Source organism: Notolepis coatsorum (assembly GCF_963971535.1).
Source record: "Notolepis coatsorum genome assembly, chromosome: 1".
Taxonomy (NCBI): Eukaryota; Metazoa; Chordata; class Actinopteri; order Aulopiformes; family Paralepididae; genus Notolepis; species Notolepis coatsorum.
In genome coordinates, this window is record NC_140165.1 from 32,124,895 (window position 1) to 32,196,983 (window position 72,089).

A 72,089-nucleotide genomic window follows, 5' to 3' on the forward strand; every position below is an offset into this window, starting at 1 on the left:
AAATGCAAGAAGAAGAACCTGAAACGGCACCAGCAAAACCAACCATTAACTATGTTACATGTACACCTGATGAAGACGAGGAAGAAAATGATGATGAGAGAGAGGCATCAGATGATTCCACAGATGAAGAGTGTACTGGGGAACCAGATGATGTGCACGACTGCAGCTCCTCAGAGAATGAAGCAGAGGAAGAGGAAGATGCACATAAGGAAGATGCACATAACAAAATCACTGCTGAACTTCCAGTGTTTGAAACAAGAGCTCTAAGAAGCAGGACAACAGCAGTCGCAGCCTGTCCAAAAAGGCTAACCAAGCGGCACCGTCCTGAAGAGGAGAAAGACGGCAGCATAGAAGTGCATCTCCCAAAACGTAGCTCTACTCTGCAAAGACCTACTGAGGATAAGAGTGTTGGAGAAGATGACATGAAATACACCATAGAAAAACAAAATAACCAAGTTTCCAAGAGAAGGAACTACAAGAGGAAACGGCGTAAAGAAACCTGGGAAAGAATGGCTGAGACTTCCTGACCGACTTACCGCAGACAGTCCTGATTAACCCTGATGGAGAGTCACAACCAATGAACATAGACATTCAATAGACATTGAATAGACATTGGCTATATGCCTATCAGAGCTATGGCTCTGTTGTTAAAAAATAAAAATAAAAAAGGCATTATTTCTTTGGCTCGAATATATTTTGTTTGTTTATATTTTTAGAACAGTACCCATAATAATGGAACCAGTTGTTGGACCAAAGCCTGACCAACAGCCTAATGCTTTGAAATACTTTGAATGTTATTGAAATACCTTGACTGTTATTTGAATCACTAACTAATTTGTTCTTCCCATGCACAGGGACAACAAGTGGAAACCTGTTACGATTAGTACGCTTCTTTGGCATGATGAACCCAGATGGCAGAGTACAGATTGATGAGACCGGAGACAGAACGTGACGATGAACAGTTTACTTTACAACAAGGTACATACACGACTAACACACACAGGTAACATTTAACAATGATCGCGCCCAGCATGGCAGGACAGACAAGACTATATACACAGACTAATTGACAAGACACTGATAGACACAGAGGGTAATTTACAAACAAGACACAGGTGTGGTAGACAGAAACAATAGAACACAGAGTACACTGGGAAAACAATAACAAATAAACAACCAGACTAAAACATAATTACAAACCACAGACAGGGGAACACAAGACCAACAAAGTGGAGACAACAGACAATAAACACAACAAACACAACTGACAATAAATAACAATGAGTTGGTGTGTGAGCTGATGCCAGATCTGCATCAGCCCACCGGGTGGCAATGTTGACTGAGGGTTATTGTTGATGGGAGGTTGTGAATATGAATGTCTGAGTCCTGGTCCCACAGGACCAGGACCGGAGGAAGTGTTACAGAAACCAGGACCCAGTCAAGCTTATTTGTGTTTAGAACTATGATTTGAAATTGGTTATGTCGGTAGCTTCTTTGATATATATATATATATATATTTTTGTAATTGTGTTTTAATGCACAATTAAGGGGCCGGTATGTAGAAGCAGAAACCGACTTGGTGGATTTATATTGTTAGAATATTAGAACTTACATTGTTTAGACTAGTTGCATTTATGTTTGAACACTGGGGGGCACACCACATCCATTATAGCTCCTCCTCTATAAGTAATCTAGCTGTAGATCACTGTAATTCATGCACCTGTTATGGATATTCGTTTTCCTGCCTGTTTCACTGTTTGGAACTGACAAATTGAGCAACTGACAACTGCTCTAATTTAACCATTCATTCACTATTATTCTTTTTTGGACAATAAAACCCTGTAAACCGTACCAGCCGCAACTTGGGACATTCTTCTATATTTACATCACAAACTGTGTTACTGAGTAGAGAACTAATTATGCATGGTGCATCATGACGCCTGTCAACACTATCGGGGAGTGACAGTCGGCCACTACAGGAACTATCCCTTTATCCACTCTAATAATGAATAACTTTCTCCACATGCACACACCTATTTACCTCCACCTGGCCACACCCACATCCGCTCCTATATAAGCGGGGTCGTGGCCACACAATCAGCTCCTTCCCTACTTTCACCACCGAAAGTGTCTGTAATACACCACTTTAAGTTTAGTGCCATGGTTTAGTTGATGGTTTCAACCGGAAAAAATTTGCCGGAAGGTCTGGATTCTTACATATCTCGATGTGATTTATCAAGAAATATCTACAGCAAGAATTTTGGGTCTCAATGAATCCAAAATGACAATGTGGTTAGAAGTGGTGGAGAGAATAAAAGCTAGCATATAATGGTAGTGTCTGGTTAGGAGCGAGTGATAATGGATGGATTATCCAATGGGGGGTCCGGGAGGGGGGGGTACGAGCTAGAGCATAATGTGTGTAGGGTATTAGATAGCAGGTATTAGGGGTATATCCTGTATAAGACATTTAACTAAATGGTGAGTTCATTGGATGTGCACTGTTAATTAATGCTTGTATATCTTATCTTGTGTTGTCATGTTTGTTTATGTGTTTGTTTAAAAAATTATAAAAAAAATAAAATACAAAGTTTAGTGCCAAAGTAGTTTGTTGGAGAGGAGCTACGTTGACATTGTATCTTTGTTTTTTCTCTCTCGCTATTTTTCGAAAAAACAAAGAGATAATGTCTTCACCGTCGGAGGGTCCAGACGACTACAACGCTACCCTCCACCAGCGCTTCACTATCGCGCCGTCCTCCGTGCGTCGTGGGGCGTCTCTGGTTCCACAGTCGTGGCGCCCGGAGGAGAGTGTGCTTCGCCGAGCGGCCGTTGAGCTCCCATCTCCTGTGAGGTGGCTGAGTTCCGGCCCTGGTTCCCCCGCCAGAGGACAGTCGGCCGATAGGTCGACAGTTCCTCTGGTGGCCGGGGATTTGCATCGCAGACTCTTCGCCTCGGCTCGCTCTCGTCGTAAGACGCCGAGCAGCGGGGGTGAACAGCCTGGTTGTAGTGTTGTGCTGGAGACGAGCGAGAGTTCTCTCGCCTCTTCTCCATATCCGATGGAGACTGAGGATTACATGGAGGGGGCGGGGGCTCTCTTGTTCAAAGGCCCAGCGGAGACGTGTCACTCTCCCCTTCAGGGAGTGGCAGGGAGTGCTACCTCTCCCTGGGGTTCCTTGTACTCTGGGACTGGGTTAAAACCTCCACCCCGGAGACGAGATGCCCAGCTATCTGCCGCGTCGGACAACGGCGCCCAGTGCAGCCTCCCGTACGCGAGGGATGCGAGTGACGTGGAAGAAGGTATGCAAGGTATGTATTATGATGGTGTATTAGCTTACCGTCTTCTCCAGAGAGAGACAAGAAGATAGATACCAGTTTCCTCTGCATTCAGTATGAAGCTATCTGGCTGCACGTTAGCCTAGCTTAGCACAATTAATGGAAGTGGACATGGCCGGTTAGCCTAGGCATTGTCCAACTAAAACCTCTCCCGAAGGCTAACCGGCCATGTCCGCTTCCATTCATTGTGCTAAGCTAAACGCAGCGTGTTTGGGATAACGGTGCAGAGCCCTCTCGAGACACACGTGTCTGCCCAGCAGGAGAGCTCATCTTTCACCCTAGCAAACGGCTTTAACTCTTCTGGGATGCAGGGTGGCCAGCCGTTTCTGATGTACCTGCACAGCTTGGATAGTAGTGGGTCTCTTTCCGATTCAGTTTTCAGTTCCTCCAGCGTGACTACTGGTTGCAATGGTGTATAGTGCTTGGATGAGAGCCGGTTCTTCCTCGTATGACGGGACAGAAGGGGTTGGGGCTGAGATGGAGCAAGAAAGGAGGTCTGCCACCATTTTGTCTCTGCCTGGCGTGAAGATGAGGTCATAATGGTACTGGCGGAGACGTTCCGCCCAGCGATGGAGTCGGAGTGGCTTGTGACCCGAACCTGACGTTGAGAGCACTGTTGTGAGGACCTGGTGGGCTGTCCTGATGGCAAAATGACGTCCATAGACATACATGTGCCATCGTTCACATGCCCACACACAGGCCAAAGCCTCACATTCACCCACAGAGTACCGCTGCTCTGTGGGTGTCAGGGCCCGAGATGTGAAGGCGATCGGCCTCTCTGTGTCGTCATGGAGCTGCGACAGGACAGCTCCAACTGCAGCGGCGGAGGTGATGAAGGTGGGGCTGGAGAGGCTGAAATGGGCGAGGACAGGAGGTGACGTTAACTGTGTTTTCAGCATATAAAAGGACTCAGCGCACTGTGGTGACCAGTCCCAAGGCTCTTCCTTCTTCAGGAGCTGGTGGAGAGGTGCTGTCGTGTGTGAGTAGTTGGGCAGGAAACGCAAGTAATAAGCGGCCATTCCCAGGAACGAGGCGACCTGTGTGCTGGAGGTCGGTTCTGGGATGCGCTGTATTGCCTCAACGTTGGAAGAGAGGTGCGATGCCATCACCAGAGAGGCGGAATCCGATGAAGTCGACAGTCGGCACTGAGAATAGACATTTGTCGCTGTTCAGGGTCAGGTGATGTTTGGTGAGAGCCTCAAACACTCTGTGTAACCGGGCATCGTGGGTGGCTTGGTCCGACCCATGCACCACAATGTCATCCAGGTAAACTGCTGTCCCCGGGACCCCAGCAAGAATCATGGACATGACCTTTTGGAAATAGCTGGGGGCAGAGCTAAGACCAAACGGCATGCGTGTGTACCTGAAAACCCCAGCATGTGTCACAAATGCTGTCAGGTCACAGCTGGCCGGGTGAAGGGGAACTTGCAAGTAGCCCTGGCACAAATCCAACTTCAAGAAGACTGTTGAGCCATGGAAGAGAGTGGTGAGTTCCTCAGCTGTAGGTAGAGGGTATTTGTCTGGGATGACAGCTTTCTTGACCCGTCGCAAATCCACACAGACCCGGAGACCCCCTGCCTTTTTCTGTGCAACCACCAGGTTTGAGATCTAAGGTGCTGCATTTATTGGCTCAATGATGCCTTCTTCCAGCATGGAGGTGAGCTCAGCAGTAACGCCCTCCCAGAACGCGAGCGGCAGGCGCCTGAGGGGCTGCATAACTGGTGTCATGGCAGGGTTGACCAGGGGTCGATGAGTGAATGCCGTCAAGCAGCCCAGGCCGTCGAACAGTGCTGGCCACTGCTGGTGCATCATCAGAGAGACCTGCAGTATAGCCCTTCCACTATTGTCCATTAGAGAGAAACCCAGCTTGATGAAGAGATCCAGGCCAAGGAGGTTGGCTCCCCACTGTGCCACATGAAAGGGGAAGGAGGGGATGTGTATTGTACTGTAACAGACAGGCAGGTCAAGGGTGCCCACCATCTCAATGGCAGAATTTGCATACCCCCACAAGCTTGTGGATGGGAGTCCTAGTGGCATGTGGGAAAATAATTTCCTGTATGTGGCCAGATTTAGGAGCAACACTGCAGCCGCGGTATCCAGGATGAGTGGCATGCTAACCTCCCCCAGCTGCACTGTGCAAGTTTTGAATGATACTTGTGTGGAACGAATACTACTAATTTCTGTGTATCCAGAACCAGACTGGGCTGGAGCTGAACGACAGACTTTAGCAAAATGGTGTAATTTAGAACAGTTTCTGCAAGCCTGTCAGGGCACTGAGATGCCCTTGTTGCATGGGAATTAGATCCACAGTTGGCGCAATTGCGTCTGGGGCCAGCAGTGGGGCGCTGTCTACTCATTTGTTGTACATGCAGGCTGTCATCAGTGGGTGGGAAAAACTGTGACGACAGGTCTGTGCCACGCGCCTCTGTGCACTGCAGCTGTTGCGCTAACACTGTGTTTTGATGAGCAGGGCTAGTTAGCAGAGTAGAGCATTCTAGAGCAGATTCCACTTGTAACGTTATTTCGATTGCATGAGTCAATGTCAAACCATCAGGTTCCATTAATAGCTTTTCTCGTGTCTTGTCACATGACGGGCCTACTATCAGTTGGTCTCTGATCATTTGGTCATGCAAAGCTCCATATTCACAGGCTTGTGTTAGTTCACGTAGATCAGCCACAAAAGTATGTATAGACTCACCGGGTCGTTGGTGACACTTTCTGAGTCTGTACCGCCGTATCAGGACTTGTTTTCCAGAGAAATGGTCCGTCAGCAGTCTGACTGTTTCAGCGAAAGTTGTAACTGTTCCGAGCGCTCCAAGGATTCGCTGGCCTTCGATACCGAGAAGGTGGAAAAGGAAAGCCGTTTACGAAAATAGTCTACGAACAGGTCGAAAAGTACCTAGCGGAAAAAAATCGAATCTAAGAAATCCAATCTGGCTTCAGAACATCCCACTCCACTGACACATGCCTTCTCTATTTGAACGACCACATCAAACAAGAGGTGGACGCGGGCAAATACTGCGGCATGGTCATGCTGGACCTACAAAAGGCCTTCGACACTGTCAATCACTCCATTCTGATTGACAAGCTAAAAGCAATTGGTTTTGATAGTCTATCAGTGAGCTGGATGCAATCCTACCTTGAGGGGGAAGGAACAGATGGTGGCGGTACCCTATCCCCCCTCTCACAGTGAGCTGTGGTGTTCCACAAGGAAGCATACTAGGACCGCTACTGTTCCTAATTTATGCAAATGACATGTCGTCAGCTTGTGACTGCAACTTGTTCCTGTTTGCGGACGACTCAGCCCTGCTGGTCTCTGACAAGAACAAGTTACAGGTTGAAAAAACCCTCAGCTCGGAACTAGGCAGAATCTGCATATGGCTCGCTGATAACAAACTATCATTACACATGGGCAAAACAGAGTCCATTCTCTTCGGTTCAAATAACAAACTCAGCAAGACCGACGGCTTCTCAGTTACAGTGGGTGACAATATTGTCACAAGGAAAGATGAAATTACCTACCTGGGTTCCATCCTAGAGGCTAATCTCTCCTGTGACAAAATGGCATCCAATGTAATAAAAAAAGTCAACCAACAAACTCGATTCTTGTACCGGATCTCCTCTCTGGTAAACAAGAATACCCTGAAGACTCTGGCAGGAGCACTCATTCAAGGGTACTACGACTATGCTTGCACCTCATGGTACCAAAGCACCTCAAAGGCGCTAGAAACAAAATTACAAACATCTCAAAACAAACTGGTCAGACTACGGCTTGACCTTACTCCTAGAACCCACCTCACCCCTGCCCACTTTGACAACCTAGGATGGCTTAGATTAGACGACAGAGTACAGCAACTTGCAATGGGCCTGGTCTACAAGATACACTACACGACCAAGGTACCCATGTACATGTCAAAATACTTCCCAAAGGTCAGTGAATACCACGATCACAACACCAGAGGGAGCTCCACAAATCATTTCAAACCCAGATTCGGCTCAAACAAGGGACTAAACACGTTTCGCAATTATGCCACATCAATGTGGAACGCCCTACCCAAAGCTGTAAAGGAATGTGAATCACTACCCACTTTCAAAACCACTCACAAAGAACACCTACGGGAGACTGCAATTCGAAACTGGCCCCTGTAAATGTCCTAACCCAACCCCCTCCAATGTACAGTAATTTACCTAGTATGGTTTTGTCAATATTCCAATGTACAGTTTTGCTTGTTTGTACAGTGCCCCCCCCCCCACCCAACCCCCTCCAATGTACAGTAAATTACCTAGTATGGGTGTCAATATTCCAATGTACAGTTTTGCTTGCACAGTTGTACAGTGTTCCCCCCCCCCCCAACCCCTCCTACCCAACCCCCCTCCCCACCCAACCTCCTCCAATGTACAGTTTTTACATCAAATGTATATACTCCCTTATCTGGACTCTTTTTGTATCACAAACAGTACTGTATTTGCACATCTGGTATGTCATAAATGTATAGATGTAGCAGTACTGTCTATCTGTATGTCATGTATGTCATATATGTCCTGATGAATTGAAAATGGGGGACCCTGATGTAAACAAGACGAAAGTCTTTCTCTGGTCTGCATCCCCTTAACAATTGTATTGAGCTGTACTGTATTGTACATTTGTACCCATTCTGCAATCTGTTAATAAAGTTTTCAATCAATCAATCAATCAATCACTTGTCGTGAAGCTCATCGTCGGAGAATCCCAGCGCCACAATGTAGGCATTAAAACCTGTCAACCACCGTGATCCTCATCGCCAAATGTTGTGTGTGGAAATGACTGTACACGCACACAGTTTCAATGTCGGCACCACAACTTGTTTACTTTAGTCAACTGTCACAAATCACAGATCACACTACTTATATATATGTATCAGCGCATGCTCTGCCCGTAACCAACAGCAACCCATAATAGTCACACTCTTAACTCGTTCATCGCCATATGCTTTCCGTATCTCTACCGCTCCAGGCCAGATTAAAATGGTCACTTTCGTGGTGTTTCACGATGTTTGCAGAGCTGTGTGTGTGTTCTGTATTATAGCTGTGGAGACAATGGTGTGGCTCATTTGGCAGACACTACTTGTAGTCCAACATGGAAAAAAGTTTGTTTCTACACACTGTAGTTTGTAGTTTATTACACGCTAAACATCGCCCATTTCCTAGATAATTCAGTCTTTTCCCATAGATCGCGAGATAAAACGTGTTATATGCAATAAGCCCAAACCATTCTAGTTGATCCCATGAAACACCAAATACTCCCAAATCAAAGGTATATACCTACACATGTGCCTTCACAAAATGATCAAGGGGCGGGGGAAGGGGGATAGTCCTACCCCGAAAATGCGATCGTTACAAAACGCTTTTGGTTTATGTCCAGCAAAGTAAGAAACTGTGATCATGTTTCAGGTTCAGTAAAATAGACATCCTTACCTTAGCCAGAAGGTAATCCAAAAAGAATAATTCCAAAGATCCCATCGCCGATCGCGATTACTCGTTTATATGTAATTACACGTGTTTACAGGACAGTATAGGTTTTGAGGCGAGCATATCTGTCTGCGATTGCTTTGCAAGAGCTCCTCCCCCTCAGAGCGAGTCTTGATAGTCCAGTTAATTCATTGTCTGTCCTGATCCATTTCTTTCGGAGTTCAAAAGGTAGACGATACTGCCATCTGGTGAGATTCGATCGGCATTGCAATTCCAACGTATGTAGCTGTGCCACAGTGATTCAGAGAGCTCCGGCCGAGTGTGTAGCACAGGGATCAAAGGAAAAAGATCAAACGATCTAATGACGAGTATACGCAACATTTATACGTTTCTTGAGGGGTGTGATAGTTTGAAGGAAAGGGATAGGAGGAACGTGAGGTTAGGGATAAAGAATAAAGGATGGAGGTAGAGAAACCGAAGAGTTTTTTTTTTTTTTTATTATTATTTCTTATAATTCATTTTACTGTACTTTTTTGTTGAATGTTTATGTGAGTGTCAGTTTAAATTATAATTAGGGAATGGAGGGGGTTGTAATGTTTTTTTTGTCTTGTATTCTTGTTTGAAAAAAGAAAATACAATAAAAATATCGTTTAAAAAAATTTGTTGTGGGTGAATTATGTCATCTTGGAACCCATGGTACCTTTATTCATATGAGTTGGGAATGCTTGGCTGGTTTTTTATTTTGGAGAATAGTTGCTAGAAGGATCCTGTAGTGTTGGTTGATGTTCCTTGTTCCCCTGTCTTGTCAATGAACCTAACCATGAGGCAGCTCGTAACCCATGGTAACTGGTGGGCCTTACAGCAGCAAATAAATGGTAGCCCAGAAGGCTTCACACATAATTTCAGCAATGGTTGATTGATTGATTGAAAACTTTATTAACAGATTGCAGAATGGGTACAGTACAGTACAGCTCAATACATACAATTGTTAAGGGGATGCAGACCAGAGAAAGACTTTCGTCTTGTTTACATCAGGGTCCCCCATTTTCAATTCATCATAACATATATGACATACATGACATACAGATAGGCAGTACTGCTACATCTATACATTTATGACATACCAGATTTGCAAATACAGTACTGTTTGTGATACAAAAAGAGTCCAGAAAAGGGAGTATATACATTTGACGTAAAAACTGTACATTGGAGGAGGTTGGGTGGGGGGGGGGGGGGGGTTGGGTAGGAGGGGTTGGGGGGGGGGAAACACTGTACAACTGTACAAGCAAAACTGTACATTGGAATATTGACACCCATACTAGGTAATTTACTGTACATTGGAGGGGGTTGGGTGGGGGAAGCACTGTACAAACAAGCAAAACTGTACATTGGAATATTGACAAAACCATACTAGGTAAATTACTGTACATTGTTGGGGGTTGGGTTAGGACATTTACAGGGGCCAGTTTCGAATTGCAGTCTCCCGTAGGTGTTCTTTGTGAGTGGTTTTGAAAGTGGGTAGTGATTCACATTCCTTTACAGCTTTGGGTAGGGTGATATGAAAAGAGTCCAGAAAAGAGAGTATATACATTTGACGTAGAAACTGTACATTGGAGGAGGTTGGGTAGGTGGGGGGGGCTGTACATTGGAGGTGGTTGGGTGGGTGGGGGGGTTATACGCAACATTTATACGTTTGTTGAGGGGTGTGATAGTTTGAAGGAAAGGGATAGGAGGAACGTGAGGTTAGGGGGGGGGGACACTGTACAACTGAACAAGCAAAACTGTACATTGGAATATTGACAAGACCATACTTGGTCATTTACTGTACATTGGGGGGGTTGTGTTAGGACATTTACAGGGGCCAGTTTTGAATTGCAGTCTCCCCCGTAGGTGTTTTTTGAGAGTGTTTTTGAAAGTGGGTAGTGATTCACATTCCTTTACAGCTTTGGGTAGGGCGTTCCACATTGATGTGGCAAGTTGTATTTCACGTTTGTTTTGTTTGTGTACAAATGTGATCACAAAAAAAATTATTGTTGTGGGTTGAAACACCACGTGAACCCGTATCGACCACTGAGTGGCGCTGCTGGAAAACTACAACCAAGTTGTTTATAGCCACGCATGCGCCTATAATCTTTCCGCCGCCCCCCCTCCCCTCCCCGCTCCAGTCTGCCACACCGTCGCGTCTGGATGCGGCAGCGGCGTAATGGCGGCGCACCGGGGACCCTCCACGAAATGGATCTTCTCCCGGGAGCAACTGGAGAACAGCCCGTCTCGCCGCGGCGGAGTGGAAGCCGAAAGGGAGCTCTCTTACCGACAGCAAGCCGCCAACTTGATCCAGGACATGGGCCAGAGACTCAACGTGTATCCTTCTTGAACCGAGGAGTCGTCGTTAGCCGGGGCAACGCGGGCCTAAAGCTAACGTCGCTGCTAGCATGGCAGCTGTGTATTTATTTACCCTCAAAACGTTCAATGCCGCAGTTGAAACGTGCCTCTAATGAGCCGTTTAATTCAAACTAAGGAGAGTACACTAGCTATTAACATTGGCAGCTAACCGGCTCGGCGACGTTATTGTTATTTTTTAGCTGCGACGCCTAACGTTCGCTAGCTGCATTCAGGCCTGTTGGCTGGCGAGCCATTGTTTCTTCTCCTCGAGGAAACTATAAATGAAGGAAGGGTCATTACGTCACCGTGTGAACGCACATTGGGTGCCAAGTGAAGACACTTCAAATTGGGCCGATGTTGAGTTGAATGGGCTCAGATATCATCCGTTATGTCATTAAAACGGGTTACCCCAGATGTCGGAAGCATCTGCAATTTGCTGCATTGTTAACTAGCTAAAAACGTTATATTATTGGTTCATGTGTATTTCCCTCATAACTAGATGCATTTTTAAATGCATGCTTCGGTAGAACTGGCACCAAGCGGCAGATAATAATAACGCTGGTATTCTGTCGTGATTAACCCTTCCTCCCTTTTATAGTTTCCTTGTTATAGAACGCTGGTATTCTGACGTGAAGACCCGTCCTTCTTTTATAGATTCTTTGCTTCTCCTCAGGCTATCGATTATTTTCTCATTGTTACTTCTATCCCTGTTACTGCTCCTCAAATCTAATCTCTGGTAGACAAAAACTGTTCCTTTATGGTGAAGTTAGTGTGACTGTTGGTGACTGGATTGATGTGGCGCACGTTTTGCTTCTGCTAGCTCACGTTACCCACCCAGCTAACTGCAGCCATCGCCACAGTGCAAGACGTCTTAGCAGTTTATTAAAGCGTTGCTTCCACATCATTCCCGGCACCACCTCCTTGTGGATGTTCTCTGTAATCGACCCGGCTGTTGTTACGCCTTAACTCTTATTCACAGCTCGCAATTGATTATCAATACAGCCATCGTGTACATGCATAGGTTTTATATGATTCACTCCTTCACCAAGTTCCATAGAAACGTAAGTATACATTCTCTCAGTCATATTCCTTCATGATGTGTCTCAGTCTGACTAAGAGATGTGATGCGAGTGTTTGTGTTTTCCCCAGATCATCTCTCAGACGACCTTGTTCCTGGCGGCCAAAGTGGAGGAGCAGCCCAAGAAGCTGGAACACGTCATAAAAGTGGCTCACGCCTGCACCAACCCCACAGATGCCGCCTTAGACACTAAGAGTAATGTAAGTGAAGTACAGCTGTTTTTGTCACTTCTCACAGAATGACTGTGCTCTTCTAACTAATTAGGTTTCCAGTTGCCATGTTCATGTATCTGGGACACAAGGATGGGCTTTTCAGTTCAGAATTATCTACACTGTACTTAAATTATTATTGACTCTTTTTGGGTATTTCCCATTTTCTGCCTTTTTCTCACAGTAGCCATTTTACACTGAAATCCAGCAAAGAAGAACCCTCATTCTGCCTCCTTTTTTTGTTTCTACTGAACCAGGCAGGGGTGGCACTGCTCCAACACAGTGTGTGCCTTAGACAGAACACCAGTGTTCAAGAGTCGTAGGCGGATAGAAGCGGTGCATCTCGGTTTGTGGTTCTTAAATGCATCTCTAAAGGCTCACAAACACGATGATAAATAAAATCAATTTGACATGCATAACTCTTGATGATGAGAAGACAAGCTTTCTCTAGGCTTTTGAAAATGCAGACCTTGCAGCCGAGATGGGAGAGCTATCGCAAGCCTTTTATTTCTCTTCGAGGCACAACTTTTAAAAAATGGTTACTAATATTTCCGTGGGTCCAAACAAATTGATGGGACAATAGACCCGTCGCTAAACTACGCCCCCTTTGAAAACTCGGTCAAGCTAAGCCGACCGTGGATGACTCTCGTTGACGATGGCCGTAGGTAGCCCCTTTCCTGACTGTGATGCAAGCCTTGCTTCACAGTCACGAAAGGGGCTATGCCGCAGGAGATTTATCACAGCAGGTAATGGACCTGTTTTTTAAAGATAACACAAATATTTCATCTAGAAGCAGACGGAGAGGGTTACAATATGCAGTGGAAAAGTACGTTCATGAGATACACATTTACCTTAGACCTCCATGGTGATGCAAGCATTAGCTATAGATAACGTCGCATTACTTACAGTTGACTTGATTGAAGATTACAAGAACTGTGATGATAATCCATGATTATTACTATTGCTGATACATTTAGTTTAAGGCTAGTGGGCCAACACAGTATACGAGCTAGACCCGACAGTTGTGTCACTACTAGTCACTAGAATGAGGAAAAAAGTGAGAGCTGTCACCTGCCAACAATCCTCATCCATAAAGGGGTGAGACGTCAGAGAATGGTATGCTGCACATTCTAGTGTACATCAGGTCAAATGATTGATTACACAAACTATAAATGTATAGTGATGGAGACCAAAGTAAAAATACCTAATAATAAAATAGACCTAATAATAGGGGGCGACAGTGGCTTGGGAGTAGAGCAGTCGTCTGGTAATCCAGAGGTTCCCGGTTTGATTCTCGCTCCTCCCGGGCAGCGTGTCGAAGTGTCCTTGAGCAAGACACTGAGCAGGTTGGCACCTTGCATGGTTGCCTCCACCGTCGGTGTGTGAGTGAATGGGTAAGATGTGAGAAACAAATTGTAAAGCTATATCTATATATTGTAATTTGCTATATCAGCAACTGTCAAGTGAAGATTAAGTAGTAGATGCCTATAGAATATGTACTGTACTTTTACTTTTGAAACTTAATACATTACTGTAGTGATTGTAATGGTACATAATTCACCCACGGAACTATTGTAACATTCTAGAAAATTAGTGCCGCCCGAACATTCTGGAACGTGTGTCATGCAGTGGATGTGAGCGGATCGGAGCGTGAGCGGCGCGGGGCGCGGAGCGGCCGGTTTTGACGTGAGCGAGGAGTGGGTTTTAAAATGAGTCGGCGCGACGTCCGGAGCGAGAGTTCTCCTCCGCTCCAATCCACTCCAGGCCGCTCACAGTGGTTTAACACTGATGTAATATATACATGCAGTACAATGCCAAAGCAACAGATGGCGATGTACAAACATGAAGGCCATTTTCAACCAATGAGAAGGGTGAACCTGTGATAGGCTGTTCGTTCAGGCTTTGTCACTGTAGAGACGCCCACACTCACTCCAGTTGAAAAAGTATCGACGCCATTGTTGTTGACGTTAGCTTACATGCTAACGTTAATGGCAGCGACCATAGCATTGTGGCTCGGCTAGCCTATCATCGCTTAATAGAGATAGTGAATGGATAAACAACGTTATTTAACATTGCAGAATGGCTACAATTACAATGCGGCTCAATACAAACAATTGTTAAGGGGCCCAGGGGGTGTAGACTGTTGTAGTTTGAGCTCATTTACACCATGCTCCAAAAAAAGAAGAAAAAAAACTGCGAGCGATCTGGCGCGGGGAGCGGGGAGCGCTCGATTCAAGGTGAGCGGGGAGCGAGCGGAGAGCGACTTGGGGGCGGGGTCAACATGAGTGATTAGCGGAGCGGACCAAGCTTTAAAGAGCGGATTTCTCGGCCGCGCCGATCCGCTCACGTGGTCTGGTGTCATGTCATGGCAGTACATTCTAGAACCTTAGTACTGCCCGATCATTCTGGAACGTTGGTGATGTCATAGTAGAACCTTCTAGAACCTCTAACATTTCTAGTAACGTCCACCTTCCGGGGAGCCTGCGCCACAGGCCGGCACTCCTCATCTGGAGTAAGAGGGGAGGAGAGAGGGGTCAAGTCAAGAGTTTTATTTGTCACGGCATACAGGTATACAATGAAATGCGGGTGGTCTTGCCCGCAACGATGTGCAATACAGTGGTACAACATATAATAGAATCCAATAAAAACAACATTGTGCAATAAACAGGTAACATGGTGTGACATCTCGGTATCTGTACATAGTTATTTACAGAGCATATAGGACATGCTAGGTAGCTTTGGTAGTGCAATACACTGTTACTGTTGTTATGGCTAAAAGGAAAGGCCACTTTAAATTAGTATAAGTGTGGGTGTGTGCGGCATGAGTGTGTGCCCGCTCATGTTAAAGTGGCTGCTAGTGTGTGAGCGTGCACAGCGTGCGTGTCGTGTGTGTGCTCATGTGTGCTTTGTGTGTGGTTAGTTCAGTGTTCTGTGGCACTCAATGTTCATTGTTCAAGGCTCTGATGGCCTGGGGGAAGAAGCTGAGCCTAAGCCTCTCTGTCCTAGTAGCTGGGGTTCGCAGGCGTCTGCCTGACCTCAGCAGCTGGAACAGGCTGTTATTGGGGTGGTGGGGGTCTTTCATTATTCTGCAGGCTCTGGATTTGCACCTCTTGTTGTATAGAACCTGCAGGGGAGGTAGTGCAATACCCGTGGTACGCTCGGCTGAGCGCACCACTCTCTGTAGGGCCTTCTTGTCCTGTGCCGTGCTGTTTCCATACCAGGCAGTGATGTTTCCGGTCAAGATGCTCTCTACAGCTCCTGAGTAGAACACAGCCCTGGGGGGACCCGATGCTCAGGGTTATGGTGTTGGAGGTCTGACCCCCCACCCTGACCGCCTGGGGTCTTTCACTCAAAGTCCAGTACCCAGGCGCTCAGAGCGGAGCTCAGACCCAGCTCGATCAGCTTGTCCACCAGTCTGGTGGGGACTATGGTGTTGAACGCTGAGCTGTAGTCAATGAACAACAGTCTCACATAGCCCCCCTTCTGACGGTCCAGGTGAGAGAGGGTGCTGTGCAGTACTTGGGAGACCGCATCGTCAGTGGACCTGTTTGGCCTGTATGCAAATTGCATAGGGTCCATATCGCTGGGGAGGGAGGCACAAATGTGATCCTTGACCAGCCTCTCGAAACATTTCATGGCCACAGAGGTGAGTGCCACCGGTCTGTAGTCATTGAGACCTGCTGGGGAGGGTTTCTTTGGTACCGGGATAATGGTAGACATCTTGAAGCAGGCAGGGACCACTGACTCCTTCAGGGATCGATTAAATATGGTGGTGAACACAGGGGCTAGCTGGTTAGCACAGGACTTGAGTATGCGTCCTGTTATTCCATCTGGGCCAGCCGCCTTCCTGGTGTTCACCTGCATAAATGCTCTTCTCACACTGTGTACCGTCAATGAGAGAGCGTCCCCGCCCCCCCCCCCCCCCCCTCCACAACAGCCGGCGCACCAGTGACGTCACTAGCCGTTGAGCTAGCAGTGCCACTGTTTGCACCAAACCGCACGTAGAAGGTGTTGAGCTGGTCCGCAAGGGAGGCGTCGTCGCTCCCCATTGAGGGGGCGCTGACTTTGTAGTCAGTTATAGTCCTCAGTCCCTGCCATAAGCCTCTTGTGTCATTCTGTGCCTTTGTGCCTCCATCTTGTCGGCATACGTCCTCTTAGCAAGTTTAACAGCCTTGCGCAGAGTGTAGACTGTTGTCTTGTACTCTTCCATGTTTCCTGACTCTCTGCCCAGGTTATAAGCAGTGGTGCGAGAGTTCAGGGCTGCTCTGATAGTACTGTCCACCCATGGTTTCTGGTTTGGGAACACCCTCGCCTTCTTTGTGGGGACAATACTATCAGCCAGTGTTGTTATGAATGACACCACGGTGTCTGTGAACTCGCTGACGTCACTGGTGCTCCTCTCGAACATTCCCCAGTCGGCGACGTCTAGTGCGTCCTGAAGCGTGGCCTCTGATTGGTCGTCCCATTTTTTTTTACCTCACGTGACACGACGGCGTCACGTGATCTCTGTTTGTAAGCGGGGACCAACAAGATGGCGGCATGATCCGACGTGTTCGTCGCTCCCGCTAATGGTGGGGCCGGTACAGCCTTGTATCCGGCTCTGAACGGGGTGTAACAGTGGTCGAGTGTATTTCCTCTTGTGGAACAGACGATGTGCTGAAAGAAAGACGGCATGACTTTTTTCAGATTCGCCTGATTGAAATCCCCGGCTACAATCATGGCTTGATCTGGTCATGATCATGATCATGGCGCGACGCGAGTCAGTCGCCGTGGGTTTTGCTCAGCAACGAATGTGCAAATTTTTTGTTATTATGTTTGTTTTTACTACTTTATCGAAGCATCACTGGCGGGGACGTCATACGACCGCCAGTCACTTAATGACCTAAACTCCGGACTCAAAGAGGAGTTTAGAGACACTTTATCATGCCAAGAATGGCCAATGGAGATCAGAAGAGACAAAGATGCGGGAGACGGCCGCAAGACAAAGAAGAAACACAGGGGGAAGAGGAGCGGGATCAGATTAAGACTAAGAAGATCTGCTTACCGTCCGGCTATTCCATCTATCTTCCTGGCGAATGCACGTTCGCTAGAGAGTAAGATGGATGATTTACGAGCGCGGGTCCGATTCCAGCGAGGGATGAAGGACTGCAATATCCTGTGTTTCACGGAGACCTGGCTGAAACCAGTGACTCCCGATCACAGCATCTCTCCCTCCAACTCCTTCACCATCTTCAGAGCGGACCGTACAGAAGCCTCCGGGAGGAGCATCGGCGGGGGTCTCTGCCTTATGACCAACAACGGCTGGACTAGCCCCGGGGAGGTGAAGATACTCTCCCGTTCATGCTCTCCCGACATGGAACACCTCTCGATCCAATGTCGCCCCTTCCATCTTCCACGCGAGTTCACTGCAGTGATCATGACTGCAGTGTACATTCCCCCCCAGGCGAGCGTCGGCAGGGCGCTAGCGGAACTACACGACCATTTGAACACACCATGGATGGATAAGGAGAGAGGGGTGATGGATAAGGGGAGAGGGATGAGGGGGAGAGGCAGTAACATCTCCAGCACACCTCATTCTGTTAAAAAAACACAAAAAGCTGAGTATTAGCTAAGCATAGACGGATAATAATAGTTCATTTATGGAGCATCTTTCATACATAAAATGCAGCTCAAAGTGGATTTTATTGATTCCTACAAACCGGTTGATACACTCACTCATCTGTGGCCTTTTGGAATAAACCTAATAAACAGTCAGCGTTAAGAGTATGGTCAGGGTTACCTTATGGTTATGGTTGGGGCTAGGTTATGGTTCTGTATATAACCTTTATTTACCAGGGTAGGTTCTGTGTATAACCTTTATTTACCAGGGTAGGTTCTGTTTATAACCTTTATTTACCACTAGCTGGCTCTACTAGTACTAGCCCTGCTATCAATCCAGTCCAGAGTATAAGCTAACGTTATGATTAGGGATGGGTACCTTTCACATTTGAACCAATACCGCTACCTGTGAATCGATACCGGTACCCAGCGGTACCTTTTTTCGGTACTTTAGTCTCAAGAAATTTAATTTACCTACCTCAGTCGTAAAAAAAAAATCCAAACTTCAAATAACTACAATTTCGACAGTTTTCGGCTTGTCATTGCTCCGACTGCTTTGTTGTTGAATCAAGTCAAATCCTAGGTAAGCATATATTGTGCGTGTGAACGTTGACATGAAGAGAATTTTTTTTTCCTCCCCGGTATCTCACTTGATTCGATACTCTGTAGTACCGACGTGTTTCGGTTCGGTACCTCAAAAGTACCGAATTCGGTACCCATCCCTAGTTATGATTAGGGATGGGTATCGTTAGGATTTTATCGATACTACTACTCTTATCGATACTGCTTAACGGTTCGGTACTTTGTCGATACTCTTATCGGTTCTTTTTGGTTATTTTTTTGCAAGAAAAAAAGACAATTAATTAAGAACAGAATCAACATTGCTTTATTATTTATAAATACAACTTTATAAATAAGTATTATAAATAAATATAATTTCTTCAGCAGCAGCAATGTTCTTTTATATAACTTTATAAATAAATATAATAAATTAATATAATTTCTTCAGCAACAGCAGCAACAATGTTTTAAATGTGTCTGACTCTGAATTATAGACTTTTTATAATAAACAACAAATGCAAAAGGCTAACAGAACTGTGACACTCGTTCACCCTATCCTCTGTCATCCTTCCTCTAGCTGCTAGGGAGAAAGGACTTTGGGTGGTGGAGGGAGGTAGAGGGAGGATGTGTGGTGGCCCTGGGCTCACTGGCCTGGGACATAGTGGCTGACGCCTCAGCTTGACGATCTATAAAAAGTTTAGATTGTAGTATTTGTAGCTAAACAATTGTTTTGTTTATTAGCCTATTTGTAATAATTCGTTATTAGCCTAGGCAACTCCGTATCTTGGGTTACGGCTGCAGTATGCAGATGGAACACTGCGCGCAAGGCAGTCGAATACGCGCATTTCTGCACACTAATATCATGTTTTGCCAACAGATGTTTTGATAAATTGATTTGCTCGTATTGCCACCCTTACTGGCAAATGTTTTGTTGCACTTGTGGCAACGTGCATTGTCGGCATTGACCCTTGTAAAGTATATCCATACTTTAGAACGCTTCGCTCTATCCGCCATGATCACGACTCAGTGCATGCAGAGCTGCTGTCTGTGTGCCGCGCGCTATAGCACGGGGCGTCGGGGACAGAACTTTCATTAAGGAGTACCCGTATGTAGTACCCGTATGTCTATGTGTAGCACTAGCGAGCGACTCGCGAGGAGTGTGTGTAATAACTCGCTGGCTGCGGCTCGCTTCTCGTGCAGAGACAGAGAGAGGATCGTTCGCAACTTTTAAATAATAATAATAATAATAATAATTTCTCTAGAGTATCGATAGCAGTACCGAGGACGTCAGAGCTTATAAATACTCCGGTATTTTCTAATATAGTACCGGTTCCCGTTTAAAACCGGGGTCCGGGGGGCATCCCTAGTTATGATGCAGAAAGCTAACCTTATGATGCAGAAATATCTGCGGTATCGTTACATGTTGGCAGCTAACGTTAGCTAGCTGCTAACTTTAGCTAACTAGGCTGGATATACAATAGCTAGTTCGCAGTCAAAGTCAAACGTTAGCAAACTAATAGTTTGATTTACGTTTCTAATACATGCCGTCAAATATTATGTTTTTATGAATTGACCTTACCTTTGAGCAAACATAAGTGTCCTTGGTAATGGTCTTCACATTCATTTGTGTATGTGGTCGACGACACAGTAGAATCCACCGCTTGCACTCTCTAGTTTTCGTTTGGGCTTCGGAAAAGGTATGAAATAATATACTCCATCCAGTCTTTCAGGGTACCTGGTGTCCGAATTACAGGTACCCCACGCACAGCGTTTCACCATCGGATATTATGTAGATAATAACATAAAACTGAACTCTTAACACTTTGAGTGCCACTCACGAGATTTCTCTGGGTTTTTTTTATAGGTGGTTGCATGCCACTCACGAGAGTTATTTTTTTTTTTTTTGCGATCTGAAAAATTATTGCATCACCCGAGCCTACCCGAGTATAGCCGAGGGGCGCCGGCGCTCACTGTGGAAAAAAGCGCCCCCTGTCGTCTCCCAGATGACATAAGTGATTTTGGAATGGACTCAATGAAAATGAATGGGGAAAAAAATCCGGTACTCCACATTTTCCAGTTAACTGATCCAGCCGGGGTTACCAGAGATTAGACACATAGCCATAATTTAAAACATAGATTAGGCGATATTAACGTTAACATTGGCGCCGATGGTGGCATTCAAGCGGTAAAACGGAAAACCAGGCGTGGCGCTCAAAGTGTTAACAGTGGTTTCGATCAAAGTCGTCTGGTTTGATACAGCCTACAATCCTAGTTGACCGAGGTTTGTGCAGCGAGGATTTTGCTGTGATATGATTGGACAAATTCTATTTTGCGGCGTGGTTTAGCGACGGGTCTATTCTAGGGGTTGTTTTTAACTATCTGCGCCAACAACGTTTATATACGCGTTTGCGCGCCAACCGTTGAACGCCAACCACGTATACGTTATTTGGTCAGTTTTCTTCTCTTTTTATATATATTCTATTCAATGTCACGGACCTGTATGTTGCTGTTAAAAGGCATACTGGGACCCAGAGGGTGCAGTACCGTCCAGATCCTACTAGGTGGCAGTATCGAGAGTGCAGTAAACCCTGTTCCAGACCGTGTGTTACGCTTAAACCCCCCCGGGGCGCTGAATTTAGACGGAGCCAAGTAGATCGCTTCATCCGACCACTTTGAAACGCATCTAGCACACTCGATCCATAAGTTGTGCCAAATTATGTCCGGGACCAGATGGACAACCAATACTGGAAATCGCGAGCAGACAATGGACCTGTCTCAAAACCCTGCCCTCTTTTCTTGATCCTCCAATCACAGCTGTCGCTTACCTCTGACTTCCTCGTACAAACAAACAAAGTTTGTACGAGGAAGTCAGAGGTAAGCGACAGCTGTGATTGGAGGATCAAGAAAAGGGGCAGGGTTTGAGATAGGTCTATTGGAATATTCTTTTTGGAATATGCCCGATCAAAGGTAAGGACTATCTGATGTCAATTCCAGCTTGATCGTACAATGTGCTCACATCGATCCAGCTGGTCAGCGTGTGTGGGGTTCACAACGAATGCCGTTACTGGCAATCAAAGCATCAGAAACGACCCCCCCCCCCCCTTGCATGCATTCATGATGAAACATAATACCTATTATATACATTTGATTTGGAAATATTAGCGTGTCCAAGGATGAAACACCAATGCTTTTAGTATAATTCACGTAGGGCCCTATAACTCAGCTCTCCAGGAATTAGCCCGGATCATTCAGAAATAGGGGTGTAACGGTACGCATAAGCCACGGTTCCGTACGTACCTCGGTTTTGTGGTCACGGTTCGGTACGATTTCGGTACAACAGCAAAAAAGCAACAAATGCATAATGCTATTTATTTATTTTGAACAGAAAGTAGTGCAGGTTAAGGTTATACCTAGTGTCTATAGTCTCCCTGAGAGAGCTGGTACAGCCTGGCCCTGTAGTGTATCAAGCAGCAAAACAACAATGAACATACACTCCTGGGGGGCTGATAAAAAAACTAAAAGCAATTGGTCACAATCGGCTACAGAACTGAAAATAATATTATATTATCTTATGTTAATAAATAGATATTTAAATAGATAGAAATAGAATAAAAAATTTACAGTGTTTCAATTCCACCTAACTTGTAGTGCAGGTTATACCTATTTCCACCTGTGTATAGTCTCCCTGAGAGAGCTGGTACAGCCTGGCCCTGTAGTGTATCAAGCAGCAACACAACAATGATTATGAACATACACTCAGGGGGGGGCTAAATAAAAAAAACTAAAAGCAATTGGTCACAATCAGCTACAGAACTGAAAAGAATATCTTATGTTAATAAAGATATTTAAATGAATATAAATAGAATAAAAAATATAACTTGTACAGTGTTTCAATTCCACCTAAGCTATATTACAACATTCAAAGCTAAAGCCCACCCCTCCCCAAAAAGACAGAGGAAAACAAAACATCCTTGCTAGTAGGGAGGTACTGAGGTAGCAGGCCAGGTAGTGTTTGCAAACTGGAAACTTGGTAACATAAAAATAAATAACTCAAATGTTTCCATATACTGTATTTGTATGCAGTTAAATGTAAACAGCAAACATATGTTTTATGTTATATGATGTCAAACAAAAAGGTTCAATTAGCTTCCAAAACTGAAAATCAGCTGAACTGAATACCATCTCCTGTGCGGCAAGTGTGAAAGTGTTAATGACGGTTAGCAAATAGCGTTTAGGTGCTTTATCGCCACCTTCTGGATTAGAGTGTGGTTCATTCAGAACGGAGTCAACGGACTGATTCAGATGTATTCTTCGTATGGCTGCACGTACCGCACCGTGACACGCATACCGTAAATTCGTGGGACGAATACACGTACCGTTACACCCCTACTCCGAAGCTATACTTATATTCACCACGGGATAACGCACAAACGTATTCATGGGGAAAAAAATTAAAAATTCCCATCTTGGACAGAAGATAGTTACTGTCAAATGACTATAGTATTGTATCCATAGCTAGAATATAGATATAGCTCTACAAACAAGGTGACGCACTCCTATCTTTGTAAGCGTGGCCTAGCTAGAACAGGATGAGAAATGGCCGGCGCTAGTTTGGGGGGGGTAGTTTGACTTCGAACATGATGACTGTCCGTTTCACAATGCCGAAAGTGGCACGGGGCAGCCCTCCACTTGTGAAAATAGTTTAAGGGCTGCACGATTCTTGCTAAAATGTGAATCACGATTTTTCTCTAGGAATTGAGATCACCATTCTCTCACACGATTCTTATTTTTTCAATAAAAACATTTATTGCACTCTTTCTTGAACGGATAACATAACACATATGAAAGTGCTTGACTTTAAACTTAAAAGTCTCTTGTAACATACAAAATAACGTTATATATAATAAAAAAAATTAGCGTTTAGAAATTAGATCGCATAGGTCTATGAATCGAGATCACGATTTATTTTCTCGATTAACTCATTGACCGTCACGCTCTTTTCCCATCTCTACTCAATGGCGCCAGCGTTATTGACCATTTTCGCGATGTTTGCGGACCCAGCGCGTGTTCTGTATTATAGCTATGGAGACAATAGTATGGCTCATTTGACAGGCATTATTTATAGTCCAACACTGACAAACCAGTTCATTCAAACCAGTTCTACATAGTTTCTACATACATAGTTTGTGCGCTATTTCCACGCTAAACATAGCCTGAGGTTGAGGTCCTGAATCTGGTGTTTGGTTGACTTTTCAGGCATACCACCAGCAAGCTCAAGAACTGGTGCTGCTGGAGACCATGGTGCTGCAAACGCTGGGTAAGTTGAGTTCTGGTCTCAATGTGTCATGTCTACGGTTCGGTACCACTACCTTCACATTTGAACCGATACCTGTGAATCGATACCGGTCCCAACGGTACCCTTTTTCTGTACTTTTGTCTCTAAAAATGTAATCTACCTACCTCGGTTGTAAAAAAATAAAAAAAATAATATATATAATAATAAATAAAATAATCCAAACTTCAAATAATTTATTATTTATTTAGAACAATTATATAATATTGCAGCGAGCGTTGTCTGCATCTAGCTTTGTAAAGTGTAACAACACTTGCGACCGTTTTCGTCTTGCCATTGCCCCGACTGCTTTGTTGTTGAATCAAGTCAAATCCTAGGTAAGCATGTATTGTGCGTGTGAACGTTGACGTCATCGAGAACAAAAAAAACTGTAAATTAGCAGTACCAAAATATGGCACCGGCGGATCTCGCGTAGTACCGACGTGATTAGGTCGGTACCCTTAATTCGGTTCAGTTCGGTACCCATCCATAGTCATGTCATATTGTAACCGTTCATATAGGAAGGTTCCTGCAAAGCTCTGGAAAATGATGTCGTCATTATGACTGTTTGCTAAGGGCCTTGTGTATAAAATCCCACACTAAATGTTTACACACTCGACAAACGAGGAAACCTTTGTGTGCCTAAAGCAAACTTTATACTTGAATGTCAAAGTGGCCCAGAGGGGGTGGGTAGCTGATGCCACAAATGTAACCGCATGCCGGGCGACGCCAACAACGTGTAGGAATGGCGGGTGGAGAAGGGAGCTGCGGCGGCCCACACGGGAGTCTAGTTTGACCTTAAAGAATATTTTGACGTGTAAAACCTTGCGTATGCTGTTACGGGTTTGCACAAGGTGCTTAAAGTGCTTGATTTAAAAAGTCAATGCCTGGATTTAAAAAGTCAAGGCCTGGAATTCCTTAAACAGCCCATTAACACAAGGTGCTTAAAAAAATTCTTGAAATTCAAATCAACCATTCGCATTGAATGTTTCGTTCATCCATGATCAACTTGTTCTGAATCAAGAAATAGTTTTTTTTAATTAAATCTGACGCTGTCTCGTGCCCTCCAGTTAATTACGTTTTGTCATTTCAAAATGTGTCATTTGGGAACCACAATATTGCGTGCTTGTTCCTGAGGGCGTGTACACAAATATAGGGTAACGTTTCCTACTTACCAATGATTTTGACTATTTCTCTCAGCACAATCCATGCTTTGCTTCATTCATACTAGATACTAAGGCTGCTGACTTATGGCAAAAATCATAAACGTGATTATTTTGATTGATATTGAAATCATGATCACTCATTGTATTGAGAATTAGGGGTGGGACAATACATCGATCCAGATCGATATATCGATCTATTATCAATAATCAAATGGGATCGACGCAACGTAAAAAGATCGATTCATATTGCGATACTCTTATTTTGAAAATCCCCGCGAGTCATATCCGCCGGCGCCCAGTATTGTGAAACTCCGTGTAGACATTACAGCAGTGTTTGCGTCTGCTGTAAAGCACTACAGAGCGTCTATTTTGCGAGCCGATATAAGTCTGTGCAGTTTTTTTCCCTGCAACGGGTCAAATGCATATAACAGGCGTTGCATCGTCGCCATTCCTTTATGCCAACGTCGCGTTAAATATCTAAATGAACGTCGCGTTGGCTGCTTAAAAGCTAAGCAGCTAACCGTGCGAGAGAACAGGAGAGTGAAGAGGGGACTTGGAAGGAGGAGGGGTGGGGGCTGTGGGGGACTGTGTGTGTGTGTGTGTGTCTGTGTGTGTCTGTGTGTGTGTTAAAGCTCAATATATAAAAACAAAAGTGAACAGGAGGTCTATTTGTATTAAAAACAATAGATTGTTTTTCATTTAAATGTCTGGAAGAGCTCAAAAATAAATACATCAATTGATATTTCCGTAGCCTTTTTTTAGTTGATCTAAATGTGACTGATTGTGTTAAATGGGCACATAATATCGCCTCATATCGATCGCAGGCACCTGAATTGAATCGTATCGTATCGTGGCAGACTTTGTGATATCGGCAAATATCGTATCGTTGTCCAAAGAATCGATATCGTATCGTGATGAAACTGATGATTCCCACCCCTATTGAAATGAGAATATCATATGGCGACGACTGAATTTGTTTCACATTTCTTCTTGATCAAAGGCTGCCTTTCATCTTCTACAAGTTATCAAAGACATTTCAAAATAACTGGAGAAATGCGTCGTGGCTGAGCGCACCACAGTGAACGAAGGATGCGCTGCATTTACAATACAAAATTTGTTATATTTTTCATGTTCACAGGAAGCCCAAATTTAAATTGAAACTACTAGATACCTGCAGTTCTGGCGAATTGGCCACAAAACAAACCAATAGGGCCATGTCTGTACAAGCCCTGAAGAGGATTCTGAGACCCACTTGGGGTGCACCGTGGAGACGTCTTGAATATTGCGCAAACTGGAGTGTGGCCCTGTTGAATTTGTTAGTTTTGTGGCTAAATTGCCAGAGCTGCTGGCATCCAGTATGAATAACCACATGGCTTGTGCAGAGAAGGGACTCTACTGATGGACAACATCATGGAGTAGGAAATAGGACTAGGAGTCCAAAAGGCTTATGTACTGATATTGTTCTCTTAAAGAGGTACAATTATAAATCTGAAATGTCTACAAATTGAGGCCTGTTAAAGCATGACATTACATTTTTTTATTGTAACCCTGAAAGTATTGCCATTGTAAAAGTTTCTATGTGTTTGGTTTGGAGGTTATGCGTGATGTACAGGTGGTTGAATTAATGATTTTCTTCAATCTTCACAGGTTTTGAAATTACAGTTGAACATCCACACACGGATGTTGTGAGATGTTCCCAGCTAGTGCGAGGTAGAGGATTATTTCTTGGCTATTTTCTCTTATTGCAAATCACTTCCAGATACATTTGATGCGTTTCAATTCCAAAACTAGATTTAATCTAAAGAAATCAATTGTTTTCGCTTCCTGGTAAGAAAAGAAAACCCTAATCTGTGAGTTGCGGCACTTGATGGTGAACACAAAAAAAAGGTTTAGGATGTGTGATATGTTATAAATTAACTTAAGAATTTGAAGCAGGCTATCAAATTTTCCTCTGTATGGATGTATAGTATTTTGGAATGGAAACCTTGTTGGGTAACATGTTAAACTGAGTGCTACTGATGCACTGTTACAATGTTATTGCAGAGTAATGCTTTTACCGTATATTTGAATGTGTTTCTCAATGTTACTCAATCAAATTTCCCACAGTATGGTATATAGCATTTTAAAATGTTCAGTGCAAAATACACTGCCGTACCTAGCGCCATAGTGTAAAAACACTGCTGCACCATAGTGTAAAAACACTGCCGCAACATGGTGTAAAAACACTGCCACCCCTAGTGCTATAGTGTAAAAACACTGCCACCCCTAGCGCCATAGTGTACATACTGTAAAAACACTGCCACTCCTGGCGCCATAGTGTACATGGTGTAAAAACACTGCCACACCTAGCGCCATAGTGTACATGGTGTAAAAACACTGCCGCGCCATAGTGTACATGGTGTAAAGAGTAGACACTGCCGCACCATAGTGTAATACACTGCCACTCCTAGCATCATAGTGTACATGGTGTAAAGAGTAGACACTGCCGCTCCATAGTGTAAATACACGGCCACTCCTAGCATCATAGTGTACATTGTGTAAAACCTTTGCGCGTGTCGTTTTGCGGCAGTGTGTTTTGACCTTAACCCTTAACTTCTACCTCAACATGTTAAACTGTGATAATAACTCTCTAAACTGTTACTGATACACCAACAATGGTATTGCTTTTATATTTGAGTGTTTCTCCACGTTAACCTGAGTATTCTTCCTCTGTGTTCTTTTACAGCAAGCAAGGACTTGGCACAGACTTCCTATTTCATGGCTACCAACAGGTTGTTATCCTGTCCCCTTATTGCACTGTGATGGCACACTATATCTTCCTGTACTGCAGGGTCCCCCTTCCTGTGTCCAACGCCCTGTTTGCGCCTGGGTCTCGGGAACCCCCTCTGTGGGAAGTACCGGCCCGGGTGCTATGTGCGGTGTATTGTACAAGGGCTCTGTGTTGGCACATAGGGGTTGAATGCACAATGTGGAGTGTAGTGGTGCTGTAGACCGTTCCAGGTTGCTTGGTTCAGAGTGCATATGTCTAAAAAGAATTGGTAGCCTGAATATAGATTGCCACTAAAGATGTAAACTTAGATGTTATCCTGGTAAGTATGAGTAACACTTTTTTTGTTTTTGTTTTTTAACTTATTGCATATTTTTCACCTCAAAATGGCTAACAATGATAACCCCAAACTATACTGCAAATACTGTGTGCTAGCTCTGTGGTAGACAAGTTCGTCTTCATGCTAAAATCATTGGCCAGTCAGGCAGTGAGTAACAGGTGATTAGAGTTGAACTTGTCCACCTCAGTTGGTCTCCATCGAGGGTAGTCTGAATTTTAAATTAAATTGAGTGGAAAAGATTTATATCCTGCAATGGGATATTTGATTTGCTTATGTTGGTCACCGCAAAGCTGCAAACTGTTTTCTTGGTGACTGGCTAGCTGGCTTTGTTATTAGCTGTAATGCAATTCTTTTTACTATTTTTTTTTTTTAAATTAATTTTTTTTTGGAGCAGGTTAGATTTGCCCCTCCAACAGACAGGCAACAGACCAATTTGCTTTAAGCTTCAATGTTTGTTTTGACTATTTTAGTTTGGACATATTCTGATTGTATTTATAAAAAAAGAAAAAAAAATATTCCTACACGCGGCGGCTTAATCATGGAATTAAATGGAAAGTTGAAGGTCTAATTTACAGTTATATGAGCGTGTAGGGATGCTAATCACCTTAGATCGTAATCACTCGAAGGCAGACCATTTTGAAATTAGGGCTGCCCCCTCAGTTTTGATTGGTCGTTTTGATCTTAGTCGACCAAGACTTTGTTAGTTGAGTAGTTTTTTATGCTTTTTTCGTTACTGAATTGAGTTATTTCCAGAAATAAAGGTGCATCTCTGGTAAGCACTAGATGTAATGAGGTCCTTCTGCATTATTGCATGTGGCAAACGCACATTTTATAGTTTTTCAATTAATTCAACACATTCTAAGAATTTCTTTAGTCGAGGACAGCCCTAGAAATTATATAATTTTCATCCGTCTTTAATTTATGCTTCTATTGGTAATTCTTTGTCCATATGCATTTCACACAGATTTGCAATGTAGTTTGGGATTACGGGTATAGATGTAAAACTAGAAACAGAAATTTACAACATTAATTACCAAATCAAATGTCTTTGTTAACAACCTCAGTGTTTCTCAATCTTGTGTTTTTCTGATGGTCCAATACAGTATATTTCATGGTAGCCCGTGTAGGATTTTCTCTAAATATATCATTGTCTGATGAACAACCATCGGCACGACATGGCCCAAGTGAGCTGCTTTGCATTAGCCTAGCCCTAATCAGACTCTTTAGCCTCTTTCGGACATGAACTCTGGACAAAACGCTGAGAATCGGGTGCGGGCATTGCCTGGAGTTGCACATGTAGCACACAGTATGTGATTCCCCATGGCAGACGTGTTCGCACATATGGAAATACTGGTAGAGCGGGGGCATGACGCAGACAGGGAAAGGTTAAAGTAGCCTACTTCCTCTGGAATGGAACATCATAATTATAAATATTTATTTAACTGGCATGTAACTCAAGAGCTTGCAAATAACACCCTCAATAACACCCTCATTAAACATTTGAAATTGAATAAGAGTTGAGTGAAACTTGTGACCAACGCTGTTCCGTACTGTGCAAAAAAACTGGATTTTACCATCAACCAATTGTCTAACAATCCAAAACATCTCATTCTCCGTCAAACAGCAGAGCAAACGGGCCAGCATATCATCTTGCCTTGATATTTCAAGTCTTTCGCAGCATTGAGCAAAAGCTGACATATTTAACAAATTATTACCACTTAGTAATCGTTTCATACAGGCTTAAACACAAGTATGTTTCTATCATCCTGAAAGATTCATACCCAAATCTTCTTAATTTGACCACTATTTAGCTTGTTTTCTTGTCATATTGCATCGGAATTTGTTATATTGTACAATCTTTTATATAGCCTATTGCCAAATAAGGACATTTTCTTCAAAATCGATGTTTGTTTACCCCCATCTGACTATTTATGTTCCCATGAGAAATCGGGACCAAGAGCTTTCATATCACACCTTGATTGCACAACAGTAGTATATTAATGAGAAAATCCTATGGTGCATCTTAAATGATTTAAACATTTTGCAGAATTAGCGAAAGTATCCCAGAGAAATTTTTATCAAATATTGAGGCTAACTGCCCGTTCTAATCTAGAGGGATTGAGAAACACTTATTTTGTTTTGTTAATATACCACCATTTTTTATTGGAATCAAAGTTTGAATTATGTTACTTCATTAAGTTAAGTGGTTAATGTAGTACTTTTTCTTTATTATAAAATGTGTCCTGCCTTGTATAATTGTCACCATATTGCTCTTTGCCATCAGCCAAGTATTATGTTAATTATTAAAAAACAAAGAAAACAAAAAAACACAATAGCCAAGTTGTAGTATAAAACGGAAGTGATGTGAATGAACCATCCAGAGGAGGATGGTTGCAGAAATCAATTGAGAATCATATTTTGACATACATTTGAGGACATGTCTTACACATAGTTATTTTCAAAAGTCTTATAAGGTAAGGTTACCTACCTTTATTATGTGTGAGGATGGCAACATTCTTCTCGTGAATAAGGTTATGTATGTGTGGTCCCTATGGAGATGTGCGTGTGCACGTTGGACTTTGTGAATATACATTTAGCTTTGAGGTGTCTTGTTAAAGGGATATCTTGACATTGAATTTGTCTTCATTAGGCACTTCTGACATTAAAGGAACACGCCAACATTATAGGAAATGTGCTTACCATCTTCTCCGGAGTCGGACAAGAAGACGTATTTCTTTCTCTGTGCGTTCATTAGGAAGCTAGTAGTTCAGTAGTGGTCCATATCCACTTACATTAATTTGTGCTAAACTAGGCTAGCTTGCTGCCAGATAGCTTTCTAATGAACAGAGGAAACTGGTTTCCATCTTGTCTGACTGGAGAATACATTTCTCATAATGTTGGCATGTTCCTTAAGAGAGATTGGTAGTTTTAGATGTAAATATTGCGCTAGTTTGTTTTAAAGTAGAATGGTAAAAAGTGCCAATGCAGCAACTTCCTACACTCAATCAGATGGCTGTCTTAATTTAAGAGGTATACTGGACTGAAATTCAATACGTTAAGGTCTCCCTTCTAGCAACATGAATAGCTCATGTCTTTTTCCCCAAAACCCCCAAGTTAACGATGGGATGTTTCCTTTGTCTTTTCTCTCGCCCCTCTCTTAGCCTACATCTCACCACATTCTGTCTGCAGTACAAGCCCACCGTCATCGCGTGTGTCTGCATCCACCTGGCCTGCAAGTGGTCCAACTGGGAGATTCCCGTCTCCACAGATGGCAAAAACTGGTGGGAGTACCTTGACCGCACGGTGACTCTGCAGTTACTGGATGGTAAGACCTATACTCCGCTCTGCTCCTGTTAATGTGTGACCTGCATTCCAGTGAATACCTACCTTAACACAGATTCATAATATTTTTGTTGATCGACACATGGCAACCTTTCTGCACATAGCAACCATTGTTTCTTCCAACGTGGAGGAAAAATGGTTAAATATTATTAATCAATTATTCATCCGTTCATTCAAACCTTTATTTATTCTCTGCTGTTTAGCCCTGGACTGTGGTGGTTTTTGGTTATATAACCACCTCCCTTGTTCACTGAGTGCTCAGAGGACTGATGTGCTGATGGTATCAAATCCACTGAGCCAGTGTTTCTTGATTGACCACTCTGTGGCTTTTGTACCTTGAACAAAATGTTTGCAAATGTTTCGAGGATAAAACAATACAAATTTAGTGTGATACAGGAATGTATGTAAACCCATTAGTAGCAATGCTCCACCCCGTCTCTCCTGTCTCTCCTCCTCTTGTACTGAGAGCATGCCTTCACTAACGTGCCAATTCCAGGACTGTGATTTATAGATATACTTTCTGTTCAAAAGCTGTCACAAGTTGTTTGTATGACAAATACAAATGCAGTTACTGGTTATTTGCAGGTGTTGTGGAGATATTGAGGAACAATGCAAATATAAAAAAAAATTATTCTCCAGACACGCACCGGTCCAAAGATAATTAAAACACATAGCCAGGTCTGTAAATATTTGGACATTGACCAAATTTCACAATTTTGTCCCTGTACGCCACCACAATGGACTTTTAAGTGTAGACTTTTGACTTTAATTTGAGGGTATTTACATCCAAATTAGGTGTAGGAATTACAACGGTTTCTACATGGTCCCATTTTTACCTCTTAAGCCCTAGCCATATTTTCTGAAAATCCGCCTAAAAATACATAAGTAAATGGAAGATTGCTCCACTTCTCCAAGGCTATTTGCATGGTCTTGGTATCTAGGGACATCTATGGATCTCAGGGAATGTATTCGCAGTGTCAGAAATATTGTGTCTGTTACTAGGCTTGAGTAAATTGTGATGAAACAAAGGAGAATATAAATTATGATTTTTCTTTGCATCTTTGACGGTAAATAACACCATGCTAAAAATGCCCAGATGTGAAAATCGAAGGAAATTAATAAAGGGAAGATTATTAAACGGAAGGTTTTGTAGATGCAGTAATGAATTCTGCCATCCGGACACATGCAATTTGAAATATTATTATAGAATATCAGGCTTATAAATGACCTTATTATAGCCAACTTGCACATCTAGTGATCGGGCCAAATCTACTCGTTCCAATGACAGTTTAATTTGGATTTAGTATCACCAGGCATGGAGGAAGAACCAAGAATGAAATCTACTGTATGTACAGTTCCATTCTTATAATGGATATGGCTCCCCCATTTTGGATCGGATTGCAACAGGGATTGTTGTTAAATGTTCACAGAAGGTAGACGCACTAACTGCGCTCCAATCTATGCCAATAACAGATTTTTGTGGGGGGGCAGGTGGCGCACGGAGATTACGTTCGTCACCAACACCGGGAGACACTAGGATTCGCCTGTTCGAATCCAGCTCGGCTTGGCTGGCATCTCACACTGATACAATTGGCTGTATCAGGGGGTGGGAAAGCTGAAGGGTGGGTCCTGGGCGTTGTGGACAGCGACCCCTACAGTTCGGTCGGGGCGCCTGCTCAGCGAGGGTTGGAACTGAGGAGAGATAGTGTGGCCTCCCACACGCGACACTCTCCCCGGTGAGAACCTGCGCGGCCAGGTTGGCCTGCCCCAGGCTGCACATGCGTCGGAGGAAAGCATGTGACAGTCTCCGGTCTCCCGGACCAACAGTAGGGGAAAGTACGCAACAACCAGGAAGGGTGGGATGGGAGAAAAATCGGGAAAAAGGAGGGGAAGAAAGATAATAAAAAAAAAAAAAAAATCATTTTTGTGGTAGGTAATCCCGAGAAATAAAAATAATAATAATTAGGAAGTCATTTGCTTGCAGGAAGCTGGAATCGGCTGGGAAAGGTAGTTTTTCTGTCAACGCTCACTGAGAGCTCTGGATGCCCTCCTCATATGACTACAACACTTTTAGCGACGCTAAATTATATAGACATTCCATAAACTAAAATCTCACTAATAACACTTTAACCTATTGGCAAACAAATGTATTGCTGAAAATATACACTATGACTGCTGTTGTGACATGGTTAGGGTCTTTACTCTTGGATACATTTGGGTGAAAATGCAACATTGTCATACAGCCTAGAGAGATTGATTTATGACGTGATGTCATCTGGGCTAAAGAGGTTAAAATGATCCATGTGCAGCTGTGGCTCGTTTTCTAATCACATTTACCCACCTGCGGGCGACTGTACATATATCCTGGGAAATCACGTTCAGTAGAAAGCTATCCGGCTGCAAGCTAGCTTAGCACAAATGAATGGAAGCTGATACGGACCACTAGCCTAGCTGTTGCCCAGAAACACTCTCCCGTAGTTTAAAGCTAGGCTAGTGGTCCATTGGCCAAAAACACCTCTCCCGGAGTTTAAAGCTAGGCTAGTGGTCCGTATCCGCTTCCATTAATTTGTGCTAAGCTTGGTTGACTTGCAGCCAGATGGCTTTCTACTGTCTGACTCTGGAGAAAAGACTAAGCGCCTTTTTAATGTCAATAAGTGTTTTATTTTTGAACCTACTGTAAAAGAATGACATCTCACATGGTTTACTTCTGTCTTTTTAGAGTTGACCCATGAGTTTCTTCAGGTTCTGGAGAAGGCGCCCAACAGACTGAAGAGAATACGAAACTGGAGGGTAGGTTCCACATGCTGCATGTTGTCGGGCCTTCAGGGTCAGGAGGCAGGGTTCCACATGCTGCATGTTGTCGGGCCTTCAGGGTCAGGGGGCAGGGTTCCACATGCTGCATGTTGTCGGGCCTTCAGGGTCAGGGGCAGCGTTTCCGTTAGCCGGTAATTACCGGTATTTGACCGGCAAAATATGTTGAAGTCCGAATATTTAAATCTCTCCGGTCTTAATGTCCGGTGAAAATAATTCCTCTAAGCACAATTTTATAATTTGAATTGTATTAAAATCGGCTAAAATTAAATAGCCTATGCGATGAACGAAACAATAATTCCATTTTCAGTTTAATTGTTGCTTCACTCTGATAGGATGGCGCCGCTCAGATGTGAAACTTATTTTTCTTTTTTTTTTGAGCCTGCACGCTCTGGCCACCATAACGACAAACAGGTATACGAGGAAGAGAGAGAGATGGCGAAACAAGCTAAGCTTAGTAAATATTTCATGAAACCAAGCACAAGCAGGTCTAATAATGACAACGAAGATGAGTCTTCTGAACTTGAAGTCACAGAGACCGCTGACGCTGATGCCGTGGTGGCTCCCGCGGAAAAGAAACAAATGTCGAGCGTACTTTTACTATTAATTTATTGATTGAACCACAAAGAGCATCCCCAGTCTGCTGCTACCGTTGCGAGCCTCGCCTGTTCCAATGGGGATCTATTAAAGTCGAACCAGCAACTAAAGTCGCTGTTCTCGCAGCCGTCGCAGGTACAAAACGGATAGGCACAACGAGAGACGGGGTGAGTGAGTGTTGACATTTTTAATCATATGCAACTGTTGGTTGACTGCCGTGTCACATAGTAATGCATATTATTGATTATAACTAAATGTGGGCTATAACCTATAATGAAATTAACAAATGCGTTACACGCATGTGGCTCGTCCTCTGCATGTGGCGACGAGCTAGCAAACGAGGCAATGTGATCAACTACAGTTTGCTGTGTGTGAAGTTGAACATTATGATATGTGTGACGTGTCTGATACAACGAGGTGAAGCGATGTCTACTCGAGATTCATTTGGGGGTGCGTGTGACAGAGCTGCTGCAGCGCAAGCCTGCGGGGCGGGAGCTTGATGCTGGTAGCGTATCGCACTAACTTGAGAGGCGAGAGATAGTAATTTGATTCTGCAAATCAATTTCTCATTCTTCGCTTGATGTAATTAATACACATGTCCAATTATAACGGAATTCGTTAGCTCATAAAAATGTGATTATAATAGACTGCTGTTTAAAACTCTGACCGGAATATCTCGAATATGTCCGGTGATAGAAATCTTGCAGGACACCCAGACCGGCACGAATATGTTCTAACGGAAACGCTGGTCAGGGGGCAGGGTTCCACAGGGCTCTACAGTGCGACCAAATTGCTCGCATATGCCCCTAAAAATATTTGTATGCGAACCGTAAAAATCAATTACGCGCACGCTGTGCGAATACAGATTATAGCCTCTCGTCTTTTTTTTCCTCCGCTGCGAGATCGTTAAAAAACTACAAGTCCCACATTGCACTCAAGCCAACGGTCCAATCACAGTAGAGTGAAGTGACTGGTTTCATGGGAAATAAAGCAAATGACCAATCGGAAGCTCTCATTTGGCTTGTTTACTTCCTGAAACTCCGCGATCAGGGCTCTCATTTTCCGAGACACCAACTTATTATAGTCTCTCTCTTACCAATAGCAATAGATTTTAGAACACCTAGATTTATCGATAGCAATAGTAATATAACGTTAACACTTTGGCTGCCGGAAAACGCCTAAACACGTCATTCCCGGCCATGCTCAAGTTGCCGAAGACGCCTTACAGCGTCTTTAATATCAATATTTCAAAAATCTGGGATCGGATTCATATTTCCCCTCCGCTGGCCTGAGATCCACCAGGAGGACCCACTGAGCTCTCTGGCGGTTCAGGAGCGCCATCTGGTGGCCGATCGGCGCAATCGCTTAACAGGAAGTGCTACGGAGATTGTGCTGGTCGGCCGTATTACTTCCGGGCACTAGCTATAGGTTCCGGGACTCGATCTCGACACACTACATAGCGATCGATTGCCAATAACTCGATAAACAACATGATTTGGACGTATATACCATTATACAAGCTGGAGATGGACCGGGTAAATCGACATCCCATAATGGTAAAATGTCTACTCTACGATGATCGCCCAACGGCGCGCGGAGACTGGGTGAGTTTTAGCGTGTAAAGTTACCGTCTTCGATACTAACTGCTATTATCAACATTTGACCCACATTAGATGATTGGTATAACGCTGCCCACGGAATTATAAACGGAATTATAAACGACCCCTAGCCCATCCGGTCAACATCAGATGACGTGTAGTAACTTCTAGAAGTACGTCTAGTTGGAATTTTTTATATCGCGCTGATTGCCATAAAACTGTATTGCATCATCAATATAATGTATTTGGGGCTATAGATCACGTTCTGGAGAAAGCTGCAGAAAGAGATGAAAACATACTTATACATTAGACCATACTTTACTATGAATATGTGAATGAAAAGGTTTAACGTTGCTACACAATGAACAATACATATAGGACTTTGAAATGGCCCTAATAATGGCAATGTAGCAATATAATTTAAAAAGTTATAGCCCTGCAAAGAAGGGGACTTTCTCTATAGACAAATAGAGCCGGCAACCTACGGTTGATAATGAATTTAACCCATGGCAGCCAAAGTGTTAATGCAACAAAACGAATGCCTTGCTTTGTTAATCATAACGTTGATGCAGTAGCGTATGTCGGTGTGTTGGCTGTAACGGACATGACAATAAGATAACGTGTACACATTAAAATTGCGATAATCTATTCTAACATTTTCAAATCGATGCAGTTGAATTTCCCCCTTAGGATCGATGCATTGTTACACCCCTACACCAAAGTCACTGGCCCACTGTGTATCTGTGTGTATAATAACTTGGCTAGCGTTATCAACAGCAGAGGTGGGCAATGGGTCCAGCTGCAGCGCCGGAGTGCAAGCGATGTGATGTAATTGGCAGACTCGACTGTCAATCAATGGTCTACCTGACACGCAAACTCAAACAATGTTTCTGTACTGGAGGTGTGATTGATTGAAAACTTTATTAACAGATTGCAGAATGGGTACAATACAGTACAGCTCAATACACACAATTGTTAAGGGGATGCAGACCAGAGAAAGACTTTAGTCTTGTTTACATCAGGGTCCCCCATTTTCAATGAATCAGGAAAGTGTACAGTAGGAAATTGTACAGTATTTCAATAGGCAACCCTGAAAGGATTATTTTTCTAGAAGAGCAACACAGCCAAAACATAAGCATTGTATGCATAAAAGGGGCTAAAGTTAAGTGACTGAACCTTTTGTAGCAGTAGTTTGATTTGATGGTTTATTTGATAGGGACAGCACATGTTAATGAACATCAAGTACAAAATGTAAACATGCAGGGTTGTAGCAAGAGCTAATTTACACACATGCACGCACAGTACAAATATACATTTCTTTTTGAAAAAAAAAAACTGTTACTTGAAATATTTTCACTGTGCTCCTAAATATTTTTGGGTGCTCCTAAATTTCTTTGTGTGCTCCTAAATTTGTTCATTTAGGAGCACCTGTGCCCCTAGTGAAAAAGGTTAGCGTAGAGCCCTGCACATGCTGCATGTTGTCGGGCCTTCAGGGTCAGGGGGCAGGGTTCGCACAAGTGCTTGCATTCGCATTTGAAAATTTTGTTCATCTGCGATGAAATTGTTCTGTGCACTGTTGCATTGGAACTATTGCCACAGGAATATGTAGAGAGAGCACCATGCCATAGAGCTATGTAGAGAGAGAGCACCATGCCATAGAGCTATGTAGAGAGAGAGAGCACCATGCCATAGAGCTATGTAGAGAGAGAGCACCATGCCATAGAGCTATGTAGAGAGAGAGAGCACCATGCCATAGAGCTATGTAGAGAGAGAGAGCACCATGCCATAGAGCTATGTAGAGAGAGGGCACCATGCCATAGGGCTATAATGTAGAGAGAGAGGGCACCATGCCATAGGGCTATAATGTAGAGAGAGCAACATGCCATAGAGCTATGTAGGGAGAGAGCACCATGCCATAGGGCTATGTAGAGAGAGAGGGCACCATGCCATAGAGCTATGTAGAGAGAGAGAGCACCATGCCATAGAGCCATGTAGAGAGAGAGAGCACCATGCCATAGAGCTATGTAGAGAGAGAGCACCATGCCATAGAGCTATGTAGAGAGAGAGCACCATGCCATAGAGCTATGTAGAGAGAGAGAGCACCATGCCATAGGGCTATGTAGAGAGAGAGAGCACCATGCCATAGAGCTATGTAGAGAGAGAGCACCATGCCATAGAGCTATGTAGAGAGAGAGCACCATGCCATAGAGCTATGTAGGGAGAGAGAGCACCATGCCATACTTAGAGCTATGTAGAGAGAGAGCACCATGCCATAGAGCTATGTAGAGAGAGAGAGCACCATGCCATAGAGCTATGTAGAGAGAGCACACCATGCCATAGAGCTATGTAGGGAGAGAGAGCACCATGCCATAGAGCTATGTAGGGAGAGAGAGCACCATGCCATAGAGCCATGTAGAGAGAGAGCACCATGCCATAGAGCTATGTAGGGAGAGAGAGCACCATGCCATAGAGCTATGTAGGGAGAGAGAGCACCATGCCATAGAGCTATGTAGAGAGAGAGCACCATGTCATAGAGCTATGTAGAGAGAGAGCACCATGCCATAGAGCCATGTAGAGAGAGAGAGCACCATGCCATAGAGCACCATGCCATAGAGCCATGTAGAGGGGAATATGACATGAGCTTCCTCCACCAGCCAAACAAATTCCAATGTGACAAGATTGTTCGTGAGGTTAATTATGTCTGCATCTCCCAATGGCTCAGCAAAGTCCAGTTCCAAGTACCATTTGGGATACAAGGCACACTACTTTAAATGTGATTCTGGGTATAAAGACAATGGTAGTAGGTCATACTGGCCAGCGGTATGTAAAAAGGATTATATGCTGGTATGTACAGACTGATATGGATAAATATATATACAGTAATTATAAATGTGTATATAGTCTATAACATGGTCATGCCAAATTAATGAATTACAATGATTATAATATAATCATGGTACCTTATAATGCTTTATGACCATCAATTCAAGTAGTGTTACCAAAAATAAATCTGTTTGGCCAAATAGGACTTTCCTACACTACCTACAGGAGACGGTCATTTCTAACCTCTTTCTCTTTTGGTAGGCTACACAAGCTGCCAAGAAGCCAAAGACTGATGGTCCATCGTTGGAGAGTCCCTTTCAGGGGAGCTCCTCGTTAGACGGCCTGCCCGGCGTCGCCAACTCCTTCTTCCCTTCCACTTCCGCGGCCGACTCCGGAGAGATGCCGTCCCTGGACGCTATGGGAGGCCCCTACGCTTCTTACCAGTCACTGGACGACCCGTCGAAGGCCTGCGGGTTCGAGCAGTTCCCTTCCCAAGCCTCCCTTCCAGACTTCTCGCTGGGCAAACACGAACACAAAGCTGCCGCAGGGGCCGTGGCGGGGAAGCACCAGCAGCTCGGCGGTAACCCCCCGCCTTTTGCCCGGCCGCAGAAAGTCTTGACTCTGGACAAGTACAGAGAGAAACATGCGGCAGAGCTCGCCTCTTCGCAGAACGGCAGGGAGGAGCCTGACATGTACCTGCCCCCCGCCCCCTCCTCCCACCACCATAAGAAACGCTCGCAGCCACAGCAGGTTCCCCAGACAGGGGACGGCCGGAGAGAAAAGTCCAGCTCTAAAAAGCCCCGCCTCCCTCAGTCTTTTGTCGAGAACGGCGCCACGAGCAGCGATGAGCTCAAGATGAGAATCAAAGTCTCGTCGGAGCGCCACGGGGAGCAGGGAGGGGCTCTACCGGGCAAAGACAAGCACAAGGAGCACTCTGGACACCGTCACCTTAAACACGCCCACTCCCACCCCTATGCCCTCAGTGGAAACGGTAGGGGGACACTTGACAACCCCGCCCTGGCCCTCCGAGGCCCCGGGGGCGACGTGGTCTCCTCCGGCTCGTCCCGGAAGAGGGCTCACCCCGACGCCGGCGGCGGCCACCACCACCACTCTGCGAAGAGCGGCCGCAGCTCCAAAGGCCCGGCCGGCTCCTCTCACTACACGTCGGAGGGCGGCCAGAGGATGGTGGAGCGGCACGGGCACGAGGGAACCAACGGCATGCTGGCTTCCAACGGCCAACACACGGACTACAAAGACACTTTTGACATGCTGGACTCTTTACTAAGTGCCCAAGGAATGAACGTGTGACCCCCTAAAAGGTCCAGACTGTCGTCTAGATTTCAACAAGTAGGTATTACCACAACTTAATAGAAAAAGAAAAGAAGAAGAAAAAGATTTTATTTCTTTTAAGTTATATGAATCCCGTATCATACTTGGTCCTGTCTACACACTCTGATTACTGATGATTATCCTCGTAAGGCTCTCAAAACGTACAATATATGCATAGAGCTGTGTGCTACTAGCTTGCAACAAAATAAGAAAAGAAAAAATCTTGTCAAGACTTTGGTTCTGTGATTGGAAAAATGGGATTTTAAATCTGTTCTTTTAATTGCGAGCTGTCTTTTTATGTTTCTAAGTAATTGCATGATTTCAATCACAAAAGGGAAGCTAGTGTTGCAGCCGTGGTGAGTTTACAGACAGACATTAACGTATGTACATTTTTCTATGTTTAGACATTTTATTCCACAAAAAAAAGAAAAAAACCTCAGGTCTTGAAAAACGTTTTTGATATAAGAAAGAAATCTTCCTCTCTTTTGGGTTTATTACCTGTATCTGTGGAGATGTATCACTTTGTCCATTTTGTTGGTGAAGAAGGCAGAAGTTCAGTATCTAGCTTCTGGAGATGTGGTCTGCTTGTTTTCTAAGAGTGCGTCATAAATGATAGTCCGACTACACAAAATGTGAGCCAGAGGTAAATATTACTGTCTGCTAGTTGTTCAGCCGGGACGTCCAGGGCCTCGATACCTAACGCCACCCTTCTTAGAGCTACAAATGAAGTTTACGTTATCTATCTGCTGTGAAAGTGCATTTAAGATTATCTTGGCTAAAAATTGCAAAACGGCCTTGTGATTGTACGTTGTCAATCGCTATTCAATATGATAAATGTCTTATTAACCATCAGAGAAAAAAAAGAAGAGCTCTAAAAATGAGATTGTGTATATATAGGACTGTAGTTCTAAGTTCAAACGTCGGCTTGTTGCATCGGTCCAGATTTACTTCCATTCAATGTATTATGAGAACCTAAGCAGACTGTATTGATCATGAACATATCCTTGGTTTGTGTATTGGGAGCCCAAATAAAGGTGTAAAAGTGATTTTTACACGATGACCATTGTCCTCGTCTCTTTGCCATCTGACAAGAATCAACTAGCCTGAGCCTGTAAGCATCATGCCATAGTGGTTAGCATCGAACTCATGTTAATGAATGAGCATAGAACATGTTTTTGAATGACAAGAGGATATGACATGTTTATGAATGACAAGTATATGACATGTTTATGAATGACAAGTATATGACATGTTTATGAATGACACGAATACAGAACATGTTTATGAATGACGTGAGTATAGAACATGTTTGAATTACCTTGTGATGATGATAAAATCATGTTTGGAAATAAATGGAAAAATATCAACAACTTAATTTCCATTACTGCAAGATTTATTTGGGCTTTATTGCTCTTTTACATTCATACTTCTAGCATTGGCATACCGTAAAGCGTTGCCTTGACATTTAACTGTAAAGTGTTGCCTTGCCAACGACAACTTTGGCTTTGAGTTTGATTTGTCGGGCGACGTTGGAGTTCCACACACTGGTTCATTGATTAAACATAATTTAAACGTATAACCATTGAAATTACATTGAAACAATGGCTGGGGGTTATCTAGAGTCTACTAAACTTTCCCTTTATAATTTTTTTTGCCAGTTTTTAGCCTAGACGGCTATGTACCATATAGACATCTTGTCGTCTAATAGATGAACATTTGCTGTGATGAAAGTTGAAACACAATGGCTGTTGCATCAATACATGCTTTCACAATCACAAGTGTAGCGGCGCGCCTCTGCCTGGGTCCGCTTCTCGAGGCAGTCGGGAGGTATTCCGTACGCGCTTTTATTTTTTTTGGCGTTTTATCGCTTTATTTCTACTGGGCAGTCCAGTATGGAGAGACAGAGGAGGGGGAAGACATTTGGGAAATAACGACGGGTTCGGGAATCGAACCCGTGTCGCGGCTGAGCGCGCTATGTGGTTCGCCACTGGGGCGCCCCCGTACGTGCTTTCTAAGGGCCCTTTCTCACTCACCCTATTCGTTTCTATTTCGTTCCGTTCTGCCCGTTCCGAGATCTGATGCGAACTCCCCCCCTCTAGTTTGTGTACACACTTCAGTCTTGGTGCGCTCTGGGTTTTGTTTACGGTTTGCGTTTTGAGCTTGTAAGCTTGCCGTAGCCGATACAGCAGGTGGCGTTTGTGTGCCTAGTTGGTTTTTGCTGTCGCCTATGAGCCAATGAACACAAGGGTATACTTGCGTCATCTAGTATGCGACGAGTCGTTCAATAACACAGAAGTCGATTTCATACACAGATCAAGAGACGCAATGGAGATGGAGACCTTCATGATGATGTGTCTACTCTTTTGGAAGCAATTCCACAATCGCAATCAAGGAACCAGCATATCTCAACGCAATCGAGGTGCCAACATATCAACGACGGACTACAAACGACCACAACCGGCAGCGACGGCTATTTTCTCTAGTCCATCAACCTTCCAGCATTTTGATTGAGGCCCGCTTGTGTAGCTGCTCGCCTCAGGCGATTTCACGAGCGAAGCAGCGGCAATAACTGATTTTCTTCTGGTGCTAAAACAATTGCATTCATCAACAAGGTGAGAAGCAGACCTTTCTATAGCCTTGTCCATTGTACTCATCTGTTGTTCATAAAGAGGGCAAATATCAGTTATAAAATCAGTGTCTGCTTATATTTGCATCGTAAGTCAGTACGTTACTGTAATGTCTTGCTTTCATTTCGATCGACATCTGAAAAATATTGGTATGCCCTTATAATGACTGAAACAATCCATTTAGCTACTGTACTTGTATTAATCTCAACTAGATAACTGCACCTTGCACATACATAACCCTAGGCTCTGTTACCATACTGTATGAACTTTGAACTCTGTTGCCTATACTCAATTTCTATACATATAACTCAATCAATTTATACCTACCTCTCACTGTCTACTACTGGCATGAACCTGTGATTTGACATTATATATTCTTATAATGTGGTAGCTTTGTTGTTGTGTTCAATGTCACTCCAGGAAGCTACACAGACCCCCCCTCCCCCTTAGGAATGCAGGAGAGACGTTTATATTTTTGAATATACTAATGTACTTTCTATTCTACCTCAGGAGCGTATGGGTTCGACAGAGGCCTGGTGTGTGGTGGCAACATGTCCTGGCTAGCTGGGGCGATCCGGAATGGCTACAAAATTTCCGGATGAGGAAAACTACATTCATGGAGTTGTGTGGTATCCTTAGGCCACATCTACAAAGAGACGCAACCAGGAGGAGTCCAGTGCCTGTGGAACAGCGTGTGGCTATATGCATCTGGAGATTGGCCACAAACGTGGAGTTTCGGTCCATTTCCCACTTATTTGGTATTGGTCTATCGACAGCTTGTGCTATAACCAACAATGTTGCCTCTGTAATTATGGACAAGATGCTCTCCCTCTATATTAGATCACCATCTGAACATGAATTGAAGAGCATCATTCAAGGTTACAGTGACCGATGGGGTTTCCCACAATGTGGTGGGGCTATTGATGGGACCCATATTGGCATTTAAGCGCCACCAGACGCCCCTGCGGAGTATTATAACCGTAAGAGGTTCTACTCCATCATCACAAGGGAGGGGTCACTGGACGGTTTGCTGCTGAGAATGTTGTCCACTGCCTCGTACCACGGAAATTTGTCCTTCTCATCAGACGAGCTGCCGGATTTACGCACCACATCTCGTACTTTGGCTCGACACTGCTCGACCGATCTGTTGAATCCGTGCACAGCCAGATGATCGGCAAATTTTCCATAAATGTCCGCATTTTTATGCGTCTTGTCCAGCTGTTGCTGAATGCTCTCATCAGCCCAAAACGCCAGCAAGCATTCAATTTCGGCAGCTGACCACAGTGAACCTTTGCTTGTCATGTTTGCTAAATCGATGTTGCTTGGTCGAATAGTTATGACGTTATGTCAGCACCAGGCGCCACGCCCGTGTTTAGGTACAAGCTCGCAAAGCCACGCCCCCCGTTCTCCCGGGGCCGAATCCGAGACCACCTCTGCCAACTGATCCCGTTCAGCGGGGGGTGAAACGAATCAACGCCGTTTCGCACCCCAAAAGGGGTGAGTGAGAACACTCCCCCCCCGTGCTCCGGGACGGTGATTCGATCCCAAAGGCTGAGTGAGAAAGGGCCCTAAGGGGCCTTTCTCACTCATCCTGTGTTTACATTTTCAAACGTGACATCACCGCCTACGGCAAGCGTAAACAGAACCCGGAACGAAACAAGACTGCAGTGTGTACGCAAACTAGAGGGGGGGGGAGTTCGCATCAGATCTCGGAACGGGCCAGAACGGAACGGAATAGAAACGAATAGGGTGAGTGAGAAAGGGCCCTAAGTCCAAAAATAGTCTCCACACTTTGAGTTCTGTTGTCAGATATCCGATTTATTTAGAAAATCTAAATACAACAAAGCTGGGACCAAAGCAATCAGAAAACTGGCTTTCCACTCCACAGACAAAAATAATGAATGCTTCACTCACAGATTTAGGAATGTTTGATGTATGGCGAGATCTCCACCCATCTGAGAGAGACTACACCCACTATTCTGTTCCTCACTCTGTTTATTCAAGAATTGACTATCTTTTTATGTTTAGAGGTGATAGACATAGGATAATGGATTGTACTTTGGGAACTACTGACATATCAGACCACTCTGCAGTCTATATGACTTTACACTTGGATAGTAGGCCAAGGAACACACTATGGAGGCTTAACACAGGAATATTGAACAACAAAACAATTGTTGAAAGTATTAGGACCGAATTAAAAACATATATAGAGATTAATGACAATGGTGAGGTTAATCCAGTGATTGTTTGGGATGCCGCAAAAGCTGTGCTAAGGGGGAAAATGATTGCCATCACAGCAACACTGAAGAAGACGAAAGAACGCAAATATCAGGATCTAACCCAAAAATTGACATCTATAGAGCAACAGCATAAAAATACTCCAACTAGTCAGCTGCTACAGCAAATTAGGGAAACAAGAAAATTGATTGACGAAGTCTATAAAGATGACATTGAGAAAAAATCTAGATTTTTACGTCAAACATATTATGAATCAGGTCCAAAGGCTACTAGATTATTGGCCAGAAGGTTGCGAAAGCAACAGACACAAAATACAATTAATAAGATTAAAGATCCCTTAACTGGAGTAGTGTCCAGTAATTTGGGAGATATAGAGAAGGCCTTTGAATCATACTACAAAAACCTATATACACAACCAGCACAAATAGATAGTGAAGCCACTATTGCATTCCTGAGATCTCTTGACCTGCCCTCAATTGGCAAAATGCAGAACAAAATTATGACTGCAGAAATCACTATAGAGGAGTTAGACAGGACAATATCTAATCTTAAAACTAACAAATCGCCAGGTAGTGACGGCCTTCCAGCAGAATGGTACAAAGCTTTTCGCCAGGAGATCATGCCATTGCTGGTGGCCTCATTTAACTACACTCTTAGAGAGGGCATCCCCCCTCCCTCCTGGAGGGAGGCGACTATAACAGTACTTCCCAAGGAGGGTAAAGATAAGGAATTATGTAGTTCGTTTAGACCAATATCGATCCTTAATTTGGATTATAAGCTGTACGCCTCCATTATCACAAAAAGATTAGAACAGTTTTTGCCAGACCTAATAAGCACGGACCAAACTGGATTTATATCTGGTCGCCAAACCCAGGATAACTTAAGACGAACACTACATATTATGAATCAGATTAAACAAACCAACGTTTATTCGGCCTTATTAAGTCTGGACGCGGAAAAAGCGTTTGATTGTGTGAGCTGGGACTATTTATTCTTGGTACTAGAAAGGTTAGGATTCAAGGAAGATGCAATTAGGTGTTTTAAAACACTATATACAAGACCCACAGCGAGAATAAAAGTAAACGGTCGGTTAACAAATCTGATCGCCCTAGAACGCGGTACACGCCAAGGTTGTCCATGTAGCCCCGCCCTGTTCGCGATTTTCATTGAACCGCTAGCCCAAGCAATTAGGGAAGACCCCAATATAACGGGTATTAATATAAAAGAAACGGAGCATAAGATAGCATTATACGCGGATGATGTCTTAATTTACTTAAAAAAAACCCAGTCTGAGCCTCCCTAGACTAATGGACCTTATTGAAACCTATGGTCAACATTCGGGATACAAACTAAATATAGGAAAAACACAGATACTTACATATAACTATACCCCCCCAAGAGAAATAAAAGAAAACTACAATTTAAATTGGAACATGAAGTCCATAAAATATCTGGGAGTAAGGCTGACTAAGGACTTAACAAAATTGTATGAAGCAAATTACCAGCCCCTAAACACACAAATTAAAAAAGATATAGAAAGATGGTCATTAGCCCCCCTGGATTTCACCTCCAGAATAGACTCAGTAAAAATGAACGTAGTCCCTAGACTACTATATCTTTTCCAATCCTTGCCGGTGGAAATCCCTGCTAAACAGTTTAACGAGTGGGACAGGATGATTTCTAGATTCATATGGAGCGGGAAAAAACCGAGAATTAGGTTCCGGACACTCCAACTCCCTAAAGAGAAGGGAGGCATGTCCCTCCCAAATCTGAAGGAGTATTACTATGCAGCGCAAATAAGACCTTTGGTCTGTTGGTGTGAAAGGGACTACGAAGCGAAGTGGAAGGACATTGAAGTGAAATCACTTGATATACCACTCCAGACAGTAATTGGTGATAGACAGCAGGCCAAGACCCTATATAGAAACTTAAACCCATTTATTGTACACACCCTACAGACATGGTTCAAAATTGTGAAACAATTCAAGTTAGAAAAAAGGATTAAGATCTTGAGGTTGTTTGCCTTCGATTTAGGATTTAAACCAAGAATGTATGATCAGACATTTAAGGAATGGGCTCTCCGAGGTATTACCTCATTCAGCACAATGGTAGAGAATGGAGAACTTGTGAGCTTTCAAACCTTGAAAGATACATACGGTTTGGATAAACACGACTTCTTCAGATACCTACAACTACGCCAGTACTTTCTAAAAGAGGTAAAGGGGTCTGAGCCCAATACCCCAATAGACAGTGTTATTCAGATATTCATTCAGGCATACAGGGACAAGATGAGTAAAACTGTGTCAAAATTGTATAATAGCTTTGTTCAGGCCAGAACTGACTCCACAAGTTACATTAAGACAAATTGGGAAAAGGAATCAAACATTGAAATAACCGAAGACGAATGGGAGAACATGTGCAGAACTCAATGTAGCTCGACTAATTCAAAAACATGGAGAGAATTCTGCTGGAAAAACTTGACTAGATTCTTCATAACTCCCAAAATCAAATCCCGACAAGTAGGCATAGAGCAACCATGTTGGAGACAGTGCGGCCAGAGGGAGGCAAACCACTCTCATATCTTTTGGAATTGTCCAGGAATTCAACGTTATTGGCAAGATGTTCACTCCACCATGCAGGTTATATTGAATTTTAAGATACCGGAGACCTTCTCCTATTTATACCTGGGTAACTTACCTGAGGAATTGGTAGGAGGAGACAGATATTTGATGAAAATATTTTTAGCAGCAAGTAAGAAAGCGATCACGCGTCTCTGGTATCAACAAGAACCTCCAACAAAAGAAAAATGGTTGGCCATTATAGGAGAAATATACACAATGGAAAGACTTACTTTTACTCTCAGATTACAGGAAGAGAAAGGTTTGAAGTACTGGGAAAAGTGGGACTTTTATATGGTAATGACGACAACCAGTGGATGATGTATTGATGTATAGTTGTAAAGAATATTCGCCATACCTATAGGGAAAGTAAGAGAATTGAGAACTCATGTGAAAAGTATATTTTTGTAAAGTGACACTAATAATGCAGCCCGGGATTGTGTTTTTGTTATGTCTTGTTGTTTGTGATTGTTTGCTTATTGTGAAAAACAATAAAAAGAAAGTAAAAAAAAAAAAGAAAACTGGCTTTCCCGTTCTACCCCCACCCAGGTGATTGCCATCATTCATTTATACCTCAGCTGCGCAGTGACTGGTAAGCCTATAGTGCTGTACAGGTAAGTCAGGTGAATTACAGTCTACAATACATAATTGAGGTGAATCCATTTTCTTTAGAATAGGTTAACACTGGGTAAGTATTTTCTTTTGCAGGCTACACAGATAAATCATAATATTCCACAATGATAATTCATAATCTGCTTTCAATTAATATTCACATATCCTTCAATTTGATAGAATCCATAACTAAAAACACTCATATGGCTCTTACAACAAGACTGACCATATATTGTAGAATAGCCAAGAAAATTAAGGCTGTGAATCGATTAAAATATTTAATCTGATTAATCGCATGATTGTCGCAAATTAATCATATTTTTTATCTGTTCTAAATCTACCTTAAACTGATCTTTTTCAAGTTCACAAAAGGGTGGCCATCATGCATTACAAATTTGCATACAATTCAAAACAAAAATAACTTAAAAGAAAATAATAATTTAAAACAATGAAATAATAGGGGAAAGAAAAAGTTAGGAACTTGTTACATTCACCCACACAAGGGCTGAGGACTCGCACCCCGCCCCCCTCTCTCACACACTCCCAGCTCTTTGAGCCTCTTTCTCTTTTGCCCCTTCCTCATCGCTCTCACACACACACTTTGAGTCAGAAACAAACATACCGGTAGTATCAATGAGATAATACACCTCAGTGAAGTCTAGTTAAAAATATATATATATTTTTTATATATACTTTTGGTTTAATAACGGTTAACTTTGACAGCCCGAAAATACTTTTAAAATAAAGGTTTAAATCACTGCTCATTGTTGGGGAACTCCCTCTTGTGGTCACCGCCCAAACATACACATTACTGGGTCAGAGATGAGTGACAATGAATGAATGAATGAATGAATGAAAACTTTATTTAACAGATTGCAGAATGGGTACAATACAGTACGGCTCAATACATACAATTGTTAAGGGGATGCAGACCTGAGAAAGACGTTTGTCTTGTTTCCATCAGGGTCCCCCTGATGGATGCTGTAGTGACGAACCTAAATCATGTCCATTACTCTTACTCTGTTACTCTATTTATCTTGCTCAAATAGCATATTATTGGCTCACCTTGCACTCGTTACATTATCATTATCTCCAATTCAATACACTTGTATTGATAGGACGATTGCTTAGGTAAGTGTTCACTTTCACACCTTCGTTGGTGACACTGACCAGAGACCAAATCCAGCACCACTCCAACTCAATCCTATTGATTGATTGATTGATTGATTGAAAAGTTTATTAACAGATTGCAGAATGGGTACAGTACAGCTCAATACATACAATTGTTAAGGGGATGCAGACCAGAGAAAGACTTTCGTCTTGTTTACATCAGGGTCCCCCATTTTCAATTCATCATAACATATATGACATACATGACATACAGATAGACAGTACTGCTACATCTATACATTTATGACATATCAGATTTGCAAATACAGTACTGTTTGTGATACAAAAAGTGTCCAGAAAAAGAGTGTATATACATTTGACGTAGAAACTACATTGGGGGAGGTTGGGTGGGTGGGGTGGGGTTGGGTATGTACTCAATATTATAATTTACTGCTTTTTGACCAGGACTCAAAACTATCCAGGACCATAACCTCTTAAGCCCGGAGCCCTATTTTCTGAAAATCCCCCTAAAATACATACCTACGGTAAGTCTGGATGCCCTGTGCTCATATGACTGCAAATCATCATCATTCGGCGATTAAAAATGACCGACCTCTGGTGACCAACGTATTGCTGAAAATATACACTACGACTGCTGTTGTGACCAGTGATGCATTGCTCATGGGACGAGGTTGCACTCCGCGCAACTCGCAGTACCCACCTGGCTACTTTGCATATCAATAGCGCCGGTCGTCAGGTGTTGCATTCCATTCGTAGAGGCAATTAGGCACTGTTTTTAGTCTGTCCTTATGCGAGGGAACATTTATGCGCATGCGTGGGAGCGTGTGCACACGCCTGGGAGCGCGCGTGGCGTCATTAGCGTGCGTGCATGCAACCAGTGTTGATATGAACATCGCAACACTGGTTGTGACATAGTTAGAATGTTTACTCTTGGATACTTTTGAAAAAAAAACGCAACATTATGTCATACTGATTGATTTATGACGTGATCCGGTAGGCCTACCGGTGAACACGACTTAAAAGACGAGTGACACACTTCAGCCTTCACCACCAGATAGCCTTGGGATTTCTGAGGGGAGCTGCTCCATTGACAATTAGAATTGTATATTTATTAGATTAAAAACAAATGCCAGGAAGACGTGCGAGTACCAACGCCCTGTAAACATTGATGTCTGTGATTACAGTTACTATGATTGATTGATTGAAAAGTTTATTAACAGATTGCAGAATGGGTACAGTACAGTACAGCTCAGTACATACAATTGTTAAGAGGATGCAGACCTGAGAAACTTTCGTCTTGTTTCCATCCGGGTCCCCCATTTTCAATTCATCATATGACACACACGACATACAGATAGACAGTACTGCTACATCTATACATTTATGACATACCAGATTTTCAAATACAGTACTGTTTGTGATACTAAAAAAATCCAGAAAAAGAGTGTATATACATTTGACATAGACACTGTGCATTGGAGGAGGTGGGGTGGGGCTGTACATTGGAGGTGGGGGGGGGGGGGGGGGGGGGTTGGGTAGGGGGGGGGACACTACATTGGAATACTGACATACATTTGACATAGAAACTGTACATTGGAGGAGGTTGGGTAGGTGGGGTGGGGTTGGGTGGGGCTGTACATTGGAGGTGGGGGGGGGTTGGGTAAATTGGAATACTGACAAAGCCATGCTTGGTATTTATTGTACAACTGGGTTAGGACATTTGTAGGGGCCAGTTTTGAATTGCAGTCTCCCATAGGTGTTCTTTGAGTGTTTTTGAAGGTGGGTAGTGATTCACATTCCTTTACAGCTTTGGGTAGGGCGTTCCACATTGTTGTGGCATAATTGCGAAATGTGTTTAGTCCCTTGTTTGAGCCGAATCTGGGTTTTACATGATTTGTGGAGCTCCCTCTGGTGTTGTGATCGTGGTATTCACTGACCTTTGGGAAGTATTTTGACATGTACATGGGTACCTTGGTCGTGTAGTGTATCTTGTAGACCAGGCCCATTGCAAGTTGCTGTACTCTGTTGTCTACTCTAAGCCATCCTAGGTTGGCAAAGTGTGCAGGGGTGAAGTGGGTTCTAGGAGTCAGGTCAAGCAGTAGTCTGACTAGTTTGTTTTGAGATGTTTGTAATTTGGTTTTTAGTGCCTTTGAGGTGCTTTGGTACCATGAGGTGCAAGCATAGTCGTAGTACCCTTGAATGAGTGCTCCTGCCAGAGTCTTCAGGGTATTCTTGTTTACCAGAGAGGAGATCCGGTACAAGAATCGAGTTTGTTGATTGACTTTTTTTATTACATTGGATGCCATTTTGTCACAGGAAAGATTAGCCTCTAGGATGGAACCCAGGTAGGTAATTTCATCTTTCCTTGTGACAATATTGTCACCCACTGTAACTGAGAAGCCGTCGGTCTTGCTGAGTTTGTTATTTGAACCGAAGAGAATGGACTCTATTTTGCCCATGTGTAATGATAGTTTGTTGTCGGCGAGCCATATGCAGATTTTGCCTAGTTCCGAGCTGAGGGTTTTTTCAACCTGTAACTTGTTCTTGTCAGAGACCAGCAGGGCTGAGTCGTCCGCAAACAGGAACAAGTTGCATATAACAACAAAGCTCTTGTCAGTCATGTCCAGAATGACTGTATTTTGCTAACAGCCTAAATGACAAGAGCTCATTATAGTCTGAACTCTTATGACAAAAAACGAAACGTACAGTAACTAGAGTAAATGTAACTAGTTACTTCATACCTCTGGTACTTGCACCTGGGAGTTATCTCACTGCCCTTTGTCTGCTACAATCTCTAGAGTTGTGTAATAATCCCTTTTATTCACCAGATGGAGCTATTGTCATTGGTTTATTACTCTGACCTGAAGAAACATAGCTGAAAGGAGAGGGTGGCAATCATTTATTGATTGATTGGTAGGCAGGATGTCACATGGCTTTTTAAATTAGATTAGATTAAAATGTATCATCATACAGCACTTGTACAGTACATCGGAAATAACACGTTTGCCAACTTCTGTGACATTTTCGTAAAAATAAAAACGAATTACTCCTCAATGTAATGGATTAGGAGCGTGGTGAAAGGGTTAACCGGCTGTTGTGTGGCAATGAAAGGGTTAAGCTTCTGTGTATGTCGCAGTGAAAGGGTTAACCGTTTGGTAGTGTGGCAGTGAAAGGGCTAACAATTGTGTGTATTGAGCCGTACTGTATTGTACCCATTCTGCAATCTGTTAAATAAAGTTTTCATTCATTCACCCTCTCCCCATGCCAGGGAGAACAAACGGTAAAACAGGAAGCGACGTGTGTTTAAATGGGAAATGTGGTCTTTATCATGAGAATTAGGCTACCTAATTGTTTCGACAGTGGTCTAATCGGTTGACTGTAATTATACCAAGTTATCACAACCAATCTGACGACGATATATGATACAGTATATATTTAGTTAAATTCTTTAACTTTTAACAACAACCACTGTGTGAATAATGGAGAAACATGGAGGTGATGTAGCTACTGGGGGGAGCCTATGGCCTCCTGCTCGTTAGATGGTGACAGACAGGGTGATGGTTGGGACCGTCTCCAGAGGTGACAAGGTGCTCACGCCGACCTCCGTGTTGCAGTAATGATGCCCAGCACCTGTCACTCTGTCACAAGACTGATGTGGACCTTTTCATATTACATATTCACATTTGGTTAATGCACAAACAAAAAAGAATCATAATAATAATAATAATAATAATAATAATAATAATAATAATATACATGTATATATATACAGTAACAGTATATATAGATATACATCTATATATACAGTATATATAGAGCAGCATATCTGTAGCATCACGTAGACAAACACTACCTTATCTCACATCAGTGCTGTTTCGTCAAGTTGTGTGCTCTATGGTTTTAATAGTCATTTAGAGTAGACTACTGCTCTGTAGTATGGTCATCTGCATCCAATGGTCTACTCAGAAAACTACAAGTAGCTCAAAACAAGGCAGCTAGACTGGTCCTAGGCTGCTCACCTAGGGCTAGTGTAGTTGACATGCATGCACGTCTCTCATGGCTCAGTGTTAAAGTGGAAAGGAAGCAGTGCGATAAATACATATTCATAGCATCACATTAGTATTTAGATAAGCCACAGAAGAAATCACGTTATAAAAATAAGCAGTTTCTAAGAAAAAACGATTTGTTGTGTGCATTTCTGAAGCATTTAGCATTATGGGCGCGGCCATTTTGTTGCTGACGTCATGCCACTGGTTGGGTGTATACACGGCTGGTTAGCTGCCTATAGTGAATGGGTCAGTCAGTAAATAAAATGTTGCCTACAAAACAACGGGACCGCGGTGGTTCTGTTTGTATTGCTCCTGGCTGTTCAAACTAATTTTACCATGTGAGAGAGAGGAAAGTTGGTTAATTTCCACAAACTACCAGTGAAAAAAACAGTGTTGTTGTCACGTTGGCTCAGGCTGGCTGCACTCAGGCGGCGCGACCAGCCTGTTGGACAGGGAAGGAGGATCTGCAGCGAACACTTCATTGCCTCGGATTATGTTGTTGGGGGCGGGAGGTTTGTCCAGAAGACCACTAATCAGCTGAAGCCTGATGCGGTTCCCTCAGTCTTCGACAGACAGACCGGCGTTAGCTCTCGGGAGCGATCGCTAGCTAGTTGGCACCAGCCGGGGACCGGAGTTAGCTCTCGGGAGCGATCGCTAGCTAGTTAGCACCCGGGAGCGTCGCGGAGCATTCAGCCTGCTGGCTACCTAGATCCACTTCAACCAGCGTCGCGGAGCATTCAGCCTGCTGGCTACACAACTTGTCGGTGTGCTGGAACCTCGGCAAGCTAACGGTAGCTGGCTACATAGCTTGTCGGTGTGCTGGAACCTCGGCAAGCTAACGGTAGCTGGCTACACAGCTTGTCGGTGTGCTGGAGCCTCTGCAAGCTAACGGTAGCTGGCTACACAGCTTGTCGGTGTGCTAATAGCCTCGGCAAGCTAACAGTAGCTGGCTCCAGGCTATTAGCACATCAACAAGCTGCTGGAGCTCCCGACGCTCGGCTGGTTGAAGTGGATCTAGGTAGCCAGCAGGCTGAATGCTCCGCGACGCTCCCGGGTGCTAACTAGCTAGCGATCGCTCCCGAGAGCTAACTCCGGTCCCCGGCTGGTGCCAACTAGCTAGCGATCGCTCCCGAGAGCTAACGCCGGTCTGTCTGTCGAAGACTGAGGGAACCGCGTCCGGCTTCAGCTGATTAGTGGTCTTCTGGACAAACATCCCACCCCAACAACATAATCCGAGGCAATGAAGTGTTCGCTGCAGATCCTCCTTCCCTGTCCAACAGGCTGGTCGCGCCGCCTGAGTGCAGCCAGCCTGAGCCAACGTGACAACAACACTGTTTTTTTCACTGGTAGTTTGTGGAAATTAACCAACTTTCCTCTCTCTCACATGGTAAAATTAGTTTGAACAGCCAGGAGCAATACAAACAGAACCACCGCGGTCCCGTTGTTTTGTAGGCAACATTTTATTTACTGACTGACCCATTCACTATAGGCAGCTAACCAGCCGTGTATACACCCAACCAGTGGCATGACGTCAGCCATGACGTCAGCAACAAAATGGCGGCGCCCATGTTGAAAACAGGGATATTATATTTGATTTTTCAGACAAATAAGATAGATTTCACATTTGATTATAGAACCCTGTCTTACACAAGGTACACAACAAACAAACTAGGATCACATTGCTCACTGCTTCATTTCCACTTTAAGGTAAGATTATCTGTTAACTTAATTACATATTTTCATAGAGTTACTCAAACTCAAACTCCAAAGTTCCTTTATAATTGCATTGTGTACAGCGCAAGTACTCACACACATTCAACCAGAGGGGCAAGAGGTGGATTGATTAATTTACCTCTACCTAAGTCTAATTTTATGAAAAGGGCAGTATTTTATAGGGCGATAGTATCCTGGAACTGTCTTCCCAGCGATGTTAGGAACATCAAAGAAAAGACTAGTTTTAAAAGAAATCTTAAACACTATTTACACTTGCACACACAATAACATGCACACCCTGATAAATTGTTTTATTTTGGTATAACTGGATTTTATCTCTTGTTTTTTCATCTCCTGTTCTACATTTATTTCTTTCTATGATACATGTTTTTACTCTATTCTATGATTAATTGTCTTTGTGATATATGCTAGGTGTATGTTATCTTGTGTATATGTATGTTGTTGGACCCCAGGAAGACTAGCTGCCGCTAAGGCGTCAGCTAATGGGGATCAGTTTAAATAAACAAATAAACAAAAAACTAGAAGAATTATTATTATTTCTATTTAAATTCTTCTGGTTTCATCTGTCCACTAAGGCTAAATGATTTAGATAAATATGACAATTATGCTTTGGGCATAGGACATATTGTCAGGTGTAGCTTTTCTTTTCTAACAATTCAAACACTTTTGGCCACTAGCCATTGTGACCTTGTCGTGGCAATTCTAATCGCACATCTCGGATTGGAAAGCCTGAAACTACCTCCACTCTATAGCAGTATGCTGAAGGGCATGAGAAAACCAGGCCTGATGCTTCATTTAAGCCCCAGAAGTGTCTCTTTCTGCACACAATAAGCTCCAACTCACATGGGAGAGTGTACAATGAAGATGTACATTAATCTTAGCCCACATTGTGAAATGTATGATTTATGCTAAGAACCTTAGCAAATCTTTTCCCCCCATCTCTCCCGCTGGGTGATTGATTTGATTGTGAGGTCGTAATCCGCAATATGCCATGCATCTAGGGAGATGACCGGGGAGCCATCTTGAATGAATATAATTAGCACTTGACAAAAGCCACCTCTTCCCATTGCTTATCCCCTACCACGCCAAATCACATTAGAGAGATGGTAGGCCATCATTTAACATGAAAATGCTTATATGAAGAGTTTATGCCTGGTGAGTTCAGTTCACTCACAGTGCATCTGTTGACACAATTTATTCCTCATGGACGAAGGCTATTTTAAAAGCCCTTCTGTTGGCTTAGCCTCCTTGAGTGTACATGTATAATATAGTTATCTCTCTGCAGTGGGAGACCAGAATGAGATTGTTTATGACGGATGGTGCTCTACCAATTACCTGTGTGGTAATATAATATTTCAGGCTTTACCCCATGGAGCTGTGCCAGTTCTCCGGCTGACTGAACCTCTCATTTTCAGAACACGATTAGGCCAAGGAACAACAATCCTTAAAGAACCACGTCAGAATAGAGGCCAATAAACCCTTCTTAAAGAACCACGTCAGAATAGAGGCCAAGGAACCCTTCTTAACTCAATCTGCGCCATTCCAAGTATATATATATATACGTGTTTGCTCGCCAACCGTTGAACGCCAATCACGTATATAATATACATTATTTGGTCCGTTTTCCTTTTTTCCGATTTTAATATTCTATTCAGTGTCACGGACCTCTATGTTACCATTAAAAGGCATACTGAGACCCCGAGAGTGCAGTACCGGCCAGATCCTGCTAGGTGGCAGTATCGCCCACCCTTTGAAACCCTGTTCCAGACTGTGTGTCACATCTAATCTCGTCCGGGCGAAGAATTTTGGTCCAGGCAAGTCTAGCGGTTCACCTGAGCACATTGGAACACGTCCATGGCCCCTCGATGCATGTGTTGTGCCAGATTATGTCGGGAACCCGATGGACATCAATACTGGAAATCGCGATCAGACAATTGGAATATTCTTTTTGGAATAACCCCGATCAAAGGTAAGGACTATCTGACGTCAATTCCACCTTGATCCTACAATGATTTCATATCGATCCAGCCGATTAACGTATATAGTATTATATGAAACATAATACCTTTTATATACCTTTCATTTGGAAACAGTAGCGCGTCCAGGCGAGTAACGCGAACGTATTTAGCAAAATTCACATATCGCTCCATAACGCAGTTCCCAGGAATTAGCCAGTATGACTCTGAAACTATACAATATTCACGACGGAATAACACGTGAACGTATACATGAAAAAATTCATTATTTCTTTACATGTTGAACGAGGGATAGTTACTGTCAAATGAGCCATAGTATTGTCTCCATAGCTATAATATAGAATATAGATATAGCCCTGCAAACACCGCGACGCACAGTGAAAATGCCTATTTTAAAGCGTGGCACATTTACTACAGGATGAGGATAATAGCTGGCAGAGAAAGAGTTAAAGAACCACGTCAGAATAGAGGCAAAGGAACACTTCTTAAAGAACCACGTCAGAATAGAGGCCAAGGAACACTTCTTAAAAAACCAAGTCAGAATAGAGGCCAAGGACTGCATTTATATTGCGCTTTTATCCAAAGTGTTTTACAACTTATACCAGGCTGGAGTATTTAGGCCGTATGGACCCAGGCTAGAGTATTTAGGCCGTATGGACAGCAACATAGAGTCCTTTTAAGCTCATAGATGACTGATAATCAGGTCTATGATCAGGTATTACAGTATGTATTATGATCATTATTGGTATTAGTGATGGCGGTGGGGCTGGGGGGCGAGGATGTGCGACTGTGAGCCGACAGAGTGTGTGTGAGAGAGGAGAGCAGGCTGGTAGTAGTAGCCAGCGGTAGCAGTAGTGGTACAAGTAACTATTTAACCATGGCCATTAAAATAGTTATGTTTAGCCTGTAATGTGGAGATACTGGCTAAATAAAAAGTTGATTCTCACAGGATAGTGAACTGTTAACAGGAAAGATATGACAGTTTTCCTACTGGAAGTGGCGTGTAGGAATGGGGACGAGGCGGGGGGGAGAGAGGTGATGGACAGCGGGAAGTTTGTTGCGATTATCGTATTAAATAACGAGGACTGTAATGTAGGAATTAATGCTTGAATCGCCTAACTCAGATTCCCACAGATGATTATGAAATGTTGAGAATATAATATTGAGGCAAATTACTGTTGCAATTGGTTGCGTTAAAACAGCCGGTTACAGTGTACCTACTGGGAGTGACACGTCGGATTGTGTATGGGGGCGGAGCGGGGCGTGCAAGGCGGTAGACTGGGGAGAGCTCGCCATAATAAATAATCATACAAAATCAATGCTTAAATCAACAAACTTAATTATAAAATGTTGAGAAAATAATATTGAGGCAAATTGCTGTTGCAATTGGTAGCGTTAAAACAGCAGGAAATATAAAGACAGCTTAACTACAGGGAATAACCTGTGGGACTAATAACATGTGAGACTACCTACAGGGAATAACCTGTGAGACTAATAACATGTGAGCCTACCTAGCCTATTAATCTGTGGAACGAATAACCTGAGAGACTAATAACGAAAGGTTATCCTATAACCTAGTTATATGAATACTGGCTGAGCGTCTCGCTCTTTGCCATAATGAGATATCCCTTATCTCCAGCACCTACTGTGCTCATGAACAAAACAATTGCACTCTCATGCACTATATGAAGCCGGACATGGTCACACTCCCCTTCCTCAGAAAAAGTTTCCAACACTGAAAACCCAACCAAGGGACCTCAGGGCGCTAAGAGCGAGACGCTCAGCCAGTATTCATATAACTAGGTTATAGGATAACCTTTCATTATATTATCATACTGGCCAATCGCGTCTCGCTCTTTGCCATAATGAGATATGGGGCAGAGCAGACGCGTGGCCCGACAAGTGTACCCCCTGAGGGCCCGCAAGCCCTACTACCAGGGGGGAGGGGAGTCCCGTCCACCCGCCCGTCCTAACGAAGGGGGGGAGGCAGTCAACTCTTAAAGGTAAAACTTAACAAAGGGACCCGGGGAGGACCAGGAGGCCGCAGCACAGATGTCCTCCACCGAGGCCCCCCCCAACAAGGCGGCAGAGGCGTGCAAGTGGAGTGCGCCCTGACACCCCCAGGGGGGGCCTGTCTAGCCAATGTGTAGCAAAGGGCAATGCCTTCGCACAACCAATGTGACAGGCACTGCTTGGACAGTGCCTTACCAGCGCGAGGGCCACCGTAACAAACAAAAAGTTGATCGGCAGCCCTGAGATCCTGAGTCTGACTGAGGTAAACCCCCAAAGCACGGACAGGACACGACAGATGAAGGCTCGCCTCTAACCCACTAGCGTGAGGAGGCGGATGAAATGCCTGAATCACAATATCCCCGGAGCGAAAAGAGCTCCGGATATTCTTTGGCACGAAGACTGGATTAGGCCTCAGAGTCGCACCGCTATTGGCACCAATAGACAGGCACTCAGGCCCCACACTCGACCAAATGCCACTCCCCAGCATAAGCCGTGGTAGAGGACGGAGCGTGCGTGTACAGAATAGTCAAGACGCATCCCCACCAGATTCACACTGTCAGCAGCCAAGCCTAGAGGCTGCCCCAGAACAGCAAGGGAGAACAGAGTTCCACGTGCCTGAGAGAGGGCCTGCAGTGACCACGGAACAGGCCACGGCGGGGCCACACAGAGCTGAATCAGGGCCGGGGACCACACAGCTGAGCCCCGGCCCGGCACGACCAGGACCAAGTCCCACGCTCCCGACGTACCCGCCCCAACAGCTGAGCTAAGGGGGGGAAAGCGTACAGAATCCCGGACGGCCACGGAAACGTCCCCAGACCTGCCCGACTATGTCTGGACGTAATCCCCACTCGTCAGGGTGAGGACCACCCCGCGACATCACACCTGCACCCACATTCACCCTGCCGGGGATGTGGAGAGCCCTCAGGCAGAGCAGATGGAGAACGCCCACAGCCAGAGCCCGACCGCTGCCCGGTGCAGACGGGGGGAGCGCACTCCACCCTGTCTGACAATATACGACGCTGATGTCATATTGTCCGTCCTGACCAAAACATGCTTGCCCACCACAAGGTGGTCGAGCCGTTTGAGGACCAGAAGGACTGCCTTCAATCCCAACACATTGAATGTAGCGCAGACCGGGCAGCATGGCAGCTGCCCCCTACTGCGTTGGTCCGACACGTTCCCCCCATCCCATGAGGGAGGCATCGGTGAAGACCATGCCGTGTGACAGCCTGCTGCCCAAGGGGACCCCGCAGGTGAGGGCACCAGACCCTCCCCAGAAGACGAGGTCCCCCAGTACTGACATGGGAACCTTCAGCCGCTTCCATATGTCTCACACCGGGTCCATTTCCATACTGGAAAAACCACCTCTGCATCCTCCCCATGAAGAGGAGGCCAAGAGGGACCCCAGCAGCAGGCGCATCACGGACAGTGGCGTAACCGTCCTAGGACGGAACCTCCCGAGCGCGCCGAGAACCCAATCACTCGCCGCCGCTCCGAGAGGGATGCCCATATAGACCTTGAGCTTAGAAAAAGCCCAAGTACTCCACCTGTTGACTGGGAAGAGGAGAACTCTACTTCCAGTCTACAGCAAAACCCAGGCTGGTGAGACACCACCTGCCTGGTATGAGACCTGGCGATCTACCCTGACCGGCCAAGGACCAGAACGTCGTCCAGGGCAGAATACACTTCGTAACCCCCGACGACGCAGAGGCCCCAGTGCGGTCTACACGCACTTGGTGAAGATGTGGGGAGCCAGAGAATAGCCGAACGGCAGCCTCTGGTACTCGTATGCTAAGCCCTGCAAAGGAAGCGTAGGTAAGCCCTAGGATGGAAGATCGGGATGCGAATACGCATCCTACAGGTCTATGGAGGAGAACCAGGCCCCCACCTGACAGCGTCTAACAGGTGGCAGACGGTCAAAATTCTGAACCTTCCATGGGACAGGTCCAGTATGGGTCTGACACCCCCCCCCCCGATTTCTCGGGCACCAGAGAATACCGGGAGGAAACGCCACGCATCGCGTCCTCCTTTGGGACCACGACGATGGCTTGCTTCGCCCACAGAGATTGGATCTCGTCGGCCAGAGCTGTCACTGCTGTTGACCCAGACAATAGGGTCTGTACCAAACCTGAAAACGGGTGGGGTTGTGTAAACACAAGTCCCCGCCTCAGCGTTCTCCCCATCCACCTCGACATATGGCACTGCTGTAGCCATATGTGATGATAATCCCAAGCGCACCCGCCGCCACTTGGCGCTGGTCCGCCAGAAACCGTAGATAGGCGGCCCGGTCCCACCCGCTGTGCGTTGCCAACCCTGGACCCGCCAACCGCGCGAGCAGGGTGTCTCGCGGAGTCGGGATATCGGACCCTGACACTACCAACGAGGCAATCGCACCCAAGGGGGGACCCCGACAGAAAGGGCCGATTTGATACGGGGGAAGCTGACATCACACTGGGTGACAAAAAAACTCCCCCACTGAACACCACCCCGGCATGGATTGCTGAGGAACTGTTCTACAGCTGGACATGCAAGGTGTGAGGTCCCCACACTGCGCGATAGGGTGGGTTCCTACACACCATAGCCCTGCAGTGATATTACTACCACCCAAATCACGCGCGCCTGCCAGACCACCGCCGGTCTTCCGGCCGTGGGAGGCACTAACGTGATACCCGGCCTGGCGAGGGCGGGGCAGGGGGAACTCGCGCTGCGACCCCAAGGGCCTCGAGCTCCCCCACTGACAACCTTTATTGTTGACAGACACAACACCAGGCTCACCAAACACAGACGCAGAACATGTGGCATGGGAGCCGCTTGACAGCACAACATTCTCACGGACAGACCCAGGCCTAGCCAGCAACTGGGTGTCAGCCCCTGTCCCCATGAGAAGCGAAACGTGGGGCCGCTTGCGCTTCATCGAAGGCACGCGGCCCGCAGCCAAAGGAAACAAATCAGAGCCCTTATCCCGCTGGTGTTGGGGGGGGGGAGTGACCGGAGAGCGAGCTAGACGGCGAAGTTTTTTTAGGGCGTGCTCAGCTAATGTAGCCGATCTCTCAGCCGCCAAGGCTGCCGGCCTTGCGATCACCTGTTGTCTTTGTGTCCAGGGTACCTCAGGCGGGGGAAACATGGCCGCTGGTTGAGGGCCTCGCCACAGCCGCTGGCGAGGCCGCGCCCTCACCTCTGGCTGCGCGGTGTGAGGCGGTGTGGGGCCTAGGTCAAATACCGCCCGCGCTCCTGCGGAAAGACCAAAGTCCCTCTGCGGAGAGGGGAGCCCTGAGGAGGGAAAAAACGTCTCTCCTCCTCAAGGGGAGACTGATCCAACCAAGATGTCTGTAAACAAGCGTTGACAGCATCCTAGCCCTCCCTGCGGTTATAGCTTGTGGCTAGGTCAAAGCTAATAACCTCAAAACCTTGCGCGATGTTTCGACGTCGGCTGGCCCTAAGGCCCCGCCACCCGACACCATTTTTGACAATTTGACAATTTGGCAATTCGAACAATGTTACTAGTCGCTGCTAATTCTATACCGTGGCGGTATAGGCTTAACAGCCCACCAGCCACCTGCCGGGCCGACTCGCCTCACGGCATCGGCCGGGCGGGACACCGCTCCACCATGTCAGAGGCAAAGGACTGATGCCACCTGCTTCACAAGCACGGAGCACCAGTGGTGGCTGCAACAAAAAACTACTACTAGTGAAGCACTGCCTCACTAGTAGGAATGCAGCAACCTCCACTGTGGTGTGCACCCATGAAGGGGTAAATGAATAAATGAACGAAAACTCCACTAACACTGCAGAATAGGCTAGCCCATACACACAAATGTTAAGGGGATGCAGACCAGAGAAACACCAGTCCTGCACACAATTCATAGATTCACAAAAAGCACACCAGCCCTAGGCCTCAGCCCATCCACCCATGAAATGGTAAACAAGCCCCCGTCAAAACTCCCAACAGTAGACACCGATTGACCGTCAGCATGAATGGTTAAGAGGGAAGACCTTTTAAGGCGGTTAGGTGGCCGAGCGGAGATTGCGTTCGTCACCAGCCCCGGAGCTGTGAGCTCGATTCGCCTGTTCGAATCCAGCTCACAGCTCCGGGGTTGTCACCAGCTTGGCTGGCCGTCTGCACTGATACAATTGGCTGTATCAGAGGGTGGGAGAAGCTGGCGGGGTGGGTCCGGGTCGTTGTAAACAGCGACTCCTACAGTTCGGTCGGGGCGCCTGCTAAGCGCGGATTGGACGTGAGGGGGATAGTGTGGTCCTCCCACACGCTACGCCCTCTCAATGAGAATCCGCGCTGCCAGGTGAAAAGAAGCGGTGATTGGCTGGACGTGTGTCGGAGGAAGCACGTGGTAGCCTCCACTCTCCCAGATGATCTGACTGTGGGGGGTAAGTGCGCAGCGATCAGGAAGGGACTGGGAATTGGCATACGACTAACATTGGGATGGGAGAAAATCTGAGGAAAATGGAGGGGGAAAAAGACCAATAAAAAAAAAAAAGAAAAAAAGAGGGAAGACCTTTTAGAAAAGACAGCCCTCGGCGGGGAACAAGAACGGAGACCCAGCATTGTAGCATTAGCATAAGCCGTGCGCACTAGGATAGCTGGGAAAACACCCAAAGTCATGACGACCATGTTTTCCCAAATATCCTGCCCCTCGCGCCAATACACAACTCGGCTGTCTCACGGGACAACGAGCAGTGTCACAAATGCTAGCATTAATGCCTGGCAGCGCAGGCCCTACCTGTGCGCGACCTAGCCCGACAGCTAGCCGCCGCGCGACGTCCCTCGGTCCGCTGTCACGAGACGAGGAAACCCAGGACAGGCCCGATGCGCTGTTAGGATGTAACAGGATGTTAGAAAATCTGCATATGGCTCGCTGATAACAAACTATCATTACACATGGGCAAAACAGAGTCCATTCTCTTCGGTTCAAATAACAAACTCAGCAAGACCGACGGCTTCTCAGTTACAGTGGGTGACAATATTGTCACAAGGAAAGAAGATATTACCTACCTGGGTTCCATCCTAGAGGCAAATCTTTCCTGTGACAAAATGGCATCCAATGTAATAAAAAAAGTCAACCAACGAACTCGATTCTTGTACCGGATCTCCTCACTGGTAAACAAGAATACCCTGAAGACTCTGGCAGGAGCACTCATTCAAGGGTACTACGACTATGCTTGCACCTCATGGTACCAAAGCACCTCAAAGGCGCTAAAAACTAAATTACAAACATCTCAAAACAAACTGGTCAGACTACTGCTTGACCTTACTCCTAGAACCCACCTCACCCCTGCCCACTTTGACAACCTAGGATGGCTTAGAGTAGACGACACGACAGAGTACAGCAACTTGCAATGGGCCTGGTCTACAAGATACACTACACGACCAAGGTACCCATGTACATGTCAAAATACTTCCCAAAGGTCAGTGAATACCATGATCACAACACCAGAGGGAGCTCCACAAATCATGTTAAACCCAGATTCGGCTCAAACAAGGGACTAAACACGTTTCGCAATTATGCCACATCAATGTGGAACGCCCTACCCAAAGCTGTAAAGGAATGTGAATCACTACCCACTTTCAAAAACACTCTCAAAAAACACCTAAGGGAGACTGCAACTCGAAACTGGCCCCTGTAAATGTCTGAACACAACCCCCTCCAATGTACAGTAAATTACCAAGTATGGTCTTGTCAATATTCCAATGTACAGTTTTGTTTGTACAGTTGTACAGTGTCCCCCACCCACCCCTCCTACCCAACCCCCCCCCCCCCCACTCCTACCCAACCCCCCCCCTTTCTCTGGTCTGCATCCCCTTAACAATTGTATGTATTGAGCTGTACTGTACTGTACCCATTCTGCAATCTGTTAATAAAGTTTTCAATCAATTCAATCAATCAATCAATCAATGTGCCGAGAAGATTCTAGGGGCTGGTGAATCTCCGGCGAAAACCCAACATTGTGTAATTTCTCTCTGCATTTCATAACAACTAGTTCATGGAGTGCACTGCAGCAGTCATGTTGGAAACAAAAAAAGAGGAAGGGGGAGTGTGACTATGTCCGGCGTCATATAGTATGACGCGGGGGCGTGGCCTGGTCACGTGCATGAGAGTGCAATTGTTTTGTTCATGAGCACAGTAGGTGCTGGAGATAAGGGATATCTCATTATGGCGAAGAGCGAGACGCGATTGGCCAGTATGATAATATAACCTGTAAGACTAATAACCTGCTAGACTAATAACCTGCTAGACTAATAACCTGCGAGACTAATAACATGCAAGACTGTACCTACAGGGAATAACCTGTGAGATTAATAACTTGTGAGACTAATAACCTGCAAGACTGTAACCTGTGAGACTAATAACCTGCTAGACTAATAACCTGCGAGACTAATAACCTGCAAGACTGTAACCTGTGAGACTAATAACCTGCAAGACTAATAACCTGTGAGACTAATAACCTGCGAGACTAATAACCTGCGAGACTAATAACCTGCAAGACTGTAACCTGTGAGACTAATAACCTGCAAGACTAATAACCTGTGAGACTAATAACCTGCGAGACTAATAACCTGCAAGACTAATAACCTGTGAGACTAATAACCTGTAAGACTAATAACCTGCAAGTCTGTACCTACAGGGAATAACCTGTGAGATTAATAACCTGTAAGACTAATAATAATAATAATAATAACTTTATTTGTATAGCACTTTTCATACAGAGGTTGCAGTTCAAAGTGCTTCACAACAGTAAAAAATACAGGCATAAGCGAGCATAAAAAGATAGACAGGTAGAATCACAGTGTTTCACATTAGGATCTAGCATCCCAATAGGCTCTCCGTTTACAGTTTTCAGTAACACAAATAGTAAAAATAGTTTAAAATGATTCAGTTTAAAAATAGTAAAAAAATTATAAAATAGAACGGACATAAAAAATACAGGCATGAGCGAGCATAGCAAGATATGGCAAATCACAGTGTTTCACATTAGGATCTAGCATCCTAATAGGCTCTCTATTCAGTAATACTCCTGTAATTCCCAACATACTTCCCAGTACATATTGCTGTAACTTTAGTGGTATTAGATCACAGGGACACGAACCCACACTGTAACTTTAGTGATACTAGATCACAGGGACTCGAACCCACACTGTAACTTTAGTGATACTAGATCACAGGGACTCGAACCCACACTGTAACTTTAGTGATACTAGATCACAGGGACTCGAACCCACACTGTAACTTTAGTGATACTAGATCACAGGGACTCGAACCCACACTGTAACTTTAGTGATACTAGATCACAGGGACTCGAACCCACACTGTAACTTTAGTGATACTAGATCACAGGGACTCGAACCCACACTGTAACTTTAGTGATACTAGATCACAGGGACTCGAACCCACACTGTAACTTTAGTGATATTAGATCACAGGGACTCGAACCCATACTAAATAGTGGGACCTATTGCATGAACAAATAATCACAGTGTTTCACATTTGGATCTAGCAAATAATAAAAATAGTTTAAAATGATTCAGTTTAAAAATAGTCATCAGTAAGAAGTAAAAAGTGGGGGAGCTCCAGTAGCTCACCACGTACCGCGAGTGCTATTTCAGCGCCGTGGACAACCGCGCTCGCGCGGATCTGGGGCTGAGCGCGTTCGAATCCCGGACGGCAGCCGTGCCTTTCCCAGAGTGTCTTTCCCCCCCATCTGAACCCTTTCAGCCTGCTTCTGTCGGTCGAACTTGACCAAGTATGAATGCGAAGAAAAAGCGATAAACGCTAAAAGAACCAGGTGACTGGTCAAAGTTTAAAAAAAAAAAATAAGTAAAAAGTGCAATAACCGACACATGAATTTGATAGGCAGTGTATAAGAGTAGGCAGGGTAAGAATAGTGCAGGTAAATACAAGTTGTGTCAGGATATCCCTGATGTTTCCTCTTGCCACTAGGTGGTAGCAGATATCTATCAGTGAAATGCCTGAGCAAAGAGATAGGTTTTAAGCTGTCTTTTAAAGATGTCTAGCGAGTTGGCTTCCCTGATGTTTTGGGGTAGTTTGTTCCATAGTTTTGGGGCATAGTTGATAAAGGCTGCATTACCGATCCTCTTTTGACTGCTTCTGGGAGCCTCTAGTAGTCCAGCAGCTGATGATCGCAGTGTTCTTGCTGGTGTGTAATTTATTAGAGTGTTGGCGATGTAGCTAGGTCCCTGTCCATTTAGAGCTTTGTATGTAAGGAGAAGGACCTTAAAGTCAATTCTAAATGTTACAGGAAGCCAGTGTAAAGCAGCTAAGACTGGACTAATGTGCTCTCTCCTTTTGGTTCTAGTTAGCAGTCGGGCTGCAGAGTTTTGGATTAGCTGATAACCTGCAAGTCTGTACCTACAGGGAATAACCTGTGAGATTAATAACCTGCAAGACGAATAACCTGAGATTAATAACCTGCAAGACTGTAACCTGTGAGACCAATAACCTGCAAGACTAATAACCTGTGAGACTAATAACCTGTGAGACTAATAACCTGTGAGCCTGTACCTACAAGGAATAACCTGTGAGACTAATAACCTGTGAGAGTGAGAGGCATGGATATGCAAGGTCTGCAGGACAGACGAGGGGGAGCTGGTGAGAGAATGGAGGCAGAGGCAGGAAAACGCTGGAAGCGCTGGTGCTGAGGTGAGAAGGGGGAGGTGGGGATGTGTGGTGGAAGCAGGAGAGTGTAGGACTGAGAACGTGACGGGAGGGGGAGCTGCTTCACCGGGGGCGATACCAGAGAGAGCGCTGGCTTGGAGCCCAGAGATGGAGGATGGACACGTGTGATTGAAGCGTGTGGTAGTAGGAGCCCTTACTTCCGTTGCTTTTCCAGCAAAGGATAAAGCCACATCTAGGAATGACAAGGGGAATATAATTAGGCAGTGAAAGGGTAGATGGAGAATGCAGAGAAATAATGACCTGCCAGCATTACAATGAGAATATACTTCCCTGTACTTACAGCGACAACCAGAACCTGCAGATTCCTCCTGAGCAACGTCAGAAGGATCCACCCCTTCCTGACAAAAGAAGCCACCCAACTCCTCGTCCAATCAACAGTCATCTCCCGCCTCGACTACTGCAACGCACTGCTAGCTGGCCTCCCGGCCACTGCCACCAAGCCTCTTCAACTCATTCAAAACGCAGCGGCCCGCCTGATCTCAAACCTACCGAAGTCGGCCCATGTCACCCCACTTCTTAGGGACCTGCACTGGCTCCCCATTGCTGCACGTATCCGCTTCAAGGCCCTCGACCTAGCATACCGTGCGGCAAAGGGAACCGCTCCCGCCTACCTCCGGTCAATGGTCTCCAACTACACACCCTCAAGACCCCTACGCTCTGCATCTTCTGGCCGCCTCAGACCTACTCCTATCCAAGCTCCGGGAGGGTCATCAAAGAGAAGCCGCCTATTCTCAGTCCTTGCCCCACAATGGTGGAATGAACTACCCACCCCAGTTAGGACAGCCGAATCCCGTCCAATCTTTCGCCTTCGACTAAAGACGCACTTCTTCAACCATTAACTGAAATAATAATAATAAAAAAAAAAATCTAACCCTAACTAACCTTACTGTCATGCACTTGTCCTAATAAACTAACCTACACTGTAACACGCAACACTTTGATGAATATTGTTACTCAGCTGATAGAGTTGTACCCTTCCTGATGACCTGTCGTACAGAACTTGTAAGTCGCTTTGGATAAAAGCGTCAGCTAAATAACTAAATGTAAATGTAAATGTAAACTGGGGGGGGGGGGGTAGGGTGTGCAAATAAAGAAATCAAATAAAGCATGAGAATGGAATTGTATACAATAGACACAGAGGAACTGAACGCATGTACCTTCTGAGTTTATACCTGGAAAACGTGAGACAGAAGCTACAGGGGGTTCTGAAGGGGACAGCAGGGGGTTCTGAAGGGGACAGCAGGGGGTTCTGAAGGGGACATCAGGGGGTTCTGAAGGGGACAGCAGGGGGTTCTGAAGGGACAGCAGGGGGTTCTGAAGGGGACCGCAGGGGGTTCTGAAGGGGAGTGTTGACCGGAGTGTTGGACGTCCCGTGACGAAGGCCGGGAGATTGCGACCCCCTCTGCGTGCCCCCCTGTCTTCGGAGGTCTCGTAGTGGTGACCGGAGTGCCGGATGTCCCGCGATGATGTCGGGAGTTCGCGACCCTCTCTGCGCCACCCCCCTTCCCCCTGTCTCCGGCTGTCCCTGAGCAACGACCGGAGTGTTGAATGTCCCGTGACTAAGACGGGGAGGACGTGACCCTCTTGCGCCGCCCCTGTGCCTCAAATAGATCCGCTATCAACTCTATCTTTAATCTTTCAAAATGTTCAGTTGCTATCGCTATTAGCTCTATCTTTAATTTTTCAAAATGTTCAGTTGCTATTGCATGCACTCATCTGTGTCTCACCACACACATGAGTGCATGCTTACCAACTGTCCGTCTGCAACACTACTATCACCGACATCTAAGAAGGGAGATCCCCCCTTGAACGGCCCTTCTAAGGTTTCTCTCCTCCACATTGCCTGTGGAGCTTTTTTTCCCTATTGTTAGGTTTTAGTGAGTTTTTCCTTACCTTCGCGTGGGGTATGTCTGGGAGTGCTTGCATTCTTTCATTTATTTGCATTCATCTAAAAAATGTTTGGACCCTATGGTGTTCTTGTTCTGTTCTTGACTTATTGTTATGTTTTCTTCTTGACTTGTTTAAAGAAGACCTGTACGGCCCATGGGGACATTAACGTGTGTTGTCGGGCCCTATAAATAAATTTGATTTGATTTTGATTTGACAGCAGGGGGTTCTGAAGGTGACAGCAGGGGGTTATGAAGGGACAGCAGGGGGTTCTGAAGGGGACAGCAGGGGGTTCTGAAGGAGACAGCAGGGGGTTCTGAAGGGAACAGCAGGGGGTTCTGAAGGGGACAGCAGGGGGTTCTGAAGGTGACAGCAGGGGGTTCTGAAGGGGACAGCAGGGGGTTCTGAAGGTGACAGCAGGGGGTTCTGAAGGGGACAGCAGGGGGTTCTGAAGGGGACATCAGGGGGTTCTGAAGGGGACATCAGGGGGTTCTGAAGGTGAGGGACAGCAGGGGGTTCTGAAGGGGACAGCAGGGGGTTCTGAAGGTGACAGCAGGGGGTTCTGAAGGGGACAGCAGGGGGTTCTGAAGGGGACAGCAGGGACTGTGTTAAGAGTTACTGAATTTCGTTGTCTTGGTGTAATTATGGATGATAAATCTCACATAGCACATGTTAAAAAAAAAAGATGTCCAAGAGTATTTTTGTTATGAATAAAGTAAAGGATGTGTTAGAGTATGAGGCAATGAGAACATTCTACTGTTCACTCATCTCACGGCATCTTAGTTATTGTGTTGAAGTATGGGGGAATACTTATGAGACTAATATAAAACTATTATATATACTACAGAAGAGGGCTGTAGAATCACACATAAAGTGAATTATCGAGAACACACAAACAGATCATTCATTAAATCTAGAATAATTCAACTTGAAGACAAGTGTCCAAACAGTGTTAATTATGTTTAGGGCAAGAAATAAGATACTGCCAGAAAAGTTACTTGATCTTTTTCATTTAGTCATTATCAATATGAATCTGAATAGTGAGATATTTTCTTTCTTGTTTCATCTGTGAATTGTTTGTTTCTTTGTATATTGTATAAATGATTATTTTGTGTAAATTAGGTTGTACACTGACCACCAAGTGTTACTTTTTTAGTTCAGGAATAGGGGGCAGGTAATTATAAAAAAAAAAGCTCATTTTTGCCGATGGGGGAACTGGATTTGTGTTTGTATGAGAACTGTATGATTTATAGTACTTCCATGTACATACAAATAAATAAATAAATAGCCTGGAATAGGTTAGGTTTTCTATATTTTGTATAGTTTACTCTTTTTTTTTTGATCCACTTTTTCTCCCATTTTCTATATTTTCTCCCATCCCAATTTCGTATCATCCAATTCAACCCTCCCCTGTCACGAACGCTGTTTCTTGCCTCCCACAAGCCGGCTGCAGTGAGGACTAAGTCATACATAGCACAAGTCCCCTCCGGTACTTGAGGTAACAGCAGTCGCATCTTTTCACCTGCGCAGCTCGATCTCTCAGTTTCGAGGAGTAACGCGTGGGAGGCTCACGCTGCCCCCGACACTTCCTGATTCTACTGCGCAGGCGCACCAACCGACTTGTAGGAGTCGCTTGTTCACAACGTTCGATCCCCACCCTTCAGTTTTTCCCTCCCCGTAATACGGCCAATGTGTATTACTGCGGACGACCAGCCAAACTGAAAAACAATGTGGAGAGCTGGATTCGAACACGCGAATCCTAGCGTCTCCACACTGGTGGCG

The 72,089-nt window shown here is 44.7% G+C and overlaps 1 protein-coding gene across 1 annotated transcript; it reads left to right on the forward strand.

Moving 5' to 3' along the window:
- The first annotated feature begins 10,959 nt into the window (after positions 1–10,959).
- LOC311236959 (cyclin-T2-like) lies at positions 10,960–41,771 on the forward strand. The gene is made up of 9 exons (XM_084324766.1): positions 10,960–11,139; positions 12,140–12,221; positions 12,310–12,438; positions 23,863–23,923; positions 26,752–26,814; positions 27,830–27,875; positions 31,373–31,536; positions 34,273–34,343; positions 39,644–41,771. Exons 1-9 carry the CDS (start codon positions 10,982–10,984, stop codon positions 40,688–40,690), a joined length of 1,821 nt encoding a protein of 606 aa, XP_084180892.1. The 5' UTR covers positions 10,960–10,981; the 3' UTR covers positions 40,691–41,771.
- Positions 41,772–72,089: the final 30,318 nt, after the last annotated feature.

Coding starts and splice junctions, on each gene's coding strand:
- LOC311236959 (XM_084324766.1), top strand. CDS start 10,982: ATGGCGGCGCACCGGGGACCCTCCACGAAATGGATCTTCTCCCGGGAG. Junction 12,439..23,862: donor CCTTAGACACTAAGAGTAAT/GTAAGTGAAGTA, acceptor TTGACTTTTCAG/GCATACCACCAGCAAGCTCA. Junction 31,537..34,272: donor GACTCTGCAGTTACTGGATG/GTAAGACCTATA, acceptor CTGTCTTTTTAG/AGTTGACCCATGAGTTTCTT.